The 71,516-nt window shown below is 36.2% G+C and overlaps 4 protein-coding genes and 1 long non-coding RNA gene across 5 annotated transcripts; all 5 read left to right on the forward strand.

Annotated features, from left to right (window-relative positions):
* The first annotated feature begins 8,691 nt into the window (after positions 1–8,691).
* tmem30ab (transmembrane protein 30Ab) lies at positions 8,692–18,187 on the forward strand. Its single transcript, XM_065257386.1, has 8 exons — positions 8,692–8,837; positions 9,781–10,081; positions 10,199–10,318; positions 11,973–12,080; positions 12,677–12,764; positions 12,855–13,001; positions 13,086–13,289; positions 17,123–18,187. Exons 2-8 carry the CDS (start codon positions 9,836–9,838, stop codon positions 17,314–17,316), a joined length of 1,107 nt encoding a protein of 368 aa, XP_065113458.1. The 5' UTR covers positions 8,692–8,837; positions 9,781–9,835; the 3' UTR covers positions 17,317–18,187.
* Positions 18,188–27,275: 9,088 nt separating this feature from the next.
* On the forward strand, positions 27,276–29,238 carry LOC135738694 (uncharacterized). The gene is made up of 2 exons (XR_010528758.1): positions 27,276–27,448; positions 27,585–29,238. It is a non-coding gene; the product is annotated as an uncharacterized lncRNA (long non-coding RNA).
* Positions 29,239–30,487: 1,249 nt separating this feature from the next.
* On the forward strand, positions 30,488–37,220 carry kcnk13b (potassium channel, subfamily K, member 13b). Its single transcript, XM_065256747.1, has 2 exons — positions 30,488–31,351; positions 33,536–37,220. The coding sequence occupies exons 1-2, from the start codon at positions 31,012–31,014 to the stop codon at positions 34,429–34,431; spliced, it is 1,236 nt and encodes a 411-aa protein (XP_065112819.1). The 5' UTR covers positions 30,488–31,011; the 3' UTR covers positions 34,432–37,220.
* A 3,535-nt stretch (positions 37,221–40,755) lies between these two features.
* psmc1b (proteasome 26S subunit, ATPase 1b) lies at positions 40,756–46,238 on the forward strand. Its single transcript, XM_065257387.2, has 11 exons — positions 40,756–40,817; positions 41,642–41,695; positions 41,777–41,873; positions 42,029–42,153; positions 42,244–42,429; positions 42,514–42,642; positions 42,852–42,948; positions 44,075–44,264; positions 44,354–44,505; positions 44,813–44,967; positions 45,191–46,238. The coding sequence occupies exons 1-11, from the start codon at positions 40,815–40,817 to the stop codon at positions 45,323–45,325; spliced, it is 1,323 nt and encodes a 440-aa protein (XP_065113459.1). The 5' UTR covers positions 40,756–40,814; the 3' UTR covers positions 45,326–46,238.
* Positions 46,239–48,201: 1,963 nt separating this feature from the next.
* Positions 48,202–57,982, forward strand: calm1b (calmodulin 1b). Its single transcript, XM_065257388.2, has 6 exons — positions 48,202–48,333; positions 53,741–53,771; positions 53,864–54,007; positions 55,476–55,582; positions 55,709–55,844; positions 57,042–57,982. The coding sequence occupies exons 1-6, from the start codon at positions 48,331–48,333 to the stop codon at positions 57,068–57,070; spliced, it is 450 nt and encodes a 149-aa protein (XP_065113460.1). The 5' UTR covers positions 48,202–48,330; the 3' UTR covers positions 57,071–57,982.
* Positions 57,983–71,516: the final 13,534 nt, after the last annotated feature.

Consider the following 71,516-nt stretch of genomic DNA (forward strand, 5'->3'; position numbering starts at 1 on the left):
CCCTTTTGCCTTCAGAACTGCCTTAATTCTACGTGGCATTGATTCAACAAGGTGCTGAAAGCATTCTTTAGAAATGTTGGCCCATATTGATAGGATAGCATCTTGCAGTTGATGGAGATTTGTGGTATGCACATCCAGGACACGAAGCTCCCGTTCCATCACATCCCAAAAATGCTCTATTGGGTTGAGATCTGGTGACTGTGAGAGCCATTTTTGTACAGTGAACTCATTGTCATGTTCAAGAAACCAATTTGAAATGATTCGAGCTTTGTGACATTGTGCATTATCCTGCTGGAAGTATCCATCAGAGGATGGGTAAATGGTGGTCATAAAGGGATGGACATGGTCAGAAACAATGCTCAGGTAGGTTGTGGCATTTAAAGGATGCCCAATTGGCACTAAGGGGCCTAAAGTGTGCCAAGAAAACATCCCCCACACCATTACACCACCACCAGCCTACACAGTGGAAACAAGGCATGATGGATCCATGTTCACATTCTGTTTACGCCAAATTCTGACTTTACCATCTGAATGTCTCAACAGAATCTAGACTCATCAGACCAGGCAACATTTTTCCAGTCTTCAACTGTCCAATTTTGGTGAGCTTGTGCAAATTGTAGCCTCTTTTTCCTATTTGTATTGGAGATGAGTGGTACCCGGTGATAACACTATCTTTAGGATTACTTCAAAATGACATTGTAGCTGTATGCCCTTTCAAAAAGTGCAGATTTGTATCTAAAGAGTGCATAATAGTACCTCACCGATACATATCTGTACCTAAATGTTACATATTAAAACTTAAAGGGTCCCATCTAAGTGACAGCTTTCTTCTCTCAGAATGATATCTTTACCTAGCAGTGGCTGTCATGTAACACAAATGAGAATACATTTTTTATTGTGTGTCATTTCCAATCAAGCTGTAAATAAGATTTAATTATTTGAAATGCTAGTTATAAAAACAACACAGAAGTTTGCTTTAGTGAAGAGGATACAAGAAGCCATTCCAATGCCCCAGCTTTATAGGGCAACTCTCTAACTCCCATAGTAGAAAAAAGTTTGCTATGCTGGGATTGGATTTTGTTAGGCTAACATAAACAAATGCCCAGAATCATCAGATAAAGCTTCTAGGAAAACTGCCAGACACTCCTTACAAAGCAGCAAGGAAGACCTCAGTAACAGGGGGCTGCCAAATGTTGCCAGGGGTGCAACGCCACACCCCTATGATGTCAACAACCAATCACAGCATTGGAACAGAAGTGGAAAAATGTAATCTCTTCCTTAGCTTAAATGAAATATGCATTTTTTTTTAATAATTCAATATTTGAATTATTTGATAATAATGCACACCACCCCTTTGCATCGTGCCACATTTTGTGTGCATTGTTTTTGAATAATTCAACAGCCTGTCATCAATTATTCCTTACATATAAGACATTCAAGATGTATTTTTACTGACATGTCCATTATGCATTGATCACAGACATCAGATTCATCCACATAGAGTTGGCGGGCGAAGCACAGCGAATGCATAAAAATAAGTAAATAAAATAAATGCAGTTTAAGTTTCAAACAGAGATGGCGATAGAGAGGCAAAAACGGATTGCGGCTTTAACTCCCGGAAGTTCAATAACTTATAAAGACTAATTTTAAATGTTATCTTAGGCTCATTCACAAAAGTTTTACATGGTAATTTTTCACAGTTTTAAATTAATTGTAGAAAAATGCAAAAGACTATGATTTTGTGTTGCTGTGAAGAGTGTTGATGCCTTCACATCGGGAGTGTGATTTGCTACAAAGGATTCATGGTTGAGCAAATTTTTTCTTTTGTGCTCCGCAGAGAAAATAGCAACATGTGGGTTTGGAAAGGCAGAATTTTATTTTTTGTATAAACTATAAAAAATGACCTTCTTAGAATAATGATACAGTGCATCAGTTCTGTCTTATTTGTCAAGAACCATGACAGGATGAGTGAAGGCAAACTCTTTCTCAATAATCTATGACTCTTTCTCTGCCTCAGGGTTAATCCATCATTCACAGGGGGCTTAATGAAAGATGGCACATTACTGAAGTTTGTTATGATGTGGATAGGTGCTCAGGGTGGCAAGGACATCGCCAAGCTCGGGTATTTTTGAAGGCAGGCCACATCCTGGCTGACTCATCATTTCTCATCGCATCCAAAGACACAGGAACCTTTTACGCTGTGAGTCCATCTGCTTGGCAGTGTAGCCGAAAAAAGTGGGTGCAGACACCTGTACCAGCATGACCTTACAGAGCAACGCGGCCAGACGGATCTCAGGGGAGGCATGCTGAAACCTGTGTGCACCTAAGATGAGCAGGCATCGAATTGCCACGTCCATTTTTATCACAGGTATGGTTTGTCATTGCCTGCTGTCAGATTTGACCTTTGTGTCTTTCTTCTTTTTAAGACGTGCCACCTGATCTTGTCCACTACATGTGTGATAGCTAAACAACTCATTCAACCTCATGATCTTCTCAAGGATTACTCCTGGGCTGGTTTGTTCAGTTGTGATTCAAAAGCATTTAACGTACATATACCTTTCCACATCTCTTTCCTCTGACATCACAGATGGGTTTGAGATTGTACCCGTTACACTGTGGTACCATAAGCGTTTACCACAATCAGCATTATCCCTACAACATTTTCCTAAGGCTCCATAGTAGTTAGTTTTGTCTCAGAGAGTAGACATAATGGCCTCTAAAGAGGTTTAAATGGATTAGCTACACTTGCACACACCTTAATAGACAACAACAGGTGGATCCATTATCCTGTAGCTTAGAGCTCAGGATGTCCTGGTAACTTTCTTTATTGTCCAAATGTTTATCCCTTCCTTTATTTAATGATGCTATAATTAATTATACATTTTTGTAGCTCCAGATTTCACTCTCTTCTTAAATTGCACAGATTTTGTATAAAACTCATCGATTTGAAAAGCTCTGTGCCAGCTAATCTGTACGTTGTGATTGGTCTGAATACCTCTGACATCAGCCGGAAATGTGACGCTCCTCACCATGTTTGAAAGATTTGGTCACAATGCAATGCTAACAGGAGTTAATTTACAGGCTGAGTGCGAAGCGAGAGGAATTATGATAATGTCGGTCTTTACTGCATCACCAATCCCAGGACGTAAACTGTTGCCTACAATCTGTGTGTTTGTTGTAGTCCAAGAAAAGAGATTTCGTTGGAGACGATAACTCGCGTCATCGTTTACTTTGGGGTTTGTACTAATACACACCTACACACCAAAGGAAATGAAAATTTGTGAATCGGACAATAGGTGCTCGTTAATAAAAATGAAACCAAAGTCAAAAAAACATCCTATTTGCTCTGTTAAAATAAACAACCCAACTTGATGGGTCAAGTTAGCCCAGTGTGTGTTCTGTCTTGTATCTTCCCAGTCCATAAGTCCATACTTTTTTTTATCCGAGTTACAAATATCACCAAAAGGGGTTCAAGCTCAGAGAAATTATTCATGTCAAAGATGGCATAAGTAAGCAATAAGGTACAAGAGGCTGTGCTGTATTCGCGTCGTGCCTAACAACGCCCTTAAGCCGTTACTTATTCACGATACAGCACTTGCCTCGAGTACATTATTGCTTTTATAAAACGTTTACCCTCAAAAAAATGAACTTTCGCCTTTGCAAGTTTTACTTAATCTTTTCATATTGTGATTACTTAAAAAAAATATTTAACAACGTGAACTTAATTTAATTGAGTTTATTCAACAAAAAGGTCTTGTCAGCTTTACTTAAAAATTATTTGTTCAGCCAACATAACAGTGTTGTGTAAAATTAACAGATTAATAAAACCAATACAGACTGGCATCTCATTGATTGATTGATTGATTCAGTGTCAGTGTTAAGGAGTTATTAGATAAAAGGGGTGAGGTTTATAAAATGACATTATTCAAATTTTTGTCATCATTAATTAATTTTTTTATGTACAATCAACTCAACTGTTGTTTGGTAAGTTTACTTAATCTTCTTTTGTTAAATGAACAAAATTATTGTTAGTTGAGTTTACTTAACAAATTATGTGGAACCTGTTGACAAAATATTTTTAAGTAAAGCCAACATTTCATTTTTTTGAGTGTTTCCCACACAATATTAAAGTTAAAGAATTTGGGTAAAACGGTCTTAGCAGTGCTTTATTGTGAATAAAGCCCAGCTATTGACCAATCAGAATCAAGGATTGGAACTAACCGTTTTATAATATGACATAATAATACAGAAATGTCTTTAACATCAAACAGTAATGTGTGTAAAGGTACCCAACTGCTATTTTTGGTTTCCCTTACATGACGTCATAATGGTCACGTTTCAAGTTTCTAACTAGTAATTATGTGTTCGATGAAGACATTAATGGTTTTTACTGTTCAGAAACACATAATTATGGTAATTTGGATATGGTGTGAATGCAGAATAAGGTAATAGTGTATTTACAAGTATAATTATGCAGAGATTGAGAGAAAAGCTAAAGAGGTTGTATAGTTTCAATGCACCACCAGTATTTAAGCTTACCGATTTGCTTGTCTGTTTCTTTTTTTCACCTTTTCTTCAAGAGTCAGTAGGAATCAATGACTGAATAGCTATTCATGAACAGTTCTTGTTTTATTAGCATATTTCTTTCAGACTTTGACAGCACATGGGCCTCTTGCTGTCTGTTTGTGTCTCTCTCGGCCAAGCAGCTTACAGCGTCTACAGCTACAAGCGGCTGATTAATCACGGTGGTTTAGCATTTCAATATGTCCTGCTGAGAAAGCAGAAAAGTTGTGAGGAAAAAGAAAGATCCATGCTGGATTGTTTAGCATGCTTGAATGCTTCTCTGCAGAGGTATGTGAGATTTCTGACTGGTTTGAAAAGTGATTTGTTAAAGAGATAGTTCACCTAAAAATGTAAATACATACACCCATGTCATCTGAACCCCTAAAGACTTGTTTTTTCTAAAGAATTGTTGTTCTTCAGAAGACTTCAGTGCTGTTTGGGGATTTTTGGTTACTTTGAGAGTGGGTGGTGACCCAAAATAAAAGAGGCAACACTTCTGAAGAACACAAAAAGACATAGGGGGTTCACTGTGAATAAATAGTGACACAATTTTTTGGGTTTACTAAAGGAAACACTACTGTTTTTAATATTTTACTATGTTCGTACATCAACTTCTTGACAAATGAATTCATATCTATCTTTTTTCAAGGCATGCATTTAATCTTTGTACAGTCATAAAGGTGTTAGCATTAGCCCCATTCGTTCCTTAGGATCCAAACAAGGATGAATTTAGGATCCAAACAAGGATGAATTTTATATATTATCTGTTTATGTTCCTGCAGGACACCAGCAAGATCTGGATGAGCTAAAAAGTTACATGATTTGTTTATTGTAAAATTTCAAGTAATAGTATGCAGACAGTTTACATATGCAAAGTGAAGAATGTCATTTGAGACATATTGCTGAGGGGAGCTTTATGGTTTTATAAGTATACTTTTTCTAAAGTATTTTTAAGGACATTTTCGCCTTTAATTAAACAACAGTATAAGATGAGGACAAGAAACATTACAAAGTTTGTTAAGAAAATGAATACAAATAATCTGGCAAACGCTTCTCTCTCTTTAATTTCCAGTAGCTGGTGAAGAAACGTTTGCTAGAAGGTAATAATTATAAAAGGATTCTTCAGTAATGAAATATACTGAAGAATGAAATGTAAAATGTTTCAAGATTAAGTTCTTTCTAAGACTCATTTTATAGGACATTGCCCTTAGCTTATATCGCCTCTCTTTGCCTGACTCTTATCACCGTTAACAAAGTGTATCCAATTTCTCCAAATATCAAAACAAGAAAAGTGTTTTTGCCATAATGGAATTTTACACTCACATTGAATTTTCAGCTTAGGCTAAACAAACAGCAAGAGCCTTGCAGTTGCCATATGACACTTTACTTAGAGATACACCACCGGGCAACCAAACAAGATTTTCCACATGAGACCTAAAAGAGATTATTTTAATATCTAGCTTATTCAGCACTTTCAAAATCATTCTTAACCCTTCCCTGTATATAAGTGTTCTCATCAATATGATATTGACAGACATTTTCAAGGCTGAGATCAAATATCTGACTGATTATTAATCAGATTATAATTGCATCTGTGGGTTTTAAAAGCTCAGAAAAGACTAAACAGACTGTATATAAAGGATAGGCCAAAGGATAGCTAGAATCATTTGAGAAATAAGGCATCTTTAAACCCGGAGGTCACAGGACATTTACAAACAGCAACACACCTTCTTGGAGCTGTCAACAGCTAAACTAAACATAATTGCTGAACTGCTGGTTGGAGGAAATGTTCAAAAACAAATGCAGCCATGTTTGCTCAAGAATGTGTGTAGATGACTGCCAAGTTGACACATGAGGAATCGGAGAGCTGATAGTAGACAAAAATCGGAGAGCAAGTGGCCTTTAAAAGAAATTGCATGAAACACAGGACAAAGATGAAGAGCTTTCAAAGAGACACAGTTCAAGAATCTGAAGAGGAAGATATTGTATTTAAAGAGCACCTATGGTCCGATTCACATTTTTAAGTTTCCTTTGGTGTGTATGTGTGTATTATTACATTTTAACGATTCGCAAAAGGTACAAACCCCAAAGTAAACCATGACGTGAGCTATTGTCTCCAATGTAAATCACAACGTACAGATTAGATGGCCAATCATTGACACAGAGCTTTACAATGTGTTTTTAACCATAAAACAACGCAAACACATTGTATTATACCAAATACACAAAATAACGTTGTTTGTAGCAATGAAATAGGTGCTCTTTAAAGAACCAGATCTCAAAGCACAAGTGCTAGGTTGACAAACAATTAATGGAGATGGTAGACCATGAGAAAACTGAGCAAATCTAAAGGTCAACTTCTGAAAAAAGCTCAACAAACTGTAGAAACAACTTTGATAAAATAGCCTACTGCAGGTGTCTCCCACATTTTTATGGCACAGAATCAGTTAAATTGCTTTAGTGTCTTGCTCCACCTGGTGGTCCAAATGGTGTAGCCTGTTTGAACCTCATATATAGTGAGTGAATGCGCCACATACAGAAATGCTAATTGGTTTATTTTTCATTTGGAATGTTTATTTAAAATTTGTTGATTTAATTTCATTTTTTATTACAAATATTTAATGAAATTTGTTAAGTAAAAATATTGGACACAAAGGTGGTGAGTCAGCAACATGAGTGGTTGTTAAATCTTACATACAAATAAAGCAAGATCTAATCTGGGGTTTTGAAGAGAATGTCTTGTATTTGATACTGAATAGATATGCAGCTTTCTTTATCAGAGCTGTGACATGTTCATGATCAATGAGGTCGTCCAATCAGATGATTCTCTGTGTTCCAAGGTCTAGGCGAACGAACGAATAGAGGTGACCGAGCATTTTCAGTGGGGGTGCCTAAATATAAAATGGTCTACCTTTTTATACAAACAGCTCAAACACTTGAGAGTTTTAAGTTTTTGCTTAAGACATATTTTTATTCTTTGGTTTTTAATTTGAGTTGAAGAGTTGATATTGTTATGTGTATTTCTTTATGTGAGTAGATGTAAGTATGTGTAGTCCCATGTGAAGCACTTTGGTTAACTTGTGTTGTTTTAAAATGTGCTATACAAATAAAATGTGTTTAAGTTAAAAGGATAGATGCTTCTTTTTAGCAGTTTTCAGACTTTTACAAATGACTATACCGGTGCTTGAAATATAGGCCTAATTATTCTAAGCATTCTCTGCAAAATTAATTTATTCAACATTAAGTCTGAAATGTGTCTGTGCACCTCAGTTATAAATTTCATCTGTACATCTGTTACTCTTATAAGAGTATATAAAAACAATCTTGTTATAGTGTAAAAATCTATGTTTTTGACTAATTTTATTTAATTCTCTACTTGAAGCGCAGTGTTGTCACGTGGTACAGTAGGACACGCCTGGCCTGTCAGATGCTGGGAAATAGATTCATTTATTGAATCATTTGATCGGTTCTTTAAATGAACTGGTCTAAAGATTCATCACCCAGTTTCCATAACCAAAGTATGTTACTTTTTTAAACAAATAATTTTTATGATATTGTTCGTGATATAAAAGCGAAATTGTAAATGTAAAAAATAGTAATAATATGAGTACAAAAGCAAAATTAGTTCTATAAATTGTGGTGATTCGAACTGTATATCTGTTTTTAAAAAATGTTGTGTCACTGTCACGGTTTGATTTTGTCAACCTTTGTGGATCCTCATTTTGTACTCGAGTTGTTAAACAGTACGTGTTCCGGCCTGCAGGTTGCGCTGTTGACTACACACAGTCAGTCATCTTTCATCCGTTAAAAACCAAACAAATGTTCTGCCAAGTTAACAACTTATTTCTTAATTACTAATAACTCAAAATCTTAAGTAAGCACAGCTTACAATGCCATAGTGTTTGTAAAATTAATTAACTGTAATCAATAAAATGAACGCCTATGAGTATATATTATTTTTTATAGTAATGCTGTTGAAAATGTTACGAGCTATTTTTCCAGTTAACCCCCCTACAAAGCAAACTTTCAAAGTTAAGTGATTCACAAGCTTTGAGAATCGGTTCAGCTGAATCAGAAGAACCAGTTCAAACAAATGATTCTTTCGCGAATCGAACAGCACTTGCTACACTTCCTAGCGCCGCCTTTAACCAAAACAGGCAACTTTACAACCGGAGTCTGCTGCAGAGATATACTCTACTTCAGATATCTAAATTAGGTTTCTACTCAAATGTCGTACCACGAGATGAATTAGACGACTATAATCGAGGAAGTGTATTATTTGTAGTGGTGGGCAGAGCGAGGCTTCGTGAAACACTGAAACAGTTGAATCAATTGTGCCGTATGTTTCGAGGCTTCGAAACATCAATCCGAAACCGCCTCCACAGTGACACCTAGCGGTCGTTTGCATGTCTTTACATGAAGCAACCTTGACAAGATTTTAGACGAGCGCTGACAAATTGTATCCCACATGTTGATTGATTGACACACAAGTGATAGGATGGGAGAGTGGATGGTGCTCTCGACTCTCATTCGTATATCTTAGGATCGAACCTGGGAAATGTATGTGCTACATCATCATAATAAAATAGTTTTGTTGTTGTTTTAACATCTGTTTGACAACTACATGAGCTTTTAGGCTCACAATTGTCGATAACTATAGGCTATTCGGGTCTATTTAATGAAAAAAAAAAATAGAATAGAGATATACCAAATAAATAATAAGAGATTCATAATATATATCAAGCCATAATATGCCACATTGTTTACATATAAAGATCTTTATTCAAATATATAAATTGTTCTGTGTTGATAAACTCAACCAGCTACTTTTTTACATATAATTTCTCCAGCCTTTGAAAACATTCTCACACAAGGGACACTTGCTGGCATGCATTTTTTTGTAAGTAGCCTAAGTGTTACATACCTATGAGGAAAATTTACTTCTTTTCAGTAATTTATAGTATTTGATCTTGCCAAAAACGCATCTATGAGGTATTGTCAGTTTTGTTTCCTACCCTGTCAGTTTAAGATTCGAAGCAGATTCGACAGGTACGCCACCTTTCGAAATACTTGTGAAATGCACCGCTTGGTGTTTCGAATCACTTCATCACGTGACATGGGTGTTTCGAATCACATTTCGGAGCAGTGTTTCGAAACATTTACGCTTCGGGATCTCGACACAGTGTCGAAACGTCAGTTTCGCGGGAGCCATCGCTAATTATTTGTGTATTTTAATAGCGATTTTTAAAGCTGTACGCTGGTAATTACAGCTATGATGGCGTCCAGCTACAGTGCTAAAGAGGAAGACGGTCATATCTCCGGGTCGGCGGGGCTCGGCGGTGCCGCAATACGGACTAGAAAGCCTGACAACACCGCGTTCAAACAGCAGCGCTTGCCTGCTTGGCAGCCCATCCTGACTGCGGGGACTGTACTACCCGCTTTTTTCGTCATCGGCCTCATCTTTATCCCCATAGGAATCGGCCTGTATGTTACGTCCAACAACATCAAAGAGTTCGAGGTCTGAGTTTGTAATATTAATGTCATTTAACATTGCGTTTGTTTTAATTATTTGTATATGAAGTATTTCGTTTTTTAAAGCGTGTGTTTTAAGTATGAATGTTTCTCTGGTTTGCAGATCGATTATACTGGGACTGACATGTCGAGCCCGTGTTATGAATGCTCTGTAAACTACAGCTGGAACAACACGACTCCATGCAAATGTATTATTTCCTTTAGCTTAGACCAGGCTTTCGAGGTGAGTGTGTGGTTTGCCATATTGTTTATAATGCTGTATTGCCTCAGAAAATGTTCCGGGTTTCAACACGTTAAACATGCTACTACCATTTTTTGACTAGCTCACCAGTTTATAACCAAAGTAATTTTCAATGAAAATCTACCAATTTGCACCAGTTCGTGTTATGTGAAAACGCTTAGGAGCATTGCTTTAACACATAAAATATATCAAATACGTGTGTTATCTGAGCTGTAAATTTGTAAACCACAGTTTTAAGTAGATGCACTGGTTGTTACAGATCATTGTGGGTGGAGTTTTCTAAGTCAAATGAATCTGTAAAGTATGGTTTGAATTGTAAAAAATTTTATTACAATTTATTTTAAGCATATCTCATTTTGACTCGTTTACTTTTTGTTAGCGTCGTTTTTATACATTTGTATGAGGCTTTCAAAGTGTTAGCATTACCTGACGTCATTTAAAGGGATAGTTCACACCCCCAAAATTTTTTGCCATCAATTTACTTACTTTATGTTGTTCTAAACCTGTATGAGTTTCTTTATTCTGTAGAACACAAAAGAAGATATTTTGGTAAATAAAGGTAAGGGTTGGGTTGAGAAATCTGTACTTTTAAGACAATCGGCTGAAGTATTACAGTACTGCTACTACAACGTACCGATTAACATTAAATCAGTCGGTACCAAATTTCGATATCCAAGAATGCATCTGGGTGCCCTGGGGGAGGTAGGTAAAGAAAGAGACCCTGTAATGCTGCGTTTACACCAACCGCGGAAGAGGCGGCAAGCGTGAGTGATTTTAATGTTAAGTCATTATGAAGACGGGTTGACGCGCATCTGGAAGTCACACGGCGCGGATAAGGCGTTTAACGCGGCGTGGAAGACGCGTTTCCACCTCATTCATGCATTTAGCGCGAATTGAGTGTATGGCGCGGTACTCGCGAATGGTGCTTTATGTGTATTTTGCGTTTGACGAGAATTTGCGGCTGACGTCCGAGTTGAAAAATGTGAACTTTGGCGGATTTTCGTGCCGCGTTAACCAATCAGGAGCCTGCTTGCTGCTGTGGCGGCAGCCCAGAGTCACTCATTCAGCATGAAGGCTTGATATTGTCCGTGAGCAGTCACCCAGAGCTATACGACATTTATTTGTATTTATTTGTGCTCGAAGACGAAGAACCATACATGCGCAGTTCCAGGAAATGTCGTAGGGAGATATGTATATTGCTGTTCTTCAAACCTTTTCAGGTATTTTCATGATAGTACAGAATATGTATAATGATTATATTTGACGAGTGTTGCTTTTTCAAATGCACGTTATAAACGACTCAAACTAACAGTGATTTCAGATCGATAAGGACCCACTAATCAAAAGCCGTAGTACATGAAATAGCTGTGAATAATATCGGCTGTGCGATTCAGAACAGTTATCGGCCACGTATTATTAGTGTATATCGGCATTTATCGGTGCACCCCTAGTAAATGATGACATAATTTTCAGTTTTGGGTGAACTATCCCTTTAATGCTTTTACATCTCTTGTACTACAATTTGTAAACCACTGGTTTAGATTGAAGTATTTTTTTTTTTTAGCAAATGTTCTATCACAGGTAATTAATGCTTTGCCAGATCACATTTTAATGCTTTAAAATATTTTTTTCTCAGAGTAATGTTTTCATGTACTACGGCCTCTCAAATTTTTACCAAAACCATCGCCGATATGTGAAGTCCAGAGATGACAGCCAGCTCAATGGAGATGATCGCTCACTAAAGGTATAACAAGTTTTAGTTCAAGGGCAGGTAACTAAACAGAAACTAAACACTAAATTAAAATTTTGTGTTTAGATTTTTGACTATAAAGTATAGGAACGGCCCCAAAGCTTGTATGACAGCAGGGTTGGCAACATGGAATTAGAAACCTCTCTGCGCCTATTATTACTCTGTCAATCATCAACAGTCAATGTCTCTGTCAATGAACTTTGACTAAATGACATAGGAAAATACATGTCATGTCACATACTTTAAATTGTCAGATGTAAGGTTTTAAACGGATTGAACTGCTTTCTGAGCACAGGAAGTACTTAAGTGCTCCAATGGATGCTAAACAATTGTTGAATTTTAAGAATTTTGTACTTAATCATCAAACAAGCTATTTTATGATGATGTTAACATCTTTGTCTAAGAGGTCACATTTCATGCATGCTGCCATTAGTGCAAAAGAAATTTATTTAAAAAAAATACAGAAAACAATTACAATTAATTTTTTCAAATAAACTTTTTAACAATGTAATAAATTATAAATATTTTAAATTGAATGACACCATATGTTAATGAATGTTAAATTAAATTTTACATATACCAATTTTTAGGAACCAAGCAAAGAATGCGAGCCGTACCGTACGAATGACAACAAGCCTATTGCCCCATGTGGAGCTATTGCTAATAGCATGTTTAATGGTAAGACTTCAACCCGACTACATGCCATCATAAGAAATGTGTTGTCTTAAGTGATTTTCAATATGTAATCTGTTCCACTTTCTGCTTTAGACACACTGGACTTGTTTTTCATTGATCCCAATGGAACTAAAAACCAAATTCCCTTGGTCAAAAAAGGAATTGCATGGTGGACAGACAAGCATGTAAAGTTTAGAAACCCTGGGGCCAGTAACCCAAATCTTACAGCCGTATTTCTAGGTAAAATGTCCCTTCTACAAACAGGATAATATGTACTTTGGTGAATAGTCATTGTCTACAACTAAAACAATCTTCATCTTACAGAGACCGCAAAGCCAATCAACTGGCGCAAACCTGTTTATGAACTGGACGCAGACCCAGAAAACAATGGCTTCATAAATGAGGATTTCATTGTGTGGATGCGCACAGCTGCCCTGCCCACCTTTAGAAAGCTCTACCGCATCATACAAAAGAAGAACATGTCACCCACATTACCTAAAGGAAATTACACTCTGGAGGTCACCTACAGTATCCTTGCCCTGCATACTTGTAGGACTTACATGTGTATATTTAAATATAAATCCCTAAAAAAAAGGCAAGCGGCAAAACCCATCAGCTGCTGGCGTTTTTTAAAAGCAGTATGCTCCATTGGAAACAGTTGATGATAACATACTCTGTCTGCAGGCCAAAAGGCCTTAATATACAGTGTGGCTAAGAGACCTCTATAAAAGGAAAATTAGGGGTGCACAGATAAATGCTGTTATACACTAATAATATGTGGCCAATAACTATTCTGAATCACACAGCTGATGTAATTCACAGCTATTTCATGTACAATCTTTGATCAGTGGGTCCTTATCGATCTGAAATCGCTGTTAGTTTGACTCGTTTATAACATGCATTTGAAAAAGCAACACTCGTTAAACATAATCATTATACATATTCTTCATGATCATGAAAAACCTGAAAAGGTTTGAAGAACAGCAATATAAATATATCCTTATATCCATTTCCTGGAGCTGCGTGTCAAAGCAGCGTGTGTCTGGTTCTTATGGTTCATTTTGGATGTAGCGGCATCTCACTGTAATTCATTGAGGAGCATAGCAAGCATCATCGGCCGATATATCGGTTCACCCCTAAAGAAAATGTAAAATAGTTATGCGCCAGTTTCTGATAAAAAAATGTGTGTATGAATAGTACAGATTTCTGCCTTTTCAAGAGACTATAAGTACTGAATATTTCACAAACCTAACTCTGAAAATATATCAAAATCGTTCTGCCACTAGATATATAAGTATTTTATTTTACAGTTTAGGGATGCCCCGAAACGTTATTTGATTACTGAGAAAGACATCTACAGATACCGAAAGTTTAGCTTTTTACTCGTAAAATCCTCGAAGTTGAGAGCGTTCAAACTACAATTCTGTTGTCATTGTCACCCAATTTAAAATAAACACACAGTGGTGCGTTTCCCTAAAAGCATTGTTAGCCATTGTTACTGACAAAGTTAACGATTTGTTGTTTCCGGAAACCATAGTTCAAACGAACATTCACAAGCTGCATCGCAAACTTGAACAACAGCTCTTCACCTGTGCTTAGAAGCATAGTTCCTTGTTATTATAATATGTAGGCCAACATTGATCATACTTTTCCATATTTAATTTTATGTCTTTAAGTTTGTAAACAGAATTAAAGCGCTGCATTTGAAAACTGCGCATGTGCTGGGAAATCTCTGGGAGAAGTGACGTCAGAGGGAACTTGCACATGAATTAAATATCTTGAAATTAAACAACAAACTAAATCATGGGGAAAAAATCTATGCAATGTACGTTATTTACAGCAATAATCTGACATTAAATCGATTTAAACATGACATCATCAAGTATGTTGTCGAACCAACATGGTTCAAACGGCCGGTGTTGGGGTAACGCATTACAAGTAACGTGCATTACGTAATACTACTTTTCTGAAGTAGCGAGTAAAGTAACGCATTACTTTATAACTGTACATGTTAATATTTGAGTTACTTTTTCAAAAAAGTAATGCAAGTTACTTTTTTAGTTTAATTAATTAGATAAAAAAATATGTACTGAATTCAACTAAACGTAGTCACATTATGCACTCTATGCGTACACGCCTGTGTGGGAACAGTTTGAGTCAGAAACTGAGATGGCAGGCCAGAGCTCGACATTTTTGTGATGAAATATGCAATTTCTGAATGCAGAACTTTTTAGTCATAAAAAACACCTGCAAGGCCTGAAAGAGATCAAGCCTCAAACAAGAAAAAGTAGCGCAAAGTAACTAAAAACGTTAGCCTGACGTTGTCATACTCAATTCTAGTCAGAATTTGAGTCTGATACCGCTCCATTGAGCTAAAATTATGAGGCGTGTCTCGACCGAAAAATGCCTCTGCACTCAATTGGATAGACCTATGACCAATCAGAGCAACGGAGTGTGTGACGTACGTTGAAATGACGTATTTGCAGCCTGACCGAACTGCTAGTAATTTCGTTACAATGATACTAACATCATTGTCATTATACTAAGTCCGAGTTAGCGAACGTACATCAACACCTACTATGTTTACAACATTTCATTTATATCACAACATTAAGTATTTACTAAGTCATACAGTAAGACTATCTCTTACCATTTGTACATTAGGTGAACTTCATCCACGACGATAGCTACCCATTACGTTGGCTTGAAAAATATCGAAGCCTAGCATGTCCCTCCACTTATTCAGCAGCCACGATTCCGGGCTTCCGAAAAGAAGCTGGCAACGACCGCTAATTATATCCATCTCGTCGTGCACACCGAGTTGCATCGCCGTGATACCCATTTCAGTTGCTTCTTTAACTTTGTCCTCCATAAGTGCGATCAACTTTTGCCGAATCCCGTAGGAATGACGGCGAAAACATAAACAAATGCCTTGATCGTGTTTCTCTGTTCTTCTTTTTAAATCAATGCTCTGTCGATATCTTTTAGAACAGACTCAATGTCAGAATCCACACATCTGAATTCTCCAGCGGCAGCCATTTCATTGTAAACAGATTCAACACACGCGCTCTTTGGTTGATACGTTACTGTTGATCATCTGTCCATTATCGTATAAAGCCCGCCCTCACAATTTGATTCGTCGGCCAGTTTTGGGACTCGCATAGTAGCTCCTCAACGGAAAAACACCAGACCGACGATCTTCCCGTTTTTCAAAATGTGGTGGGCGGGGCTAAGATCGGGGATAAAAACGTAGCGTAGGCATTACTTTCCATGAAAAGTTACTAAGTAATGCAATTAGTAACTTTTTTTGTGAGTAACTTAATATTAATGCATAACTTTTAAAAGTAACTTTCCCCAACACTGCAAACGACAAATGTGCAAAAAGTTACTGTGTTCGGAAAACAGTCTTGACTAGGTAGTTAGTTTCTCCAGTTATGCATCGCACTATGGTGGTTCAGCAGCGAGTTACGCAGTTGTTTGGGAAACACACCCCAGCATAATTTCTGATTCAGTTTGGCACCCTATAATCTGCCCTGATCATTGGCTGTTCTTAAACATTTACATTAAGGCATTTAGCAGATGCTTTTATCCAAAGTGACTTACAAAGATTAGGAAATAATATAAGCGATGTGTCATAGGGAGGCAGTAGTACAAAAGGTGCTTATAACAAGATAGTTTTCACTATTCTTAAACAACACCTGTTGAGAAAGTTTTTTTTTCTAAACAATCGGTCGATGTCCAATAGTGAAAAAAATTGCTTTTATCTGCCGATAACAATAATAGTCTGATATGTCAGTGCAACCATAATATATTTATAAAATTGTAATCCTTGGACAACCCCAAAAATTCATCCTGTCATTATGTGAAACCCGAAATCAATAACTGAACCGAAATCACTAAACAAAATCAAACTTTGATGCTCCTAATCTTATTATTAGGTTAGCCTGAGTTTAACCGACAGAGTCACAATTTACAATTTATATACTACTACTTTTGAAGTACTGATTTATTAGTTAAAAAAAAAAGTTATTTAGGTCATTTATAAATGCCATAAATGCTTTAGATTAAAAAAACAAGATTTGATACCACTAATCTGGCAAAAAAAAAAATTCAGGCACTTGTGTGCCTTTACTTTATGGATATATAAAATCAACCAATCAAATAAGAGTTCAAACTTTCCATTGCCAGAAATCAGAAAAGTTTTTTTTTGTTTTATGTAGAATATACATTACACCACGTGGGCGTGTCTTTTGATGCTTATACTACTGAACAAAGGACTTTTAAATTGACGTACCTCAACAAAATGCAAAACGTTGTTTCATTCTAGTTTTCTGTTCATTTCCTCAACCACTTGCACTCAGATTATCCCGTCCGCAGCTTTGAAGGCAGGAAGCGAGTTATCCTCAGCACCATCTCTTGGATGGGTGGGAAAAACCCATTCCTGGGCATCGCATACATTACCGTGGGCTCTATTTGCTTCTTCCTTGGCATAGTGCTCCTCTTCATTCATCACAAATACGGAAACCGTAACAACAGCTGTGATATTCCTAATTAAGCTTGCATGTCACATGGTGAACATCCACTGTTCAAACTCCAATGTCTGTGTGTCTGAATAGCATGCACAGTGTATTGCTTTAGAGGTGCAAGAGAGCATTTGACCACTTGGATGTTCTGTTACTTTATTTCTCAGGATAATGATTTCTGTTTATGGTTCATTTCAAGCATGTAGATCTGTGTACTTGTTCGCTTAAGACGGGGGTGTCAAATTCAATTCCTGGAGGTCCGGTGTCTCTGCAGAGTTTAGATCCAGCACTAATCAAACACACCTGAAGCAGCTTCTTAGAAACTTCGAGACAGGTGTTTGACACCCCTGACCTAAGATGTTTCGATCGTTGATGTGTCTATTTATGACTAAGGTCAGTGTGATATTACATCCATGAGAATGATGCTGTATATGTAAATGAATGTATATTTGTATTTCTTGGAGATGGTTTTACTTTTGGCCAAAGTGATTTTAAAAACAGGTAAACATAATATATGAGTAATTTATTTTTCACTGTTAAACTTAAATTCAAAAGGAGACTTATTTCCTACGTAAAGGCAAATACCGTAGCTTTGCTACTTTGTAGTGCCAGGTTATGGTAGCTTTAATCAAACTTTAAACTTTGGAGGACTTGAAGTTATTTGGTATTGAAGATGTTTGTGCGTCGCTGTGTGTACTTTACGGCTTGCAAGGACCAAACATTTTGTGTCTGTTTAATTGAAGCTGTCTCGAGTTTTTCCTTTTTGAAATCTTTATTACGCGTTATGATTTAAGCATGTCTGCCGGGCCTCTAACATATACGCACTTTAGAATATGACAAGCCATCAGTTTTTAGGAAGTGTGCATTTTATTGTTGGATGAATAAAATGTCTATATACTAAAATCCCTGAGAATGTATCATTACTGCATGTTAAAATGGCCTTTGCATTGTAGAACAGCAGAGGGAGATACCAAATGAGGAAGATTATGCGACTAATCCACACACAAATGCCATTCCTACCCCGTGTCCTTGAATGTATTGATTTTGTTGACCTTAAAAGATTTTTTTAAGGAATCTTTACACAGATGTAGGACTAATAGTAATAACAGTTCTTAGTAACTTAAAGGGGAGATTTCGCAAGCCTTTTTTAAAATGTCAAATAAATCTTTGGTGTCCCCACTCGCCAGAGTACATATGTGAAGTTTTAGCTCAAAATATCATATAGATAATTTATTATAGCATGCAAAAATTGACACTTTGTAGGTGTGAGCAAAAATGTGCTGTTTTTGGGTGTGTCCTTTTAAATGCACATGAGCTGATTTCTGCACTAAATGACAGTGCTGTGGTTTGATTAAGGGGTTGTATTATCCCCTAATGACATCACAAGGGGAGCAAAATTTCAATGACCTATTTTTCACATACTTGCAGAGAATAGTTTACCATAACTAAGTTTCTGGGTTGATTTTTTTGACATTTTCTAGGTTTATAGAATGACCGGTGACCCAATTATAGCACTCAATCATGGAAAAGTCTGATTTTCATGCAACGTCCCCTTTAAAAAGCACAAATAATTTGAATCGCAACTATTTTTATTTCCTCTGCCTGTTGACGTGGACACAACGATCATTATCATAATTTTCGTCTGCTTCTGACTCGCAGCCTGTACTTGTTTTCATATTTAAACAATTTACTACTGACTAAACCGTGATACAAACCAAGCTTTGAGTTTCTACGATCATAAATGCAGACTTGATTTTAATGTTTTAGTATCCTTATCAATCTGTTACGTTCTGCTCAAGCCGTGCTGGCAAAGTTGATCGATCAGTTTGGTCATATGCATTTTCTGGATCAGATTCGGCTCGTATTGATAAGGTAGTAAAGACAATATTAATTCCTGTCAGCATTGCATTGGGAGCTAATCTTCCAAACATGGTAAGGAGCGTCACATTTTTAGCTGACAACAGACGTATTCGGGCCAATTGGAGGACACTGCGCTTTTCAGAACGATGAGCTGTGTACAAAATCAATGGGTTTCAGGAATGCATGGCTTAGGAGCAACGATTATGTACGGTATTTTGAAAATAATGTGTGGGGTTTTTTGTACCATAAACCACGCAAACTCATTGTGTCTCACGAAATTTCATTATATTGTCACGTAAATATTTTATTCTTTTTTCGTGATATTATCACGAATTTCCGTATTTTTTTGTGATTGTATAACGAATTACTGTTTTCGTGTGATTATCACGTATTGGTTCCTCAACTGTTTTGTCCTATTTTCTAACCATTGTCGCTTCGGTTTAGGGTAAGATTTATATAAAAAAATTAAATCCGAAAAATTTGTAAAAAACAAAGTGACATTCTAATGCAAACACCAAATCTAAACCGAAGCGACAATGGTTTGAAAAAAAGAAAAAGCAGTTGCACTGTAAAAAGTAATACCTAAATCTAACTTATAAAAATTGAGGCAAGTGATTGCATTGGATGTTTTAAGTTGAGTCAACTTGCAGCCTTTTTAAAGTATAATAAACACTGTAATATTACTTAATACAAACGCAACAAAATTAAGTTGAGTTAACTTATAGTTGTAGTATTACTCTATTTAGTTTAATTTACTTTTCTTGGTACATTTAACTTATTTATGGTTTGTTGTTGTTTCATAAACATTGATTTAGACTTCTGTGAGATGAGGGCACGAATTGTTTATTCAATCAACGCGCCCACCCAGTTTGGTTTTGGGGAGCTGTAAAGCGTGACATACTTAAGTATGCAGTCTATGCACAAGCACCAGTCTTCTGAACAATGGTAACTACAAAACTCAAGATTGAACAGAAACTCTTCTAAATCTCGAAGATAAATGAACATTAAACACTAAAAAGTATTTCTTTTTAGTTAAAAACAAATAAAATAGCATTAAAATTTCACTGTCCAAATGCGGTCCCATGCAAAGCTGGGAACTACGAGTCTACTGCCTAGGTTTACTTAAATCATTCATGTAGTTTCAACACAAAACTATTAAGTTAACTTCCTTCTTACAAATGTAAGTGGATTATACATGATAAAATGAAGCTGAATTTACTCCAAGTGTTCATTTAGAATTACTCAAATTATTCAACTTTTTTTGTTATTTTAACTCAAATTTTGATAAAAAAAACAAGAATTAAGTTTTTTTTTAATACAGTTTACTCATTTACTCATAAATCTACTAAGGCACAGAAACACTTTTTACAGTGTGAGTAACCAATATGAGAACAGAAATTCGTTATACGATCACAAAAAAACGTGGAAATTCGTGATAATATCAGGGAAAAAATAATAAAAAATGTACGTGACTATATCACAAACCTCCGTGAGACTATGTAGGTATTAGACCAAATACATGTAATTTACGTTGTGGTAAGTTACCAAGGTCTTCTAAAACACCATGGTATTACAATCATTTTTTATCATTGGTTGTGTCCATAAAGATACTAATAACATGCACATTTTGTTAGTGCCGAAATACAGTAATTTAACCTCCTAAGACATATGTGGACATCACATTTTTGTTGCTTGCACCACAATACTTTATTAGAACCTGTTGTACACAAACATGGACAATTACACTGCTTCATGTTCAAACAAAAATATTTGGTTATATTGTTGGAAGATATCTAAAATGCAAGCCAAACCAAAGCTCGTGTCTTAGAAGGTTAAAATATAATCCTTTTCATCTAAAAAAGATTGATTTCTGGTTGCAGCAATGAGGGAGGTGTGATGGAGAAAATGCATTTTATGCAGAGAGAAACAAATCCTTATTATTTTTGTAAAGTGTATATCATTTCATATGGACCCCTGCTAAAGGGGTTGTACTAGTAAAAGGTACCAAACTTATACTAAAAAGTGATGATAAATGCCACTAAAATGTTTGTCTTATTAATTTCAAAAAACAAAACTTTCCACTGCAATCAGCAATGCAAGCATCTGGTACGCTGTAAATCAGATCTATACAATTTATGCCTCTGGTATCCTCAGACTTATATATTTAGGTGTCAATTTTAATAACATCTTAATCATTACACCATAACCAACATCTGTTCTGTCCTGCTGTTGGTGTGTAAGACTGCATAAAAAACCATCTGCTCGTATCATCTTATTGGAAAGGAACTGCTTGGATTAATTATGAGCCTCCCACAGTTTGCTCTCTTTTATTGCCTTTACACCATCAGGCCTCTGAAACCATTGATGACCCAATACAACATCAGCACTGTTTGAGATATTCACTTCTAAGCCTTTCATTATAATAAAATTCAAAGATAATGATGTGTGCCATGCCATAGGGGAGCTAAATAAATCTTTGTTTCTCTGTCTAGAGTTATTTCGCTGTTCTTCTCTCAATTAGTGACAGTCTTCAGCGAATGATCCTTTATGCCAAAGATGATGTTTGTTGAATTCTTTCTATCAAATAGAAAGACTTTAAACAAGAGTTGTAAGCTATTCCAGCCCACTCATTCATGTGAACGCATCTATGCAATCACTGTTGCCCAGAGTAACGTTAAGCAGTTGCCAGAGGTCTTGTCCTCTCTCAGTGTAATCCTCTATTACTGTAAACATGTACACACACATGTTTGTGTTTGACTGAATCTTAACATGCATCTGTTATCCTGTGAAACATAGCTAATAAGTTCCAAAAGTCTGTGACAATTTTAAAATGCTTAATTTTTTGTGCAGCATGGTCATGATAGCAATTTCTTGGTGTAAGTATAATGAATTCGTTGTGAGAAACTTTTGATGGGAAACAAAGTAAGAGATTTGTAAAATACACATTATTCTCTAAACAATGTACACCAATGTGCCTTGGTGACATCTGGAAAGTCACCATCTGATGAATCATTTGTATTCTGCTTGTTCAAGAACATAATTCTTAAGAAGCATATTTGAATAAAACATGAAATTGACAGTGGAAGATAATGTTGAATGAGCCATAGAGAAAAAAGCATAAGAATATACACTATAAGCAGACTATATGTTTTTTTTATTTATTGTTGTAACGCGTCAAAACTAAAATTCAGTTTTTATCTTTTTTTTAACACTGAGGGGCAGTTTTACAAACAGGGTTTAGATTAAACGGTGCATAATCTCTGAAAGCCAGTGTTGATATTTGAAATCACCTAAACAAACATGCAGAATCTGGACTTTTTTTGATAGACCCGCCCCACACATATGCAACCCATGCAATGATTTAAGCGTTTTTCAAATATGAACTCTGCCTTTAAACCAAGACTAGGCAGCTCAGAGTGCCTCAGGTTCTTTTCGAGGGCGCACGATGCAAAGCTCGTCACAACATGTATTTGGCCCATCATGTGTGTGGCCCGTCATTTCAAAATATGTGTTTGGTGCGTCATGACTTATGTGCATCCCGTGTCATGTCAAAAATACGTGCCCGCTGCAGATGCTTCGTAGGGGTTTATGATAAAAGAGACGTTTGCATTTATCAGATACTCGCTTCATCTCATGCATAATCAGAGTTTAGTGTTAAAGGTTCTCTAAGCGAATTCATGCGTTTTAGACATTAAAACATTTTTTGTTACATACAGCACACATCTCCTCACTATCTGCTTGCTACCTGACCGCTGATCAAACTGTAAAAAAACGCGATCTCTGTAGACAGCCCAGGCTCTACAAACTTCAATATACACACAGTGGCCAAACCTGCACCACGAAACAAAACAAAGTTTTACAGCCAATAAACGACAAGAAGGATTTGGGGGTGGGGGTTGGTCGCGTTCACGAAAGCACGGAAGGGTGGGGGAGGGAAGAGGAGTTAGCTACGCTCCGTTTGTTTGAAAACAGTTCAAATATCAACAACAAGTGACGTCGAACATATTCGCTTAGAGAGCCTTTAAGTTGGTGTCTTGTATTTTGTGAAAGTGAGCGTCTTTTTTATCATAAACCCTTTCGATGTTTGTGCAGCAGGCACGTATTTTGAAATGACGCATGATGCGCATGGTTCACATGATGCAACGTACACATATTTTGAATTCACGCCTCTCAGAAGAGAAGTCACCGGCCACCACTGATCTCAGGTCAGCCTGATCTCACAGGGATACGTATGTATTTTACAAGTTGGCTAATTTGCCAAGCAAATCCTAAAAAAGTACAGTTATTAAAAAAACAGAATTAGTATTTTTGTTAATTTGTTTATCATTACTGCTATTGCTATCTGTCATTTCATATAAATATAATTTTCATTATTATTATTATTGTTAATAATATTCCTATTATTATTATTGCTATTATTACACTCCTTATCCATATTGTTTATTTATTTATTTATTATCTGTAAATATTTGTTTGATTGTCTGTTTGCAAAAAAAAAAAACAACATAATTAAACCCCACCCCAACTCGTAAATCTCAACGACACAGGGGCAGAGGCAAATCGTACAAAAACGTATACAAATGTGGTTGTAAGAATGAATACCTCATCAAATACATACATTTTGCCATAAGATTGCATTGAAATATAGTTTTATTTTTCTTAATGGAAGATGGATGCATTTTAGACAATGTAACAGGACTGAGATTAGCAACTATTGTACCTGAGAGAAATTTTTATAGTATTTTGCCAACATTAGTATTAAAATAAACTGTATGTTAAGATTGACCCTCACAGAAAAGAAAAAGAGAAAATTTACTTTTGATCTTCTGAAGGCCTTCACAAGATCCCACATATTCCTGTTAAAAAATGTGACTTGTGGAACATTTTATACTGTCAGATAAAAAGTACAATAACTTTTCTGTTGCTGGGTTACCGTTTGGTTCCTTTACTGGTATATATACATAATACAATGTAAAGTAATACCTTAGTAAAGTACTCCATAATGTAACATTTAACTGTTTTGTAACCCTAAAATTTAACTGATACAAAATTGTTCCTTAAGGTATACACAATAGGTATAATATTGTACCCCAAAAGGTACCACATTTCAATTCATTCAGGTACAAAAATGAACCTTTGAGGGTACCAGTACCACTCTAGCAACAGAAAAGGTAGTTTTTTTTCTGACAGTGAAATGTGTATTTTATCTCATATATTCATTTTTAATAAAAAAATTTTAAAGCAAAGATGGAATATGAAGGACAATTTATGATATAATGTCTAAAACGCCATGGGGACACAAATGATTTGGAGGAATGTTTCTTTTACTTTTCTGTTTTACTTTTCTCAACCCTCATATCTCTCCCTTCCATATTTGATTTGAAAAGTTCAGATGTAAAAACTGCTAAACTAATAATATTAACGTATTCTCTGCACGTATTACATTCATCAAATACTTTCAGAAATACCGTTTGTCCAAAATCCATTACGATAAAAAAATTATTAACAAGAAAACACGTCAGACGTAGAGTGCTTTGCAACTGAGTTGTTGTTACTGGCTTTCTGATATTAGTATCTTAAAGGTAGGGTAACATATTTGATCCTGAAACATTTTTTGTTATGCTGGTTAAAAGTCTCCTCACATCCTGATAGCAATCACTGTGTTAAGTTGTTTAAATGTATTTGTAGAAATGTATGTCACCTGTGAAAGGCATAGGACCAAAAAATTTTCAACAAATCATAGATTTCGGTCCGAACGGACGTTTCCATTTTTGTCCCTCATACGTAAGCGTAATTTGAATGCCCACCGCGCAGCGAGTCCACGCAGACACCATACGTCATCGTCGCGTTCACGTGCGCTCACCTCCTGTCTGTAAACAGTGAGAACAGCAAACTTTTCTGCTGAATTGACAACCTACACAAGAGGCACACAATGAAAGACATCTTTTATAACAACAACAGCAAAAACTGCCTGGATCAGCAAGAGCAAAAACCCAAATTAACATCGGTAACTTTACTGCTTTACCACGAGATGAAACAGCTGCAGGAGGCAAAGGGTCTGAAAGGGTCGTTGCACTGTTTATTTTGGTAAGGTAGGTACGCGATATGTTTGTATTGAGATGGATTCAGATATTCTACTTTGATGAAACATTGCGTTGCTTATGACATTTGTGTTCATTTACGGATTAGCGTAACGATATAGTTACTACGTCTACATAACCGAACGTGTGCTTAAACTAATTCTGATGTAAACCAGTTGTTTGGTTAATTTGGAAGTGTTATTCGACTTTGTACTGCAAAGTTTTCTCACTGCTGAATGAGACATGAGATGTGACCGTCTGATCTCTGCGTGTTCATGTGTTTGGAAAGAGGCGTGACTTTGGATGGCGATTTGACTTGAGGGTGGGATCGGGATTTCATTACTAGGCGGCTACCGTTAGCATTTTTCAAAATGTGTTACCCTACCTTTAAATATATGCCTTGCTTTCTAATTCAACAGAATATGAGTACCTGTGTGACCATGGTAAGGTTGTTTAGTTACTGTAAATCTTAAAATCATTTCATACCTGTTTAGTGTGTTCCTGTATCTCAATTGGAGGAGAATTGCATTAGCAGATCATCTGCACGCACATATTAATAAAATGCAAACATTGTAATGCACTGTTTTGCTTTGGATAAAAGCATCTGCCAAATGCAGAAGTGTTTTGAAAAATCGACATACAAATCCTGCATTGAGAAAACCGGCAGCAAGGAATTTGATTAAGATTAACTAAAGCCATAGTTGTGTATGTTACTGGCACTGCTAAGCCTTGCAGTGTTTGCATCCTTGACCTTGGAGGCTTAACTGGCGCCCCACTGAAAGACCACAGTGGAAAAAATAAACAGGGGCTAATGGCCCTTGTTAGTGTTTAAGAATTGAGTCCAACTTCAGGCCTGCAATCACAGCACCCTGCCATTTGATCTAACATCATAGAGAAGATGGAAGGTCAGCAATCAACTGTACTTGCACAAAACTTCTCTACCCTATAGTTGCATGCATGGCCCTGATGCACAAACTAGAATTTAATGAATTGTTTACACAAATGATTTTTATGTACATTTAAAAAAACATGTTTTTTTTTTTAAATAAGCTGAGTATAGAGTCAATTTCACCAAAGGTTTTAAATTTGTATGACAATAAAGAGAAATCCAGCAAGAGATTTACTTTCAAATGTGACTCAGATGTGTTTCAGTATAGTTATTTTTAATACACCAAAATTACCTCAATGGGTCTTAGGCCATATAGTTGAGAAAACACATTATTTACCATCTTGTAATGGGAGCTTAAAGTGTTTCCCAGCAGTACATTGAGACAAATATAGTTGTCTCTATATATAGAGTCTCTATTTGTGATTGGTTGGCACATAGGGACTGTATAGTGATTTTGTGAGCTGTAATACAATTTTCTGTCTTACTGAAATGTATGTTCAAATGTATATGAAAAAATATTACACTTTAAATTCTGCCGTGTTATTTTTTAACCCAGTGCTGGGCAATAGTGAACAGAACACATGTTGGGTTATAAATAAACCTACACTGTAAAAAAATCCGTAGAAATTACAATGTTATTGCAGCTGGGTTGCCGGTAATTTACCGTAGATTTACATTTATGTTATTTACTGGCAAGAGTTTGTTCAAAGTTAAATAAATTTTAAATATTAACAAGTCTTTATCTTTACAGATTAAAACTATACAATAACAGCCTCATGCAAAGCATTCTGGGAACCAGAAATCATCATCAACCTTTTTCTGTTTTTTGCTTCAGATTTTGTTTCCCAGAATGTTTTGCTTGATGCTGTTTTTTTTTAGTTTTACCCTGTAAAGACAAAGACTTGTAAATGTTTAATGTTCATTTAACTTTGAACAAACTCTTGCCAGTAAATAACATAAATTTAAATCTACGGTAAATTACCGGCAACCCAGCTGCAATTTCTACGGAATTTTTTTTACAGTGTATGGGTTGTTGTTAACTCAAACCAGGAGTAGAAACAACCCAGCATTGGTTTATTTATTAACCGAACATGTGTTCTGTCCAATATTTACCCAGCATTGGGTTTGAAATAACATAGCAGAAGTGTAGATATTTCAATGCAAAAGCATTATTATTTAATTATGCATTATTCTTAGCAGTATAGGGTTTTCCTTTGTGTTCATATCAATTTACCCATTTTCATCCACAGACACCCCTATCTGAACGACCCCATGCAGTAAACTTCAAAGCTTTGAAGGGAAACACTGATGTTCCTCACTCCCCGTGGAGTAAAGGTTTTTTGTTTATGTTCTGCAGAGTGGCTATAGGTTTTTGCACCTACAGCATGTATAATGTCTATTAAATAATATCCCACATCATAGAATTTAAACTTCTATTTCCTCTCTGTTAAATTCGCGTTGCTGTTTTTAGGCCCTGCCTCATCCCCATGCAGTCGGTTTGATGTTTGTCCTACCAGAGTCTTCATCCACCTGGGAGTTTGAGGTTTCAAACATCAGATGGAATTTTACAGTGTCGCTACCCAAAGGACAGAGCATGAACCTGAATTTAGGAAAAACTAAATGTTTCACAGTATGTGTATCTACATACGCAGTATAGCCTATGAAATCACTGAATATTTATAAGACCAAGCAAAAAGCTATTTGTATGTATTTTTTCTAAAGTGCTGTGTAACTTTATTGAATAAAATAACTTTTGTGACTGAAGTTTGACCGAACATTGACATATATATATATATATATATATATATATATACACTCACAATGAAAAGAAAGTCAATTTCATGCAGCACAGCTAGAAAAGTACGTTCTGTGTCAGTATGTGCCTTTTTTAAAGTATATGTACACTATGTTCCCTACGTTTTTACATATTCTAAAAGAGAAAATGTCCGTGGAAAATGTAGAAAACAATGTGAGAGCACCACAGGATGGTGTTTTCACAGTTATGCTTGGTTTCCTCCTGCATGGTGCTATAATTTTGACTTATGCTGTACAAAGCCTTTCACATGTTCTTGCTCTGCCTGGATCACATTCACATAAGGCAAATAGATGCCACCACCACAGCAGGTTTCACGGATTAATGTTTCTTTTCTAATACATTTCCAACACGTTCATCGCATTACCAATTCTTAAGCTGTTTTCGTGTTCTTGTTACCATGGACACCAGTTTCCTTCAGGGCTTGGGACAGTTAGACAGTTTGCTATAGATATTGTGCAATTACAGCTGCCAAAGTGGAAGCCGAGCATTGAACTAATGATGGCAACCGCCAGTGCATGACTTTGACAGTACATGGCAACTCAGTTATGGACTTATTTTATTATCTTATGCTACTGTTCTGTATATTTCCACTTTGTTATCATATATTATAGTAGCTGAGTTCCTGTTGTAGTCCTAAGTTCTGTTGTAGTCCTTTTGTCAATTGTCTTGCCCTAACTGTAGACTTTTCTATTAAAGGTTTATTTAATACATTGAAGTGCATTTGGATTCTGCTCCTCTCCCAGTTAAAAAACAAATAACTTGCATCTATATACTGCATGTAGCTTGGCAGGTTGGTCCCAAATTCCCTCTGCTACTCAGGCAAACGACATCTTCCTGCCTGTAGGTTGTGCTATAATAAGCTCATTTTGATCAATATCAACACAGCCATGTAGGCAAGAAACAAAACCATTTCCTCTTTTGAATCTTTCCATTATGCCTTACAAAACTTATCTACCCTATCTTTGTCTGATTTGCATGCACAATGTTTAGTTGGTAGAGGAACACTCTTGATAAAGTCACCACCACTTGACAGAAGCCTTTTGGATTGACCAAACTGTTCTCCTATACTGTGTCGATAAACTTGACTGTGAATTTGCCAGAATGGACTTGAGGCTGTATCTTTGCAATGCTTTGGTATTGACACACGTTTTGGTATATGTCATTATAATTATGACCTGAGGCCACAACCACATTTTTGAATATTGAATTTGAATACACATCAAATGTGACTATACCAAATACATGTTATAGTTGACAATACTTGTTTTCCACTGTACTGAATTATAATAAAACTTTTATTTTCAAACTTTTTCCAGGCTATTTGCCTGATTCAAATGAAATGTACAGTATCTGAAAGTATCTTAAAGACAAAAGAATGCTGTTTTTACATCTATTTGTGAAAACTTTTAAAGTGGTATGCCTGTTGAAGGTTAAAGATGAATGTCTGATGAATTCAAATGTGTTGGCACACTCACACTAAAACTGATGCTTAAAGAAATGTGTACAGAAAGCCGGAAGCTTAAAATATATTTAAAGGATTAGTCCATTTTCTTAAAAAATCCAGATATTTACTCACCACCATGTCATCCAAAATGTTGATGTCATTCTTTGTTCAGTTGAGAAGAAATTAGTTTTTTTGAGGAAAACATTCCAGGATTTTTCTCCTTTTAATGGACTTTAATGGACCCCAACACTTAATACTTAACTCAACACTTAACAGTTTTTTTCAATGGAGTTTCAAAGGACTCTAAACGATCCCAAACGAGGCATAAGGGTCTTATCTACTGAAACGAGAATTAAAAAATATGCACTTTTAAACCATAACTTCTCATCTTCCTCCGCTCCTGTGACGCGCCAGTGCGACCTCACGTAATTGCGTAATGATGTCGAAAGGTCACGTGTTACATATATGAAACGCAAATTTGCGGACGATTTTAAACATTAAACTGACACAAAGACATTAATTAGTATCATTCGACATACAACAAAGTCGGAACGGCCCTCTTTCTCCATGCTTGTAAACACTGGGGTGTAGTTTCACATACGACATGCGTGATCTCTTGACGTGATGACGTATTACGTGAGGTCGCGCTGGCGCGTCAAAGGACCGGAGGAAGACGAGAAGTTGTGGTTTAAAAGTGCATATTTTTATTCTTATTACCAAAAATGTCAATCATTTCGCTAGATAAAACCCTTATGCCTCGTTTGAGATCGTTTAGAGTCCTTTGAAACTGCAATTTTAAACTGCATTAAAACTGTTAAGTGTTGGGGTCCATTAAAATGAGAAAAATCTTGGAATGTTTTCCTCAAAAAACATAATTTCTTCTCGACTGAACAAAGAAATACTTCAACATTTTGGATGAGATTCTGGTGAGTAAATTATCTGGATTTTTTTAAGAAAATGGACTAATCCTTTAGAAGAAAATAGAAAAGATACCATTTAATTAATGTATTCAGTGTCTGCTAACACACTAAAAACACTTAATACGCAAATGGCTATAATGTCCTGAAAAGTTTCTAAGGACAAGCACGTAGAGGACTACTAAAAATAACGCGACGCATGCGACTTCAAAGCTCCCTGAAAGCTCTCTAAAACTTATCGATCGGACCGAATCTATAAATACATGGTGTCTTGTCCGTCTGTCCTACATGCATAATGCATTTTCGTTTCCCCGTCCAAACTGTGACATTTGCAGAAGGCGCTTTTGGACATCCCAGAGTAAATGCTGAAAATTTCCCAACCAGATGCAAAAGGTCATACGCTATTGATCGCAGCGACGCGTTCCCACAGCGCGTAATCGGATCAAATATTGCAAACAACGTTCATGCCAACATGACAGTCAACAGTAGCCTACTTTTGTGCGCGTGTAGACCTCTGACGCCAACTTCATCACGCACTGAGCTACACGCGCTCCCGGAGAGGTTGACAGCCCACCACGATACAGGAGAGGAAAAGCATCATGTTGAGGGAAGGAACTCACCAGGCAGCTACTGAACAGAAAATATGAATGATCTATTATGAATTGCAGACAATGTCGTGGCGCCTCACGCGCATTTGTTCCTATAATATTCCTGTAAAATAATGGCTTGCCGCGGCGGGTGCTGCTGTAACAGCATCGGTCCCCTAAATGAAGATAATGCCAGATTTCTCATTTTGGCTTTGCTCATCATCATCTACTTGTTATGTGGAGCGGCGGTGTTTTCAGCTCTGGAGCATCCGAAGGAGACGCTCGCCAAAGAAAGATGGGCTCAGAGGATCGAGCAGTTCACTCAGAAGTACAACCTGAGTCAAGACGACCTGAAGAACTTCCTGAGAAACTATGAGGAGGCCAATGTGGCCGGTATTCATGTGGACTCGACCAGACCTCGATGGGATTTTACCGGGGCTTTTTATTTTGTCGGAACTGTTGTGTCAACCATAGGTGAGACGCAAAGTAATATAGCTACTTATAACCGAAACGAATAGTTAAAGCTTTCGATTTAAATAAAATCAGATTTAACATCTGTGTTTTGTAAAATGTGCAACAGGTTGTAAACGTGAGATTTATTTCAAATAAGTTTATCTTAATCGATTTACAGTGGATTTAACGAAGGTTTCTAAATTTAAATTATTAGTTTACAAAATATTATTGGATATTAAGAATTGTACCACGTTAAAATGTTTTATTATGGAATAATAAGTATAACATCTGCTGAAAGAGTCTGTTTCTGACTAAATGATTATGAATCAGTTAGGCTATGTGAAATGGGTCAAATGAATAATACACAAATTTAATTTTATACGTTGAAAGGTTAGGCTGTCACCAATGGCAACCTGGTTAGAGAGGGGAAAATGGGGTTGGAGTCAGGGGTTCATGTGGGATTTAGTGCACATGTTTTTCATTATGGGACAATTAGACTTGGTTCTTAATTAGCTACAACCTACCAGCAATCTGCAGCAATATAAGTGGCACAGTGGCTATAGATGCTGTGATCTATTTGTTTTTCTGCAACTGATTTAAGGTCATTGTGGTTTGATGGTTTCTATGAATGACCTTCTCAAAATGTGTTTTCATGACTATAATGATCTGTTGAATTACTAAAACAATATATGTATTGCTTAGAGATAGGTTCAGAAAATGTTGACACAGTGCTAAATATGTGACAAGCACATTTGAATAAATATTAGTATTTATATAATTGATTAATTTAAGTAATGTACAATTGGGAAGATAGTTTACACCCACATTTTTCCACATATACCAAACCTGTATTTCATAATGTTTGCAGTTGTATTTTCCATTAAATTATTATAAATACTGACACTTTCAGCATGTTACATAACTGAATCTTTAGGATTAATTTGTGCATAAATCATGCAGACCACTTTAATGAACTGGATCTACCAATTCTTTGACATTAAGATATCAGTACACTGTTAAAAAATTCAGCATGAAGTTAAAACAGCTTGGTTTTGTAAGTAATTTCAACCCACGATTGAAAAGTCAAATTGAAGTTAACTGTTAAAGTAACATAAAAATATGTTGATTTGACAAAATGCTGCATATTTTTTAGTGTACAATTGTCTTACAAATATGTTAAAGGGACACTCCACTTTTTTTAAAATATGCTCATTTTCAAGCTCCCCGGCCTAGAGTTAAACATTTGATTTTTACCCTTTTGGAATCCATTCAGCTGATCACCGGGTCTGGCGCTAGCACTTTTTGCATAGCTTAGCATAATCCATTGAATCTGATTAGACCATTAGCATCGCGCTAAAAAATAACTAAAGAGTTTTAATATTTTTCCTATTTAAAACTTGACACTTCTGTAGTTACACCGTGTACTAAGACCGACCAAAAATTAAAAGCTGCAATTTTCTAGGCAGATATGGCTAGGAACTATACTCTCAAACTGGCGTAATAATCAGTGATTTTGCTGATGTAACATGGCGTAGTTATATTACACACTGCCCTAAATAGTCCCCCTGGTTACTTTCAATGGTAGGGGACTATTTTCTCGCAATATCACTACGCATGCTGCAGCCACGTTACGGCAGCAAAGTCCTTGATTATTACGCCAGAATGAGAATAGTCCTAACCATATCTGCCTAGAAAATCACAACTTTTAATGTACTGTCGTTCTTAGTACACAGTGTAACTACAGAAGAGTCAAGTTTTAAATAGGAAAAATAATCAAACTCTTTGGTTATTTTTTTGCCCGATGCTAATGGTCTAATCAGATTCAATGGATTGTGCTAAGCTATGCTAAAAGTTTTAGCGCCAGACCCGGAGATCAGCTGAATGGATTCCAAAACTGTAAGAATCAAATGTTTAACTCTAGGGGAGCTGGAAAATGAGCATATTTTCAAAAAAAGTGGAATGTCCCTTTAATGAAAGGTAAAGCAGATGTCAAGATTTTCAGTAAATATGACTTTTTGATTTTGGTGGTTTAATAAATATATGACCAGCACAATTCCTCCCAGTCTTTCCTTGTATTCCCCACAACCAGTTTTTTTTTTGTAAACTTATTTGTTGTGTTTATGCTAATAATTAAAGCAATGTTTTATTTGCTGTGATATGTCATGAGCTTAATTTTGTTGTTGTTGTTTTGTGTTGGTGGTTTAGGTTTTGGGATGACAACACCTGTAACTATTGCAGGGAAGATATTCCTGATATTTTATGGCCTCATTGGTTGCGCTGCCACCATTTTATTTTTTAACCTCTTCTTGGAACGTGTCATCACCGTGATTGCATTCGTCTTGAAGTTCTGCCACGAGCGCAGAGAACGGCGCAAAGCCGGACCACCTCAAAATTGCCGGCGTCCCTCCATCAGCAGTAGAGAAAGGCGTACAGACAGCTTGGCTGGCTGGAAGCCTTCGGTGTACTGCGTGATGCTCATCTTAGGAGTTGCCGCCATCTTGGTTTCTTGCTGTGCATCTGCAATGTACTCCTCAGCTGAGGGCTGGGGGTACCTGGATTCCCTCTATTTCTGTTTCGTGGCCTTCAGCACCATTGGCTTTGGGGACATGGTGAGCAATCAGCGTGAAATGTACAAAGCTCAAGGAGCTTACAGGGTTGGAAACTTCCTGTTCATCCTGACAGGGGTGTGTTGCATCTACTCGCTGTTTAATGTCATTTCCATTGTGATCAAGCAAGTTCTCAACTGGCTGCTGCAAAAGCTGGAGACTCCTTGCCATTGCCCAGGTCGAGGGAACCACCATCCGCGAAGAAATGCTGTCGTGCCTGGGCACATGAGAACTCGCCGTGACAACTCCATAGACACAGATGTAGTCAATGATAGTGAGATCGATGGGCGCCGAATGTCTGGAGAGATGATCTCCATGAAGGACTTTCTAGCTGCAAATAAAGTTAACCTGGCCATCATGCAGAAGCAGCTGTCAGAGATGGCCAACGGCCATCCACGGCAGTTGGGGTCCAGTTCACGAAATGAGTTCTCAGGAGGAGTTGGTGCGCTGGGAATAATGAATAACCGATTGGCAGAGACAAGTGTAGACAGATAAGTCTACAATTTAGTTACAATAAAAGCCCAGTTTGTTATGACTTATAAACATTAACCTCCAGCATTGTGAAAATATGCTATTCACCATCAGCTTCCTGTAGGGTTACCAACATAAAGTGAGTCGTACTTGGCTGGTCATGTGATCTCAACATGTCAGCCACCATGATATGGCGCTTTCTGTGTAAAATGAAACAGCTGATATGACTGTACTCTTCATGTCCTTCTTGTACATGGTTTTAAACACATAATTATTCTCTTTATAATAAGGAAACAATTACTGAGTGCAACCTTGAAGCTAAATTCAACAATAACTATAGGACATCCACAGCAAAGACTACATGTACATTGGCAAGAATAAGTATGTGAACCTTTTGGAATTTAAAGGTTTTCTGACTAAATTTGTCTTAAAATGTGATCTGATCTTCATTTAAGTCAACAGTATTGATGAACAGTGTTGGGGAAAGTTACTTTAAAAAGTAATGCATTACAATATTAAGTTACTCCCCAAAAAAGGCGTTACTTAGTTACTTTTCATTGAAAGTAATGCTTACGTTACTTTTGTGTTACTTTTTCTTCCCCCTTCCGTAATTCTATGTTAATATGTTCAGTTTAATTCAGTACATTTAAATTGAATTAATGAAACTAAAAAGTAACTCAAATATTAATAGTGTTACTTTACTCGTTACTTCAGAAAAGTAATATTATTATGTAATGCACGTTACTTGTAACGTGTTACCCCCAACACTGTTGACGAACGTAATGTATCTATATAAATATATATCTATATAAAAATAATTACACAAAAAATTCTGATATTTCATGTCTTTATTGAACACACTCATTCAACATTCAAAATGGCAGTGGAAAAAGTAAGTGAACCCTTAGAATTAATAACTGGTTGACCCCCTTGGCAGCAAAAACCTCAACCAGGCACTTCCTGTAGCTGTGAATCAGACCTGCACACTTTGTTAAGGAGGAATTTTAGCTCATTCTTCCTGGCAGAACTGCTTTTGCTCTGTAATATTCTTTGGATGTCTCATGTGTATGGCCCTCTTCAAGTCAATACATAGCATCTCTATTGGGTTGAGGTCTGGGTTCTTGGCCACTCCAAAAGGTGGATTTTGTTTTTCTGAAGCCATTCTGTTGTGGACTTGCTGTGGTGTTTTGGGTCGTTGTCCTGTTGCATCACTCACCTTCTACACAGTTTCAACTGACGTACAGATATTCTCACATTATCCTGAAGAATTGTCTGATATACTTGGGAATTCATCTTCACCTCAATGATTGCAAGCTGGCCAGGCCCTGATGCAGCAAAACAGGCCCAAATCATGATGTTTCCTCCAACATACTTTACAGTTGGGATGATGTCTTCATGATGATATGCCGTGCCATTTATATGCCAGATGTAACGCTGTGTGTTTTTTACAAATAGTTCAATCTTAGTTTCATCAGTCCACAAAACAGTGTCACTGTGTTCTTTTGCAAACTTTAGGAGTGCAGCAGTGTTCTTTTTAGTAAGCAGTGGCTTCCTTTGTCTTTTCCTGCTGTGGATACCCTGCTTGTTCAGTGTTTTACGTATTGAAGACTTAACAGAGATGTTAGCAATTTCCAATGATGCTTTTAAATCTTTGGCTGTCATTCGGGTTGTTTCTTTACCTCATTGATAAGTCTTCGTTGTGCTCTTGGTGTCATTTTGACTGGGCACCCCTTTTCTTGGTAGAGTAGCAAAAGTCCCAAAGCGTCTCCATTTGTAGATTGTTTGCCTAAATGTAGACTGGTAAATTTTTAAAGTCTTTGAAATAACTTTGTAACCCTTTCCAGATTTATGTAAAGCAACAATTCTTGATCGTAGCTCCTCTGAAAGCTCTTTTTGGTGAGGTATGGCTCACATAAGCATGTTGTTCTTGTGCAGAGCAAAATCTGATTCTAATTAGCTTTTTTGAGGCCATTAACTCATTAACAAACTTTTTCCACAAGCATTATGAAGTGTTTTGGTTGTTCTTAATAAAGACATAAAAGATCAGTATTTTTTTGTTATTATTTTTAGACACATTATGTTTGTCAAAACCCTTGACTTACATGAAGATCAGTTCACATTTTATGACAAATTTATTCAAAAAAAAACGTGAAATTCCAAAAGGTTCACATACTTTTTCTTGTCACTGTACATTTTGAAAAAGATAAGGAAATACTATTTTATCAGTGTTATTACATAAAAAAAGTTTTCTTTGAGTTTTAGACTTGTGGACATTTAATATCCTATATTTATTTTTCTTAGTGGCTACAATCATTTTAATGTAACTACTGAAAAGTTGTAGGGTGCATTCATTTACAATAAAATTATAATAATAATAATAAAATTTACAATTTATTATTAGTGAGCATGTCATTATACCAATACCTAGTACCTTTACTTTTCTCGGGGATTGTATGTTCTTTTTTAATGTTTATTACAAACAAAGGAAGCATGGGATTTATGCTCTGGTACATGTAAAAAGATGGTATGAAAAATTGAACAAAATATTAGTTTGTTAAATCAAATATACTAAGAATATATATCCATGTGCTTGTACATTTCATCGACAGTCCAAGAAATCATTGACATATCTGCACTGCATGAATAACGCCTTATTTCGAATGCTCTGATTTTTTAAATAACTTTTAACACTTGGTGTTAAAAGTGTCGGCTAAATAAATAAATGTTAATGCAATTTACAGCTTTTGGGTCTTGATCAGTCAACTTCAGGACATATAGTATGTAGAAGCAAACTTTGATCATAAATACTGTCCTATGTAGTTGCAGAAAGATATACTGTAGAAGTACATACTGTACCGAACAATGTACACCAATTGAAACCCTTACAGTTTGTAACACTTTGACAAAATAAATGTATGTTAACCATTAGTCTTGTTTTAACCAAATTATTGTCTTTGTTTTGTTTATGACTGTGTCTGTTACCCGGTGTAATAACAAAATACTCAATAGGTTGATAGCATTAAAGAAGAAATAGATCACAGAATTAAACATTCTGCACATTTCACATCATTAGATCACATTTCCAGAGCTATTGTGTTCCAACACAAACAAGCAAGCTTAACAACATCATATCATGATGTCAGTTGCCATGGAAACTATTAGTCTTACAGTACCAGAAGGATACCTTATATCCTACCAGACTATGATCGTACACCACTAATAAGCTGGTTGGTTAGAGAATGTGTGTTGTTTGAGGATGCTTTGGCTAATACTTTGAACATAAGCTGTTCACCTCTGTGAAGAGCCTGTGAGCAGTCACGACTTTTTTGTGTCTGACTCTCCAGTTTTGGCACTGAAGACCCCCTGCAACCCTGCAAAACATCTCAACGAGGCAATCAGAGGAAATGGAACAGATGGTGGTGAAAATGACCCATGATGAGCTTATATATTTATAAAGAGTAAGTGATGGTTGTGAGTTTACATTTAGAACACAAACATTTTAAAATCCACATACAAATTTAAAAGACAACTTTCAGTTGTAAAATGTAAGATTCCCTTAAAAACATATATATTGTGTGGTAAACTACTGTTTATTGGTAAAGGCCAAGGGTAGCCCATGGCACACTACTTAAGAGAGAGAGATGAAGTCTAATTGATTAAAACATGTTATTTGTTACCATTAAATAATATGCGCTAAAATAAACTAGCAACATTAATTGACATTAACCAAGATTCAAAACTGCTGTTAATATCTTTTTTTCAATGTATATAATTTTATATATAAATGTTACATTTGTAAAGAGGTTCAAGTACGCACATATCACCTTCTAATACAATAAGAAATAGAAGCTGAAGAAATCGAAATAAGCACATATATTTTTAGTTAAGACAGATTGTACTCCATTAAAGAGCACATATTATCCGATTTACGATTTTACATTTCCTCCAAAGTAAACAATTACACAAGTTATTGTCTCAAATGTAAATCTCTTTTCTTGGACTACAACAAACCCACGGATTGTAGTCAACAGTTTACTTCCTGGGATTGGTGATGTAGTAAAGACAGACATTATCATAATTCCCCCCGCTTGGACTCACAGCCTGTAAGTTTACTCCTGTTAGCATTGCAAATCTTTCAAACATGCGGAGCATCCAATTTCCGGCTGACGTCAGAGGTATTCAGGGCAATCACAACGTACAGATTAGCTGGCCAATCAGGGACACAGAGTTTTTCAATCTGTGCGTTTCAGGAAAAGAGTGAAATCTTGAGCTACAAAAATGTACGGTATGTGGAAAAGAATGTGTTTTAACCATAAACCATGCAAACACATTGTATTATACCAAATACACAAAATAACATTGTTTTAGCAATGAAATAGGCAGTGTTGGGCAAGTTACTTCCAAAGTGTAATATATTATATATTACAAATTACTGTCATTTGAAAGTAATTAGTTACATTACAATATTACTGACTCTGTACTGTAATGAGTTACACTACTTTTGCGTTACTTTTGAGTTCCTTTCATCAAAATAACAGAAGCATGACTAGGCATTATAAAATGTTAAAATGTAGTTTATTGATGCTTATAAATCTAGAAGTTATGTGTTGGCCCTCGAGCTTTGAATAGGCACAGTGAAGACTTATGGCAAAAAACAGTAACAATGGCTGTCAGAGTCATAAACATAGACAAATGATCTGGTAAAAGTCTGGTAAATGATGGTACACATACCAAACACATAACATGGCAAGACACGCAACCGCTTTTCATTTTTATTCTTTAATTCACTTTTAATTCAGATTCACAGCACAAACCTGTCATGCACTGGGTTGACACAACTTATCAAAAAGTGCTATTGGAGGATCAGGTCTCAAGGAATACAGCTCATTTCAGTACAATATAAGGATTACATGTAGGTTAACATATAATTGCTTAATAAAACACAGACAAACAGAGGAACACTGCTTTTTGCCAAACAATGAATATAGGCTCCCATACAAAGGCTGGTAAAACTTTAAACAGTGATGTTTAAATGTTCTATTTAGATAACCATGTTTAAGTCTACATTAATGTTATGTTGTAGTTTAGGTTGCTGTTTGTAATAAAACTGTAGATAGCATAGGAATAGCCTAGCAATCTATTATGTATATGGACTGTCTGTAACCTTAGCAACGTTAGCTTACCTTGTCATTGCTGCTGTTGATATGGATTTTACTGGCAAGATTTCTAAAAGTCTCTTTACTTCTGAGGTTCAAGCAGCATGGGAGACCGATCGAAACTTTCTGTTGCTTTTACTTAGTGCTCTCATTCGCAGAATTTTGCGTGTGCGGCGGTACCGGACCTGATTGCGACCACTTTAGTTAATGCTTATACAGCCGCGGACTTCCCAGATTCGGCTCTTTGAGAAACGCGTCAAAAACAAAATTAAAGTAAAAATGAACATGCTGCATACAGCACCTGGAAACAGACATACGATGCGTCTCAAACCGCCTACTTCCATACTATATAGTAGTCAAAGAGTACGAGAAGTAGTGCTTTTTGCTTACTATATAGTATGGAAGTATGCTGTTTGGGACGCAGCCATTACTATTTTACCCGCAGCTTTTTCTGTGTGGATGCTGGTCGCGCGCATTGGTCAGAAATAAAAAAATAAAAATAACACGTCTATTTTTGAAATGCATTGTTGTAACGTGCTCGTTTAGACTGTAACGAGTAAAATATTACCAAAATTTTATTAGTAATGCGTTATATTACTGCGTTACAGCAAAAACTAATATATTAGTGTAATATATTATATTTTGTAATGCGTTACTCCCAACACTGGAAATAGGTGCTCCTTAAAACTAATATAACTATGTCACGTACCACATTTTATTAAGATTGGCCTCGATTTAAATAAGAGATTATACTCCCACCCCTCACAATACAGCTAATCCAATTTTTTATCTCTTTGGTAAACAAGGATTAAGTTGGTTATCAATTTCTTGATCTGTCTTGCAAAGGTTTTAAATGTAGGTGGTACAAGTCAAAGCCCAACTTTAAGCAGTGGTTAATCCTTAAAATTGGTTAATTATAAGAAACCCCTTAAATTTGATGAATACAAGCTAATTTAAGTAACGTTAAGCCTTTCTTACCGTGTTTTTTTAATGTTTATTTATTCAATGTTGAGGTAGTAGTACCGTGCTCTTATTTTGTATTTTTGTAATTTCCAATTACTGGTATGTTAAATAAAAGGCTGATCGATACTAATATATATTTATTGTTGTAATCATACGCATTGATTGTTTGTTAAGTTTAAGTAATTCATATAAAAATCTCGATGTAAATTATCCAATGCATTTCCGTATTGGTTTGTCCTGTGACGTATACGTAGTGACGTATATTTTGCGCGACAACCGGTGCTGAAGATGGTGAGTGAGCCAGCAATTTATTTACTGAAAATTATTTATCTGTTAATATCATTTTTATTTCATTATTGATGCTGTAGTTTGAAAATGTAATATGGATACATTTTGTGAACTTAAGTAAGAATGATGTCTTTATGCAAGACCGAATCATACATCGTACTGACAATCAATGAACGTTACAATATGTCAGAAACCTTCATATAACCCAAATTTAGTTTATGGTGTAATTTTGTTTGATTCTATCCTGCAACCTGGTCAAAAAACGAAAATGCCGTAATGTATTTTAATGATAACATTCAAATTATTTGATGATTTTAAAGATCTTTATTGTTTCTTTCGTTTATGTCTGGCGAATCAGTGAGTAGTTTGGGATCAGATTTAGTCCAGTGTTTATTAAATTGCGTTTTTTGTCATATCTTATTTTTGTTTTGCGCAGTGTAGCGAGTACCACTAAAATCCTTTCATTGTTCTCCATCTATCAGGACTAGCTCTCTAAAGTCATCCATTTAAATATTTTAGTTTAACGTGATTGTTACCTAGAGTAGTTTTTTTTTTGAGATTCAAAAATTGTGTAAATTACATTACTGGAAATATGTTTGTGCTGTGTTTTTTAATAAATGACGCTTGGTTTTATTATTAAATGCAAACACACAAAATACGACCTGAAATACAGAGATCGTCATAAACTTTTCATTTCAGTGTTCCCTAACCATGTTATTAAACACACAATTTTTTTATTAGAGGATCAATCCCTTAACCGTTGCACTCCTACAGCTAAACTGTGTCTGTATGAGTACTGTTGAAATTATTTCTCTCTTTCATTTCAGGGCCAGAGTCAAAGTGGAGGACATGGACCTGGAGGTGGAAAGAAAGATGATAAGGTAACAGTTTATTGCATCAGCCAATGTTTTTTCTTTTTATCCTTATGGACTTATTTAACTATTTCAATCTCATTTAAACAGGACAAGAAAAAGAAATATGAGCCGCCCATTCCAACTAGAGTAGGAAAGAAGAAGAGAAAGTCCAAAGGACCCGATGCTGCCAGCAAACTGCCTTTAGGTACAGCACGTACTAAAGTATTACACCCCACAATATGTGTATATTGTTATATTAATATAATAATAATCTATTAAACATACGTAGTCTGTTGTAATACAGATTTCTTTTGTTTTATGTTGTTATTGCTTTGTGATGTGTGTTTTCTCTGTGTGTAGTCACTCCTCACACACAGTGCAGGTTGAAGCTCTTGAAGCAGGAGAGAATTAAAGATTATCTTCTAATGGAAGAGGAGTTCATCAGAAACCAGGAGCAGATGAAACCTCTTGAGGAAAAACAGGAGGTCATCCATCCATCCATCCATCCATCTATAAATATACACACATAGATACGCATATATGTGTGTGTTTATCATTTCTCTTTTTCTTTTTAGGAGGAGAGGTCAAAGGTCGATGATCTCAGGGGCACCCCAATGTCTGTGGGTACTCTGGAAGAGATTATTGATGACAATCATGCTATAGTCTCCACATCTGTGGGCTCTGAGCACTATGTCAGCATTCTCTCATTTGTCGACAAAGATCTGCTGGAGCCCGGCTGTTCTGTCTTACTCAACCACAAGGTTAAATATCCACCGGGTCAAGGCTTATGTCTAAATTTATTTTTCAAACTCTGGTAGACCATCACCTGTTATTCTTGTTTGTAGGTCCATGCTGTCATAGGGGTGCTGATGGACGACACAGACCCTCTAGTTACAGTGATGAAGGTGGAGAAAGCTCCACAAGAGACATACGCAGACATCGGTGGACTGGACAATCAGATACAAGAAATTAAAGTAATTACTTAATAATACTTACTGTGTAATTACTGTGACAGTGCAATGAAAAGTTCTAAGAGGCTCACTAGCACTTAAATTAGTTACCGTTTTATAGTTTGTTGTTTTTCAGTGAGCTTTGTGAACATAATAAACTGTAAAGGTTTTTAGGATATTAAAGTGATTCCCTTCAGCAATAATTATCCTGTGGCTGTTATCTTGACCTGTAGGAGTCAGTTGAGCTGCCTCTAACCCATCCAGAATATTATGAGGAAATGGGCATCAAGCCTCCTAAAGGTGTCATTCTCTATGGCCCACCTGGAACAGGTAAGTCCCTGTATCATCATCATTTTACCTTTATAATGATTATTTCATTAAAACTATTTTATGTTGTTTGTAATACTTTATGACTCTTTTCACAAATATACAAATAAAAAAGCGCTTGACACTCTTTAAAATTACACAATTTTGTGTTGATTGTCAACTATAGGAGGTCAAACTAAATATTGCATTAGCTGTTTTATTTTCTTTAAACTTTGATACATTTTGAACTAAGTCTCATTACAGTATTACACTTTGATTTATATGATTTTGGAACTTTCTAGGAATAAACAAATTCATTAAATAAATTAATAAATAAAATGTATGCTGAGTGGGTAACAGGATTGCAAATGTAGCCTAAATTAAGCTGCATTTGGCAGATGCTTTTATCCAAAGCGACTTATTAATTTTATTAGCATGTTTGTTCCCTGGGATCGAACCCATGACCTTTTGCACAATGCTTTAACAATTTAAAGGAAAACACCACTTTTTTATATTTTAATATGTTATTACCTCAACTTTTATGAATTAATACATACCTATCTTTATTCAATGCGTGGACTTAATCTTTGTACAGCGCGTCGTGAATGTGTTAGCATTTAGCCTAGCCCAATTCATTCGTTAGGATCCAAACAGGGATGAATTAAGAAGCCACCAAACACTTCCCATGTTTGCCCTATTTATAGACTGTTACATGACATGAGTAAGTATGGTGGCACCAAACGTGGCGATTTTTTTTAAAGCAGATAAAATATGAGAACTATATTGTATGGCGGAAGAGTACCTAGTTTGCCACCACGTTTTATTTTGTGCTACTGTACTTACTTGTGTAACTACTCATGTAACAGTCTTTAAAGAGGGAAAACATGGAAGTGTTTGGTGGCTTCTAAATTCATCCCTGTTTGGATCCTAAGAAATGAATGGGGCTAGGCTAAATGCTAACACATTCACGACGTGCTTTACAAAGATTAAGTGCATGCATTACATAAAGATAGGTATGTATTAATTTGTCTAAGTTGAGGTAAGATTATAGTAAAATATTGAAAAACAGTGGTGTTTTCCTTTAACTACAGTAACAATTAGTAGTATGAGGATGTGCGGACATAACAAATGTTTTTGATCTGGATTTTAGGTAAAACACTTCTTGCCAAGGCAGTGGCCAATCAGACGTCTGCAACATTTTTGCGTGTTGTTGGATCAGAGCTTATTCAGAAATATCTTGGCGATGGACCAAAACTTGTACGCGAGCTGTTCAGGGTGGCTGAGGAACACGCACCCTCTATTGTCTTCATTGACGAGATTGACGCTATTGGAACGAAAAGGTAGAGCAATGTTGCAGACAAGGGTTTACATCTCATGTGATTTAAAGGCTTGTTTGATGTTTATGGTGTATTTTGGATACTTCCTGCAGATATGACTCCAATTCTGGAGGTGAGCGTGAAATTCAGAGAACCATGTTGGAACTCCTTAACCAGCTGGATGGTTTTGACTCGCGTGGAGATGTAAAGGTCGTTATGGCTACTAACAGAATAGAAACCCTTGACCCTGCCCTTATTAGACCTGGTAAGATTTTCAATTCGAGACCTTCTTAAATAAGTGTGTGTTAGGGAGATGTTCACATTGGAGATATAACCATATTCATGACATTATTTTTGTGTATGTCATTAAATAAGTTTCCAGGAGGCAGACAGACAAACATTTCTCGTTATTGCACCAAAAGTAAATCGTAAACAGTTTTTACTGAAAGCTACTCTGCTTTTTACGCAGGACATACTGATCTCAATCTTAAATATACTAAGAAGGCTAATAGTTTATTTTAGATGTGCTCGCAGAACATTCTGCAGCTCTTTACTGTCTCTTGTGCTTTTAGGTCGTATTGATCGTAAGATTGAGTTCCCATTACCGGATGAAAAAACCAAGAGAAGGATCTTCCAGATCCACACCAGCAGAATGACCGTGGCAGGAGACGTAAGCTTGGACGATCTCATCCTGGCTAAAGAGGACCTTTCTGGAGCTGATATTAAGGTTTGTATGTTATCTGTTTTTCTAAATAAAAATATGGCTTGAAGTATGCATCAGGCCATAGGATATAGTCCTTAAAATGCTTCTAAGTGCAGCTTGTGTTTTGTCGGTATTGTTTGAGACATTGCAGACATTACAGGCTTTGCTGCCCTCTTGTGTCATTTTTTTATTTTCAGAATATTCTGTAGAATTTGTTGTGTGACTTTTTTTGATTTTCTTATTTCAGGCCATCTGTACAGAAGCAGGGCTCATGGCCCTCAGGGAACGCAGGATGAAAGTTACCAATGAGGACTTTAAGAAGTCTAAAGAAAATGTTTTGTATAAAAAGCAGGAGGGCACCCCTGAGGGTCTCTATCTCTAACCTTTCTCCATTGTCCATTCTCACAATTTATGTGTGCATGCAGTACGCACGTGTACATTTGGCTACATTTTTCATATGTAATTTTTTTGGCAGCATGTCTTTGTGATTAGAAAATAAATGCCGGTCATGTATATGAAAATTTTGATTGTTTCATTTACATAATCTCACGATTATGTAAATGATGAATTAAATTAAATTGAACTAAACAAAAAACATCTTGATGTTGACCTAATATTAATTTAAGAAGTTATTAGAATGAAACACTGGTTATCACACAAATGTCATTTTACTGTAATTTGCCATAGTATTACTTTTTTATACTTTTCTGTTCATATTGAGTTTTTACAAAACAGATAAATAAGTCTTATAAAGAATAACATTTGTGATTTTTATGTATGAACTTCGAGTATTTTCTCTTTGGAGAAATGTCCATAATGAGGTACTCCAATTTGTTTATTTTAAAATTATTGATAATATTTTCAAAGATGTTTATTGAAAACCTTTTTTCTGCATTTCTCTAAATTTCATTTTCTTAGTCAACAAAAAGTGACAGTAACAGACATTGCCTGTAGAGAAAGCGTATGTTCAGATAGAGAAGAATGATTAATTTCCCTGCAAGAAAGTGGTTTTGCTAATTACTAAAGGACACGTGCCAGGCTGTTTGTCTTTCTCCCTTCCAGACTCTGCAGAGATTGGCATTAATGCAGTGTTTTAGATCGTTCTTGACTTGAATCTGTGCCCTTTAATTATTTAAAATGATCCTATCACACACTATCCCATGTTGTCTATACTGCAGTTTAGTTTAAATACATTACAGGAAAGCTACAGTATTGACACGAAATGCATATGCATAAGATCCACCAAGAAAAACAATACTGAACGTGTTTGAACGTCAGTTGTGTGCACTGAATGAAAATCAAATAAAATATAAAACTTGTCAATTCTAAAAAGTTTGAAGACTGCACGCCTTTGTTCTTCAGTTGACCTATGCAGTCCTCAGCTTGAGGACCGTAATGAAAGTGCAACTTCGGTGTAAAGGACCATCTATGGAAAGTCTCCAGTCAGCAGAAAGCAGCCAGTCTGCGGCCCTTCACACCATCGCTCTCCTTAAATCAGCATGCTAGTGCCTGCACATTCAGCAGAGACCAAAACACTGCAAAAGCTGTAAACACAGACCAACTGACAGTGTCAGAAATGCTTAGTTACTCAAAATATGAAAGACTCTTAACCATGTTTTGAATAAGCAAACTTCGCAGGTTAGTAAAGGGACCCACAATTATGTATAAAATTTGATGTGCAATTTAAAACCCAGTCCAGGCTAAGTGATCTTCTACCTTAAGGACACTAGGTGTCATGTGTGATCATTTTAGTATATGATCTATTTTAAGGTTACTTAGGTGTACACAGAACGCAAAGATAGATCACTAAACAGGCACTGGGTCTAATGGGGTGTCAATCAAATGAGTTTTTAGTACAATTATTACTATTATTTATTTATTTGATTAAATACATACATCATTAATAGGCATGTCAATTTACATCATGTTAAATGGGTTAATAGAGGCTTTTATTATAAGCTCTCTAGTTGAAATATGTGCTGTACATATAAAACAAATTTTGTTAGAGATTGTTTAAAAATTCCAATTTACTAAATTATTGTGCTGGTTAATGATCTAACGCAGGCAGTACACATCCCAAGATTAACTAATAAATGTAATCCTTAGCTGGGGTCAAAATATTTTAATACCTGTATAGGTAAGTACATGCAACTTTGGTCTTATGAATGAATGAAATGCAACTTTTCAGGCCTTTGTTGAGTGGTAGTGTACAAATGATACATTAGCCAATAGAAAGTGCAGAACACGTGGAAAGAACCTGATGCTTTCTCGTACCACAGTTTGAAATGATATAAGAAATGTAGCCAAACAATTATTCTGTTTTTAAAGTGGAAAAGAAAGATATAAAGAAATATTAAAAACAAGGTTATTATTTCCGCCTTAATGGGGTTTCTATCTAAAACGGCCTGGTGCATTGCAGGTCTAGGGCGGCCAATAATGACCCCCCTTAAAATTGTGTATAATATTGCAGGTCTGCGTTAACCAATCAGGTGCTCTGTAACAAAACGACGCAGCAAATTCTGAAGCGGAGGGAAATACACGCAGATCCTTCCGCCTTGAGTAACTAGCGCCAGACAATAGTCGTTGAGTGTGTGGAAGATCCAACAGAGCTTGGTTTTATTTTTTAAATACATTTATTTATTAATAAATATTAATAAATAAATTAGACATTTAGTCAATAAAGAATATTCTAAAAATATTAACAACTTAACTGCTTCTTCATTTTAATTTATTTAGTACTTTACAGTATTTTTTTTACCAGAATAAGCATTATTGAATTTATTTATCCACTTAATTATTATACTTAATACAAATGCCTGTTTCTAACAATGACATTTTATGGTATTTTTGTAAGGATTTTATTATTTGTGTAATCACATTATTAGATTTTTAAATACATAAACTGTGAGCATCAGGTGTCAGATTTCTAATTATTGAAATGCTAACATAATCTTAACATAAAGATTTCATATTCTCTTTGACAATAAATTCCAACATGAGTCAGTAATGGCCAATGGGACTTTTAAAAAGTTATTAGGCTAACATTCATCAGTGAGTTGCACCAAAGAGGTATTGTTTGGCTCCGACTTGTATTAATCCATCATTTTGATGCTTAAATATATTTTCAGTAAAACAAACACTATTTACTGCATAAGTGTAGAACTAATGGGCACTTCGGTGTAAGGGTTTTCTAACGGCGCGTGCCATTGGCTGACAGGGAAAGGCAGGGCCGTTCGGCTCGCGCCAAATCAGGAAGTGAGTGGCGGATGAATACATGTGCCAATCTCGCCGAGTACACTCAACCAGAGCTGCACAAGTGACCGCGCATCCCGGAGAGACCTGCCTTGAGTCTAGTTTGGAGATTATCAAACTCTATTTCCTACAAACATGGTACGTAATATTTTTGATAATGTACTGCTTATTTGTATTTGACGCCGTTAGATATTTTACCTCGAACTGCCTGTTTACCCAGGTCTGCCTCATTTACTTACAAATGGCCTCGTAATAACCGCATTTATTATAGATGTAACTTTTAGTGATCGTCTTGTATAGTTAAAACGTATTTTAATATTTTTGTTTAGTATTGCATGTGTTGGTGTTTTATTTCAAGTAAAGTTTAGCGATGCAACAGTCACAATGGAGCCTGGATCCAAAACTGCGCAATTCTTACATCCTTTCTCTTACATACGGGTCACACGCTACAAATGATGGTAATAAATGATACTTCTCCGCAATACACACACTTTCTATTACCTTCGTATTATATCCAGTATTGAGACACCAGGATTTTTTAATTAGATAAACATTACATGAAAATATGTTTTTGTTATACGAATTAGTTTATTATGCGGACTCAGTTTATTAGAGGGAGTCCGGGGTCAGTGGGTTGAATGGGTGGTAATGTATATGCAGATGTTTTGAAATTTGATGGATGGGACACGGAGAAAGGGATGATGATGATGAATGATGTATCAGATGAGGATGTACCTCCGCCACCCTCTGTTGCATCATCTCCATCCGTGCTCCTCCAAAGAATGAATTTCTATGGCAGGGCTTGTTTTCTCATTTCAAACCACTTTACAGACATTTAAAGGCCTTCCCACCAACAGGCAGTTGTATTTCAACCTCACCACAATGTTAAATGCATTGACGGGTGTGTAGGTTTATGTTAATGGCCGCAGAGTTTCCTGTATTCTCTCTCTCTCTAGTCATTGTAGCTTATGCAAATAAAAGGCGTGTCGTGGTAACATATCTGTCATCGGGCTTTTGTTAGCTGTAGAAGCTGAGAGGTGGTGTTAGGCCATTTATAAATGATGTAATTGTGGTGCATTCTTGTAAACCAGAACACAGTGGAGGTTTCTCCAGATGTGCATGTCCATATAAAAGATGAGTCACAAATTAGATCAGTCCAAATTGTTTCACCCAGACCCCTGCTTTTCAGATTTATCGCCTGAGAAAATAGCTCTAGTAATCTCTCATGTCTGTCTCTATTAGAGTTTTAGAAGAGATTGCATCTTTAAATTGCCGAAAGATTTTTAGGAGAAACAAGGTTATCCCCAATCTTTGTATATATTACTTAAATCTTTTCTGGGCTGCAAATGCTCATTGCATTACCTTAGTTTTCTATGATGTATCTATATACAGGGCAGGTAAATGACATTGTAGTATATAATAACATGGTAGCATACAGCTGTTCAAGGTGAATTTATGATGTCATGGTCCCACTTTATTATGTGTTGGGACTCTTGAGGATTATGCTGTCGATACTGACCTACATTGTTTTGCCCGGGCATTTTTTAATGAGCAGGATTTCAGTCCCAGACAGGTGACTTGGTTTAATAGTGCACAATGTACAGTCGAAATAATTTAGTCATTCATTTTCTATACCTTGTAGTGATTGTGGATCTTGTTGTAGCGTGCATGATAGGATAGCAGTGGTTCAAATTTCTTGTGGGTTGGTTTTCATTATTGTTCTGTCTGTGGTCACGGTTTTAATAAATAATTGGTTTGTTGGTAATGAGGTACACCAATTAGGATATTTGTGACCGAAACGTATAACAAATACATTTTAGCACCCCAAACTTCCAGTACCAAAACATTTTATTCTTCATCATTCTTTTTTCTTTTCCAAGTATTAAGCTACATGATGTGCAAAGTGCAGATAAATTTAATAATTGTTAACCAGCACAGCTATTGGCTGGTAATCTCAATCTAACCTACCAATAAACGGTTATCTCTGTTAAATATTAAAAACTTTTATCATTCCTATCAGTCTGTTAACTGTAGGATTGACTTTTTAAGCAATTTTAGGCAAAACAACTCACTGTTGCAAATGTACATTTTGGGAATTGTTGAATCCTAGAACACTTGCTTAACTGTGTTCCTTTTATGTTTTCTATCGATCTGGAACCACTACTGTACATTTATTGTCCATTAAAAAAGAGAAATGGTTCAAATAACGAGACCATGGATAGTTGTCCACGGACTCTGTGCTGGATGGCAAGGAGTCCCAGAGCAGCTGTGTCTGTTCCTCTGGTGTACCCCATCCCCCAGGCAGGGGTTTGGGAGGAGGCAGATGGGGGTTGTCTGGGTACTAGGCACATGGGCACTGAGAATTAAATGAACCATATAGCTAGCAATAGGAGAGCATATTTTTTACTCTTTTACAAATGAAATCCAACCACAATTGGATCCAGCGTGCATGCCTCAGAAAGGCTCTTCATTTTTTTTGCATGTCATTTCTTGTGAGTATTGTTTCTTAATGGACACATGACACAGGATGTAGAATAATTAGAAAACATGATTAAACTAAAGACTGCTTTCGGGCCATTAGCTCCACTCCACCCCTTCATAATGGGGTTATTTGTTTTTCTATCCGCCCTCATACACTTTAGCAAGCTCTTGAGATTTATGCAGTGAGCTGTCCCACTGGTCAGGGTAGTGTAATCTGATGCCAACAGACAACACTTAAATAATACAGTAACTAAAATGGTTTGTCTGAATTAGTGCTGCAGGATATATTGAAATAATTGAAAATCATCGCAAATGTTCATACAGCAAAGTGCAATAACTGAACAAGTTTAATATTTAAAAAAGTTATGTGTAATGTAGTCAATGTTTTAGGTCGATGACCATAGCAGAGACCCTGGTAAAAGGGAAAAAAGTGAAGCTTCTTATAATGAATGGGTGATTCTCACGAAACCCAGATTTTTAAAAATGCCCTTTTTTTGTACTTATAGATTAAGGTCTGAACTTACTATAACCATTATTTTTAGAGGATTTAAAAAAGAATTCCTATAGAATTATTAACATTTTTTAGATTATCTTTATCAAAAGTTATCATTACCGCAACATGATATTACATTAAATATATGCATTTACAAACTCATGTTTCGGTAATGAGAACTAAAAAGTTGTCTAGGTACTATGACAAACAAAATTTCAACTTTTATCTGGAGAGAAAAAATAAGAACTGCTTACCTGGTAGCCATCTTGATCAGTCAATTATGTCCCTTCAAACTAATTTCTTTTGAAAATGTTAGTTCCTTGCGGGCTTAAACAATGATTGAAAATTATTGCAGAGGATGAGAAAATTGGTCTTGAACACATTTATATTCCTTATTATTGTCTCTAAATTTACCAAGATCACCAAATCCCACATGTTTCTTTACTGTAAATGTTTATAGTATAACATGCACTGAAGCATTTAATTTTTTAGATTTTTTTAATTATAAATATTTCCATGTCAAAGAACCCAAATCCAGTCATGGACACATTGCGGAAATGAAAATGTTACCCTTAAATGTGGAAAAAACAACAAAATTTATTTGTATGATGTCCTTTAAAATCATGTGCAAAGTAGTACATGAAGAGATGTTTTTTACTGTATGCGTCTTATTTTGATACTCTTACTTTGCATTTACTTTTTTTTCAAAATGTTTCATGACACCTCATAAGTCTAATTTCACGAGAATCACCTGAATGTGAAGCATGTATGCTGGTTAGCTAAATATAATATTCAGTTTTAAAATATATTTATACGTATTATAAATTTAATTTACTTAAAGCATTATTGTGTTGCACATCATATTATCATAAATGTTTTTGCATTTCCCCCCAGTATCGCACAGCCCTAGTTTAGATCTAAACAGGTTCAGCTAGATACTCTGAATATAGAAAAATGTATCTGATAAAAAGTTTGATATCAATCTGTGTTTTTAAACAAAGCCTTAACCTCAAGCATTTAACACTATCACTATTGATATATGTCATAAATGTGATACAGACATAAATTATAGATCATTTTGCAAGATTTAAACAACACCAGAAGCACTTCTTGTTTCAGTTTTTTTTTAACACTGAACAAAATATTAATATTAATATGAATTAACATTAGAACAAAAAACAACCGACAGAAAATGTAAAATAAATGTGAACTAAAAAACAGGAAGTGCTTCTGGACCAGTGATGTTTACATCTTGCAAAATGGTCTATAACTCGAGGCTACTTAATGATCAATGGTGCGTATTTCTCAGTTATCGGAATTGGCACCAGGTGGAAAAATGCTATAGACTAAAGGGCGATTTATAGTCATGCGTAGATCCTAGCCTGTGCGTAGCTCTGCGTAGCCTGACGCGCACCTCACCAAATGTTTAACAGCGCGTCAGATCTACGCGGACCGCAAGCGCTGTGATTGGTCCACCAGAACCCCTCCCATCAGGTAAAAAAAAATGCGTCATAGGTATTTCCGTTTGTGAGGGTGAAACCAAAGATGAGCCAAGTTGAGGAGTGATTTAACTCAAACCGCATCAAAAGTCGCCGTTTATTTACTTCCATCATTGCTGGTCTTCTCAAATTATACACAACAAGTTGCTGTTTCTTCTTCGTTTGTGGGTTAACTTGCTAAGCTTCTTCTTCTGTGACTTCTTTTGCTGCTACTGTGATTACACGCGTGATTACTGCCTACCAGCGGTCTGCGGGTGTGTTTGCACGTCAACGCGGACGACGACGCACAAGTATAAATGAAAACCGACGCGGAACCTACGCCGTCGCGGCTACGCCGTAGGACCTACGCACGACTATAAATCGCCCTTTAAGAGACTAAAGCTGCAACTAACGATTAATTGGGCAATTATTTTTTCGATTATTCGACTAATCGGATAAAAACCTAAATATTTATTCAATTTGATTTTCACTTTTTATAGCTAAATAAGGCACTAAAATAGGGTATTCATATGTACTTTTAAAAACCACACACTGCTACAGAGTTTTACTAATATAATCTTTCTGATTTTGATATTTTAAGCCCTAAAAAAAAGTTGTGTGCAGTTTTTACAAACATCTTTAACTCTTAAAATATGAATAAAACAAAACGTATTGTGTTGTAATCTTCAGTAATGTGCTAGTGATGTAAATACATTTTTCCACAGATTAACTCATTTTCATCTTTAAACCTTCATTAGAATTAACATTATTCGTTATTAACCAAATAAATAAGCCATATGATATGGCATTTTTACAATAATGAAACCTGGATTTCCCCCTTACTTTAAAACAGATGCTTTGTTTGCTTAGTTGACAACAAATTTCATAATAGATTATTACCGAATCATTGATTAGTTGATTAGACCTGAGCCATATCTAGGGAGTAGAACATCTGTATGTTGGTCTGTATCTACTGTATAATATAATTTACATTCGCAGTATCTGTGTATGAAGAATATCTCTTGGTGTATAGAAAAACTACTAAGTACTACAATCTACTAAGTAACAATTTTTTTGTCTCTATTATTTTCAGGCTGACCAGTTAACAGAGGAGCAGATCGCAGGTGAGAGTTGATGCAAATAATCTGATGCGTCTTATTTGAGTGTTGTGAAGCATGCACTAGTTAACACAGCTGCCACTCTTTATCCATATCAGAGTTCAAGGAGGCGTTCTCCTTATTTGACAAGGATGGTGACGGGACCATTACAACAAAAGAGTTGGGCACAGTAATGAGGTCGCTGGGTCAAAACCCTACGGAGGCGGAGCTCCAAGACATGATCAATGAGGTTGATGCTGACGGTGAGTAAAATTGGAAATTAACATGATAAATTAACAACAGGTGAAGTGTAATAGCACCACCAAACTGATTTTCCCAAACACTGCCACTTAAGTTGTTTGGCCACACAGCTTGTCCCACCCCAAACTCACTCCCATTGGGTGAGCCAATGTTTGTATATCTGATTGCTCAAACATTTAGAGTAAATAATACATTTATGCATTCGGCAGACTTATTCAAACTACCTTGCAGTGCATTTATTATTTGTTTGTGTGCACCCTACAATCTTTGTGTTGCAGAGCTCCACCAGTTAAGCTAAGCAATATTTTAGAAGTGACCTATTTATAAATAATTTAAAGTTGTCTTTACATTAAACTGTCACAGGTGAAAGTGTTTTTCCCACTTTTGCGTAATAAGAGTTTAAAGAAAAGGTGTCGTTTTATGTAGCTGTCATTGAAAAAACTGCCTGTCTTTACAAGTATTCAATCTACTTATCTGTGTGACATAACAACGTCCAATAGAGCTGCAATCCACTCGCTAAGCACTCTGTCTGACACTACAAAACTGCTTTATCAACCCTATATCATGAACCTCTAGGACAGCCGCCTGCCACAAATTGAGACGATGAGGGATTGGGAAAACCATAGGCCTGTGGGACGCAGCCTGCCACTTCTTTGCTGACGCGATCTAGGGTTCGCAACGTCAATAATGCGAGTAGTGAATAAAAAGTAATTGCATAATCCACTCTTCGTGCTCGTCGTACATCTCATTCCCACACACTCATCAAACTCAGTTGCTGGGAAACCTAGACCGATATAATTTTGAGGATCGACACTGGAAGTGACCTAAAAATGGCTGATTTCAGTACAGTTGTGGAGTAGTCATTGTGATAATGATTAGCGTTCGCCCTTTAGCAAAGAAAGGTTTGACTTTTTTACCTGCCATGTTAAGAATGTGGCTCATTGTTGGGATCTTCATTAAATCAAAATTTTAATGTGTGTATCTGTTGGTCATCTTACTTACACCACAGAACATTAAATCACCATCTGCTCCTGTCAAAAAGACCTCAACTCATAGCTCATTTAGACTAGCTAATCCTAGACCAATGTTTTCACACATTAGGGTAGTAATCCAGTCTGGTCTTTATTACTACACATTTGACCTGCTTCTGACCACTGCTCTTTTATGGTCCGCTGTGGCCAGCTGCAGTGCTTTAGATGAGTCTTCTCATATCACTGTGTACTCTCGGCTTTTATTATTCATCGTGGTCCCTGGAGGACTGTCATCCCTCTGCTAATCCAGAGTGAGTTACATGGCTCTTGGGCTCATCTCTTTGATGGCTTATTGGTAAACTGTGAATGACACAGTGTGCCCGGTCACAACTGCAGTTTGCATTATAGACATTAAAAAAAAGACACAGAATATTGTAGTACATTTGTTCTTAATAAAAGTTATGTATTAACATAGCAGGCTTGTTTCCAATGTTCTTAGGCAATGGTACCATAGACTTCCCAGAATTCCTGACGATGATGGCTAGGAAAATGAAAGACACAGACAGCGAGGAAGAGATTCGTGAGGCCTTTCGGGTATTTGACAAAGTAAGTTGAAACCTCCTGTAGTGTGTTTACTTCAGACTTAAATGGACCTGAATCTCAAAGTAGTGGCAGTGAGGATAGATGTTTTCCTACCCTTTCTTTGGTTAAAATATCCCATACCATCTCCAGGACGGTAACGGTTACATCAGTGCAGCAGAGTTGCGTCATGTGATGACAAACCTTGGTGAAAAGCTGACAGATGAAGAGGTTGACGAGATGATCAGAGAAGCCGACATAGATGGTGATGGTCAGGTGAACTATGAAGGTAAGTTCTGTTGCACTGTAGAATTGGCTAGAGTTTTTTCTCTGATGATTCTTAAAATTTTTTTTTTTACATATATCATATTGGTTAAATAATTTTGGGAATTTTTGTATTGAACAATGAGAAAGGCTACCAAGCACATATTACAGTATGTGATAGATGTATATTATAGGTAATGATTTACAATAAGGTTGTATTTGTGAACATTAGTAAATGCATTAGCAAAAATAAACTAACAATAAGCAATGGTGTTTTTATTTGTTCATCTATGTTAGTGTTAGTTAATGCCCATTTAGTTGTTCTTCTATGTGAATTTATGTTCTACATTAACTAATGGTAATGGTTAAAATTTTTGATTAGTATATATTGTATTTTTCATTGTTAGTTCATGCTATCTAATGCATTAACTATTGTTAACGAATGCAACCATATTGTAAAGTGTTACACAAATATTAAATACATTTTATTTTTTGGGTGTAGTTTTTGCACAATATAGAAAATTACTGTTATACAATAAATCCATGGGGTAGCATTTAAAAAAAAAACATTTGAACATAGATGCAATATTTGCATTTGTTTAAAGCAAAGCATTGATTTACTTAACAGGCTGCAGGTGAAGCAGCTCTTTACACCTTCTAACGTCTCATAATCGGTCCTCATATCCAAGACAGTCAATAATAATCTTTTACATTTGGATCCTTTTTTTTTATTTAAAAAAAGTTTGTGTGCTACTGTGCATCCAAGTGTGTGATAAGCAAATGCGCGTTGTCGTCCCGTTTATAGGCTTATATTACCAACGCACTCATTAAATAACAAAAACAATTGACTTTAGACTTTAGACCAGGTTTTAGTTGGTCAATGGCGTAGTCTATTTTAGTTGCCTCAAAATAGCAACGCACCAACAATTCACCTGAACACACCTAGTTTTCAGACCAGAACTTGGGCGCAAATTCATTTGATATTTAAACAGCACATTTTTACAATATAAAAGATCGACCATAGTCATACAGTGCACACATTTGTAACATCTTAGCTTAGAGACGTTTGAATGCTATTCAGAAATAGGATGCTAATTATCATGTGAATTTTGCGTTTACCTCCTAATTTAAAAATTAATAAACCGTTTAGCAGCTGTCTACACTTCCCAGCAATTGTCCAAAAGCATCCCCCTAATCTTATTTCCTCTGCTTCTCTTCTCAGAATTTGTACAGATGATGACTGCAAAATGAAGCCTCATCCTTCAGCTGTGCCCTCTTAGAAGAGAAAAAAATCAGTCAAATGTTTTACTTACCTCTTGGAAAAAAATGTTTATTTATTCATAATGTTTCTGTTTAAAATAATTCAATGTTAAAACAAAGTATCCTTCTGTCCACAAAGTAAATAATCGAAAAAAGTCAAATATCTGCATGAAATGGTTAGTGATCCTGTCCCCAAAGATCAGTCTAGCATCATTTATTCAAGAGAAAAATAACCTGTAACTACCTTCCAACTGAAGAAAAACAGCATTTGGTGAACTCTTTAAGTTCCATCTGCTCTTGAAATGTTTGGGCTGGCCATTCTCCTTTTGTTCTCTTGTTTTTTTTTCTGTTCTTCATGCATGCAGCTTGAGCCCGGAGCTCATCTCCAGCCAATCAGAGCGTGCAGTCCACTGAAGTGTTGTATTGTGGGGTTTTGTAATTAAAGAGGAACCTTAAATAGAGAGAAAGCTTGTCAAATCAAGTTTTAAGTGGAACGGGCTTTCGTGTATTGTGGGAGATAAAAACTAAAAATCAAAAACAAGAAAAAATACAAATAAAAAAGCAACAAAAAGTCGAAAATGTTTGGCATGATTTATTGTTTCAGATTTATATTTTTGTTGATTGTTTATTTTGTTTTCATGAACTTTATTTTCCTGGACGGCCGATTCCTCCGTTGTGTGCTTTGCTATGATGGAGGTGATGGAGGAAAGTTTTAAATGGTTGGATGAGTGTGGCTGAGCCTTCACTTTCCTCTCTTGTTTCTTTACTTCTGTTTGGTGAATTCTCCCCAGCGTTGCATCTGCTGCGGGAGTCTGCACTACATACTTCAGTTTGCGTTCATTCCAATTGTACATGCTACTGTTTTAATATTTTCTTCAAATAAAGTGACCATGTTCTTTGCGACTACGTGTATGCTGTTTATTTTGTTTGTTTTTTACAAAGTTTTATTCTCGTGTTTGTTACAGACACCGTGAAATCAGGTTTTTTTTCTTTGTTCTTGATATGTCACATTCAGTAAGCATTTAAAATGTACAGCCTTACTAAGGATAAGTCAACTAAAACATGATGATCCATCCCATATAGATTTTTGTCCAATCAAATGCTTTGTAATATGAAAATGTGCCTCAAATGCCAATGCTAAATCACTGTTAACAGCTGTGATGTAACTTATATATTAAAGAATAGACGTTTTAGCATCAACAACATAAACAAAAGGCTTTTGTGGCCTGTTAGAGTCTCTGTAGAGAATATTTCTGATAATAAGCAAAATAAATAGGAAAATTAACTTACTGCTACAGCGATGATCCTGTAGATCCTAATGATGATCCATGGTCACAATCTCCCCTTGTCTTTAGGTAACCGAAACATTTTGCACAAGGTCAGTTTAGCCAATAGCCAGACCAACAAAAACATAGACCGGAGGTTGTCCGATGAAACCGTCTATAACAGATATTATTTCATGGGGTCTTTGACTGGAGCGAGGTCAAGGTTTTCTTCTCGGCACTAGACCCCCTGTGTTTCAGCTAAATTACAGCTTTCTATCAAAACAAAGAAGCCATTAAACATTTATTTGGTCAATCATCCTTCATGCTTCTTTTTAATGGTTACTGCTGCCCACCCTGGGCTGGACACTCGGGCCAAGATGCAGGAGAGAATCTCAATCACCAAACCCACACATTTTGACATGTGAGCTCCCAGGGTTAAATTAAACATATCAATATTTCATGTGAAAATGAACCAGCGTGTGTCAGCCTCCCCATCCTCCTTCTCTTAACACAGAGACTAAACCCCTATCATATAACAGAAACTCAATGCAGATACCCATTTCTCAATGTTTGAAACACTATTCAGTTGTGACATCTAAGCCATTTTTGTGATTTAATGTTTTCTATAAAATCATCCTATGTAATGTAAAGTACATTCTGTGAAAACATGAGCTTGATGTATTTAACATTGCCTCAAAGATTGAAATCATGACATTATTAATGCATTTTTAGGTAACACTTTACTTGAAGGGGTGTTCATAAGACTGACATGACACCTTCATAATCATGACATGACGCATGCCAAGAACATGAAGGAGATTTTATGCACGTTTATGAAAACATTCATTAAGTGTCATTCGTTCAGTTATATCATTTTTAATGCAAATATGACATTGTTTGAATTTTGTTCGTTATGACTTGACATTCCAAAACAACACAATGGACCACTTTTTACCAGTGATACAAATTGAATTTGTCATTAAAATGTCATTAAGTGTTAATACTCTGTCAAATAGTTTTATAACAGCGCTATTAATATTTTTCTTGACCTCAACTACAGTGGTACAAATATAATTTGTCATTAAAATGTCATTAAGTGTTAATACTCTTTCAGATAGTTTTAACACAACATCATGAATATTCTTCAGCTCATAATGTTTTTTTTAAAGTTTCCACCAGATGTTAGAGAAATAAAATCAATTATTCAATAATAATAATAATAATAATTAAAATTGATCAAATTTAATTTTATTGCATCTGGAGACAGATTCACCTAAAATTAAATGAAAACAGTACAATAATGGGTTAAGCCATGCAGCGTTGGGTCCATATCACTGCAAAGTTAATTAAATTAAATTAAATTGATTAAATGTTTTGTTTCTTCTATGTCAGAAGATTTCAGAACCCTCTATTTGAGGAAGATCAAGTTTAAGTTGTGAGTTTTTTATGTATTGTGCACATACATAAAGTTAAGTATAATATTTTGATGTGTCTGTTGCATTTTGTTAAGGTTTTTAAAATTATTTGACAGTATTAAGAATTAATGACATTTAAATGACAGTTTAATGTAATGTTAACCCAAGCTAGGTAGCTTCTTCTATGAAGCTATGTCATGTTTATTACAAGTTATGATATATCGGTTTATGTCAAGTTGTCATAACGAAGAAAATTCAAACAATATTGTGTTTGCATTAAAAATGACATAATCGAACAAATGACACTTAATAACAATTGTCATAAATGTGCATAAAATCTCCTTCATGTTCATAGCACGTGTCATGTCATGATTATGAAGGTGCCATGTCAGTCTTATGAACACCCCTTCAAGTAAAGTGTTACCGCATTTTATTTTAGAATCCATAATGTATCTAAAAAAAAAAAAAATGCAAATGCAAATGCGACACTTTTATAGAAATATAAAATAGTTATCTCAAACAAGACAAAATAAATAATGACCTTATTGGAAAGAAAAGTATTCATCAAGAAAAGGTTCATGATGCTATTTTTCATGGCCTGTTTTAGCAACATAAACAATGGTCTACATTATTAATCTACATTCTTGGTCTTCTAAATCTATACAATGGTTTATTGGTTTTTGATAACCAATAAACGTGCCAATCTCACTACAGAAAGCAAAACGTGCACCAAGGTGCATTAAAGCAATGTGCTGAATAGCATACTTCAATACTATTTCTAGTATGGATCACTGTATAGCAAGTACACGGTGCACTGTATGCAAATTCTCTGTTTGCGTAGAAAACTTGTTTGCTATAGTCTCTTTCATCTGCACCAGCTGCGGGTAAAACAAAACACTTATCAGTGTTCACAACTTGCTTAATACTAAAACATATGCTAGTCTACAGAATAAAGGAAGCTGTACCAGTCTGTGTGGTTTTGAAATGTTTACCAACGTCTCGGTTATAACTGCAGTAGATTAATAAATAAGACATAAACATTGCATGTTATTTGTGCAATGTGCAGTATGTGCAACATCACTTTAGCATTTAACATCTTTTCCTGTGGTAATAACTTCTCTGTTTTGTCTGAGCTCAGATCAGACTTGTTTTTCACAATCACATTAGAGTCACAGTTTTTTCCCATGACATTATTTGCCATGCGCTGTGTGCTTGATCATGTGTGAAGTATACAATACTGTATAATACGTAATGTTGAAAGCATTTTTTTGAATCAGTACATTGCTTCTGGACAGGCAGACATGTTTTAAAGAAACCTACAGACACTTACATCAGCACAATCATTACGGAGCCTGAAGGCTTTTTTACATAACACTGCTGACTGCAGTATATGGCTTGTTGTGTCTGTGAGTCTATGTCTGTGTGTATGTGTATATTTGCATACAGCATGGTAAAGTGTTACATGAAAAGACAGGCAGACACCCCGTTACACATTAACGAAACACTATGAACAGATTTCGTAATAAGTTTCATCATAACATACATAGTTTCATCAGCCCGGCAAGAAGAAACCGAGGAGTTTCTTTTATTTTAGATCACAACTACTCAACTGAACAATGCATAAGCTGTAAGCATTAATGTACTGCATGTGCCCTGCACTGATTTACCTACTTTAGTAAGGACTACTGGGTTTATGTTATCTATCACACTTCATTAATATTCACGAGAAGATAATGCTTCTAATGTGAACCCCTCCATACAATGCGGATTCTTCCTATGCCCCTGGCCTTGCCCAAATTTCCTGGTTTAATAGGAATTAGTAACCTACTTTAAAAATATTTGGGAAATTGCTTCAAAATCCACCCTGAAATCAAGTGCAATAGCCGTGACACATGGTGTGTGTGAAGATGAGTGCTGCAGCTTTCTGACCTACATTTCTCAAACAGCACTGAAGCAGACATAATAAACAAACCTTTAAATTACAAAAGCAGTGGAAAACATCCCTCAAGCACATCAGAACAGACATCCCGTGTATAATTAATGCATTTATCACTGCATGAAAAGAGAAAAAAAATAATATCCCGGCTTTGCAGCATGAATCCTCTGCAGCACTTCAGCATGTCTGTGTATGAAAGATTGTGTGTGTGTGTGTGTGTGTGTGTGTGTGTGTGTGTGTGTGTGTGTTCGTGCATGCTCATATAGGGACCAAAAGCCCCCATGAGGACAGTTAAACCTGAAATCATCTATGAGAGGACAAGTCAACGATCCCCATGAGAACAGAATCTTAATAAAAACACTAAATAATCTCCCAGTGAAAGGTTTCTGTAAGGTTGAGGGGATAGCATTAATTCAATGGAAAAACAACAGAATAAATACAAATAAAATAATCCCATTAAGTTAGAAAAACAAATGTGACCCTATCTGTAAAATCCAGGCTAAAGTCTGAGTTTAAGAGCATGAAACTTTGATTTCAATCATGAGTCCCTTTATACAGTCTTAACTTAACTTTGAAGCCTTGGATCTCATTAATAAAGCGTGCGTACGCACAGATTTGATCGTAAAGTGTGCGTATGCAAAAATCCACGGCGAAGTCCATATTTATAAAAAATGTCTTTGACGTGGAAAAGTGCATAGCTCCACGTCAGGGTCTGAGCAGACGTGCGCACTTTTGCTTGTCTGATTGGGGCAGGTTTTTGGAAATATAAGCAATTCTTGCTGCTCGAAATTGGGTTTAAGCATTGACTTAAGCATTTACTTGAATTTTACTGGAGGCTACTTGTGGAGTGTAGAGATACTTATATTGTGTAACACTGTGGTGTTGTGGTAGCGTCATGGACCTACGACACGGGTGAGCTGGGTTTGATTTCCCTTAAAGGCAATTTTTTTAATATAAACTTTAACCAAGCGACCATCATTAAAGGACAAGTTCTGTATTTTAGACTTAAAGCCCTGTTTTCAGATTGTTTATGATGAAATAGAACGGTTTTGACTGAAATTTCGACATATGCGGCTGCCCTGAGAATTTTCGCGTGTTTGTGTTTCAGCTCAGACCTCTACAATGGGTTTAATGGTGCACTGGAACAATCCTTCCTAAAATGCATTAAACTTTCGTTTACAAAGACGTGAACGTTCACCGAGTGGTCAGGGGTGTTCACTGGTATGCTCACACAAAAATCGCTGCAAAAGACGCATTCCAACAGGTTTTATCATAGTTTTTACCAACTCCATTGACTGTATTAGACGTCCTGTGAGGTACGGTATTACTCCGCGCCGGGAACTTTGTTTCTATTCTTGCTATTGGCAATGGCGGATTAGCGGCACCACCTGGGCTGGAGTGTCTATTATTCAAGCCCTCAACAGAAGAATATACAGGTGTGAGGCGTTTGGAAAAATAGGTCCACAAGTTAACAACGAATGCTAAAACACCTGTTGGAAAGCATCTTTTGCAGCGATTTTTGTGTGAGCATACCAGTGAACACCCCTGACCACTCGGTGAGTTTACGTCTTTGTAAACGAAAGTTTAATGCATTTTGGGAAGGATTGTTCCAGTGCACCATTAAACCCATTGTAGAGGTCTGAGCTGAAACACAAACACGCGAAAATTCTCGGGGCAGCCGCATATGTCGAAATTTTAGTCAAAACCGTTCTATTTCACCATAAACAATCTGAAAACAGGGCTTTAAGTGTAAAATACCGAACTTGTCCTTTAAAACTGGCTTGTAAACGTGAGCTATGCGATCTTTTGATGTTTGAAAAAATAAAACGCAGGAAATTATATTATATGACACATGACATGCTGGAAGGCACACTTTGTGACCTAAAGAGTTGTCTTATTTTCCTTTGCGACAGTGCTGTGGCGCTTGTGGCCTCTAGGGGAGCTAGACGTGAAAATACATGTCTAGCACCCCCTAGTGGCCAAAAAATTCTGCGGTGTGCCTTTAAGATATGGGTACATGCGTTTTCAGCGTGTACGTTCGGTTTATGAATCTCATGTACGCATTTTTGATAAATGATCGTAAGATCAAATGTAGGATGGTTTCTACGAAGCATTTTATAAATGAGGCCCCTTATGTTCAGACTTTTATTGTGCTTCATGACTGTACAGATGTAGAAACAACGAAAATATGGACAGGGAAGATAAAATCATAACCCACCATTTTTTTCATGACAACACCAACCTCGCCACGCGGCTGTTTAGAGGAAGCCTTCGCTCTCTGACCCCTCAAACCCCATGACAGAGTTTCGCATTTTGGTACTGATGTGTGAATGATATTTTACTGGTAAAAAGGCGCAATGTTGTTGTGTGTGTGAATGGCACATTTTGGTATTTACTGGTAAAGTCATTTTGGTACATTCATGGTAATTTACCTAAATGAATGTGTGAAAGGCTATTGACACCTTCATTTTAAATCTTTTGAGATCAAGGTTATATTTTCACAGAATGCTCTTTACATTATAAAATAATTTAATGTAGAAAACTACATAATAAAAATGACTCGCTGGGTTTTCACAGGCAGGGTGAATTCTGAAACTTCACAACATTGCTTACTATTGAGATCAAAGAGCATTAGTAAGGGAAAGCTTCTCGGGAAAACCGCATGGGTGGGGGAGAGGGGTTTTGGGAAGTGTTAGCTCAACAGAGGGGGATAAAATTAAAGGATGAGCGCATTGCAGACACGAGGGGGCTGCGACGGTTTGCAGAGGGTTCCCGGGCTTTTCCACATTGGAGGAAACACTCATGGACATGTATTGCTTTTTTGTTTTAATTTCTATCTCCATATTTGTATCATCTTCTCAAACAGTAATGTACACTGAAATCTATAAAAGATTTTTTTTTTTTACCACACTTGTGTGTTTAATGGGCCTTTTCTGATTGATCCATCTCCCAGTGTGCAATGCACCAATTCAGTAGAGTAATAGTGTCTGTAAATCAACCTCAGTCCGCTCCAGATGCGCATAGCAGTTTAAGCAATTCTGCAATGCACTTTGGTTTCCCCTCCACACCGCCCCCTTTCTTCCAATGCAGGTGTTTTCCTGAAGATACTTTCATTTTCTGTGGATTAATGTGATTTTTGGAGAAAATAAGGTTGATGTGGTGAACATTAGTCTGTCCTTTTCTTATATTCCGAACAAGATTTGTTTTTTGTCTTTCAAGCTCTCCCATTCAGTGATCCCAACACTGAGTCTTCTGACCCCCTGGACTGCTATTAGTTTTGTCACCATTAATAATTAAGCTTTTAAGTTGGCTCAGCTCCTAACCTTAATATGATTTGAACAAATCTATGCTTTAAAAAGTTAAAAGCAGAAGTCTTAGATGACAGCTACGCCTATTGCTGAGACAGTACAAAACAAAAAACACATTGCTGACACAACTGTGAAAGATTCAACTGCACCATAAGGCAGATCGAAGCTTAACGTTGAACGTTGGTCAACTCACAAGTAAGAATACTTCTCACATGCAAACATCTTACACTTGCTGCATTGACTGCTGTAAAGGGGAGAAGGATGGATCACAGCGGCGTCAGCACGGTTGGTTGTAATAAACCACAGGCTGGAGAGAAAATGCTGAGCTGGGATCTTCCTGCCAGGGATTTCCTCACTCTGATGTACTCTTCCCCCTCCCAATGGCACACTCTTGGATTTATGCCACCTAAAGCAGGGAATGCTGGGAAGATGATGCGTACTGCAGCATTCCTTGGACATTGGTTGGAAAGAAGAGGGTAGCCAGTATGGCAGATGCTTTGCAGTGGTAATAAAACGCTAACGTAATTCAGCAGCAGTCTGCATATGATGTTATGAATTAAATTAAGTATTTAAGAAGATAAATACTTAGATAAATATCAGTAATTGTTTTTGTAAAAGGAAGATGGAGCAGCTGATTCTTGTGCTCAGTTACAAACTGTAGGTAGCAAAATCAAACCTGTCAACTTAAGATGTCCAGCGTAGATGTGAGTTTTTCCGAGAGGTGAAGTTGTCTTTCCTATTCAGTATTGATGGTGCCTGCAGATCTTTAAAGGCATATGGTGCTGACGCTGCTTTTTTGGATGTAAAGAAGTCTTGATGAATATTCTGCAGTGTGAAAGACGCAACAGATTTGTTTTTTTCTGTACAGCTGTACACATTGTGCAGACCATAAGTGAGAAGATTGTTCATAACTACACAAGGTCGCATAACATGTAATCAATACGGTAATGAAATAAAGCATATTTGGTGTGCTGTCCGAGGGGAGGGCTCAGAGCTTGGAATATAAGCCTAAACCAAGAGTACCCCCCACCCCTCTTTAACTGGGATCGATGTACCAGCAGAGAGTGAGGCGATGGGGTTGAGAAGGGATACTGCAAAACCTGTCACGGGACAGAGGTGAGGGATGACTATACTGTATATAGAGACCAATTGTACTTATTGGTTGGGTTGGATTACATGACCATGCTCCTCTAGATCTAAGTTAAATAAACTTAATTTAATTTCTTAAAACTTAATGTTGATGGATGGAACATTACTTAGGCAATGAAAATAATAACATCATTATTAATGTAATGGCTTCTGATCAAAGCAACGTTTAATAGTCAGTTCCCAGCCTAAATGCTCTACTTCTCTGCACAATAACCTCTTAAGATCCAACAAAAACTTTTAAATACAAACATAGCAGAATACTAAACAGTAATATGTTTCCTTCTGTTCTTATCTTAAAATGCATAAAATAACACTTATAATAACACTGCATAACAATGCATAACCCATGAAATTATGACAGCCATTATCAAAGCATGCTGGGAACTGGAAATCTTCAGCAAACTTCATTTTAAGTTGGTTCACAAAATTCTTTTTTTCTTTAAACTTACAACAACACAAATAGTTTTTTATATATTCACCAAGCAGTGTTAAAGGGGACATTTCACAAGACCTTTTTAGGATGTCAAATAAATCTTTGGTGTCCCTAGAGTATGTGTATGAAGTTTTAGCTCAAAATACCATATAGATCATTTATTATAACATGTTAAAATTGCCACTTTGTAGGTGTGAGCAAAAATGTGCCGTTTTTAAAATGCAAATGAGTTGATCTCTGCACTAAAAAGCATTTCTATGATTGGAGAGTGCAAATTAAGGGGTGGTATTATCCCCTTCTGACATCACAAGGCCAAATTATAATGACCTATGTTTACACATTGCTTGCAGAGAATGGTTTACCAAAATTTAGTTACTGAGTTGTTATTTTTCACATTTTCTAGATTGATAGAAGCACTTGGGACCCAATTATAGCACTTAAATATGGAAAAAGTCAGATTGTCAAGATATGTCCCATTTAATTTAACACTGGGGATTTCCGAGCAATGTAGTTCTTCACAATCCACAGAGTGGTTGCCAAGCAACACAGATGCAGCCAGAAACACAGAGCCAGTGTCGCAGTAATACAGGTGTGTTTCTAGAGTCATTTACGGCTTTGAATGCAGCTCAGCCAATCATAATCAAAGACTGGAGCTATTCGTTTTAGAAATGAAAGTACAAAATGAGTTCTCTTCAAGCAATGTTAACCACATGGTTTGATAAATCCTTGTTTTATGGTCCTCAAACCTATCAACATTTCTCATGACAAATAGCCTTCCATGTTTGCTACAAATTGATGTCTTGAGTTTTATAGTACTATTGCAAATGCAGCGATGATCCTGCAATGGAGACACATTTTAGTCCATTGTGAAAAGAACAAGGGCACACAAGTTTTGAAAGGCAAATTCTCCTACATGGCAAAGGCAAATGTAATGACTTGATGACTTAATTTCTTCAGGAAACAGTGGAAACTGAAACTAAGTGAAAGGATTATTTTGCTGAACACTTTAAACTGCAATCAGATATCGCTTTAAATTCTAAGTGGCATTAGTCAATGAAATAATGATAACACTTTACAATAAGGTTGTATTTGCTAACATTTGTTAATGCATTTGCAAACATGACAACATAACAATGAGCAATACTTCTACAATCATATTAATTTCAGAATTTACTGATATACTTTTAAAGTTGAAAAATTGTATTGACATTAACTAACTAACTAACAAAACAAATTAACAAATTATAAAAACCCATACTGCTAATGCTAGCTAATGCATTAACTAATGTTAACCAATGCAACCTTATAATAAAGTGTTACCAAAACTATTACGACCTTATATATCACTTATGTGAGTTCTTTTTTTGTAATGGATTAGTATTTGAGTATTTATTATAGAGTATTTAATAGAGCATGAGGCCATTCCTATACAATATCATCAGTTTTGATGGAGTATGAGCCATTTCAAATATTTTAATGTGCATAACTAAACTATAAGCTAAAAGCTTTCATTAGACACTCCAGAAGACCCAAAAGAGATGGATCGCACACTGCAAATCACCACATACCTCTGAGCAGTTGTGCATTTGCTCTGCCCTTGAGCTCACATGTTATGTAACACGTAAAAAAAAATTTTTTCAAAATCGCCAGGGTTATCAACATTATCATGGTTTTGTGAACAATTTCTAGAAATGTAAAAAAATATTTTTTTTAAATCAGTGCACTTCTCATAAACATAAAATAAATAACATTAACAAAAATTAATGCCACATTTGACAATTGTATAACTAAAATTTTTCAGTCTGGGTTTAAGTCAGCCCACAGCATTGAGACAGCTCTGCTGAGGGTTTACAACGACATTCTTCTGGCTTTAGACTCTGGTGATACTGTTGCTCTGCTGCTATTGGACCTTACGGCTGCGTTTGATACAGTCGACCACCAAATCTTACTGTCTCGACTCGAGAACTGTGTGGGTATTAAGGGGCAAGCTCTAGCATGGATTAAGTCTTATTTGGAAGGCAGAAGTTTTTCAGTTCAGGTTAGTGATGCTGTGTCATCTTCGGCTCCTCTGTCGTGTGGAGTTCCTCAAGGGTCTGTCCTTGGGCCGATACTTTTTTCAATGTACCTGCTGCCTTTGGGGTCAATTTTCAGAAGTTATAATGTTTTGTTCCATTTTTATGCTGACGACTGCCAAATATATGTGCCGCTAAGTCAGTCAAAAACCCTCTTAGAGTGTTTAAATGAAGTGAAAGCTTGGATGACTATGATTTTTCTGTATTTAAATGAGACCAAAACTGAGCTTGTGTTATTTGCTCCTGGTGACTCAGCTGCTACGGTTCCTGTTGACCTGGGTTCTTTAACCAGATACATTAGGCCGGTGGTTACAAACCTGGGGGTCAAGTTGGAGGGTCGTTTAAAACTTGATGATCAGATTAGTGCTGTGGTGAAGACTAGCTTCTTCTAATTGAGGCAATTAGTCAAAGTAAAACCGGTTTTATCTCGGCATGATTTTGAAATTGTAATTCATGCTTTTATTACCACTCGTTTAGATTATTGTAATGCACTTTATACTGGTCTTAGCAAATCACTTATGGCACGTTTACAATTAGTTCAAAATGCAGCTGCACGCCTTTTAGCTGGAACTCGAAAATTTGACCATATTTCACCCATCCTCCAATCACTCCACTGGCTCCCTGTGCACTTTCGCACTGTTTTTAAAGTTCTTTTATTTGTTTTTAAATGTGTGCATGGCCTGGCCCCCCAGTACCTGTCTGATCTGCTCGTGCCTTACACCCCCTTGCGTTCGCTTCGGTCGGCTGACCAGGCACTGCTGGTCGTCCCTAAGACTAAGCGAAAATCCAGAGGTGACTGTGCGTTTGCCGTGGTAGCTCCGAGACTCTGGAATGAGCTGTCTTTGCACATCAGACTGACTGAGTCTCTTCCTGTTTTTAAATCCTGTCTTAAAACTCATTTATTTTCTTTGGCTTTTAACTCAGTTTGAGGGTTGATTTTGTTAGTTGTGTTTTAATGCTGTATTTATTTATTTGTTTTTATTGTGCGCTTTTGTTGTATGTTTTGTTTTATTTTATGGACTGTGTTCAGCACTTTGGTCAACAGTGTTGTTTTTAAGGTGCTTTATAAAAAATAAATATGGATTTGCGGTCGTGATGTAAATGTTCCTCTTTCAAAAAAGTGTTCTGTGCGTCATGTAAACTTATGTGTATCACGCGTGATGTCAAAATACGAGCCTGCTTCCAAGGTGTTTATGATAAAAGACATATCACTGAAAAAAATGATTCAGTCAATTTACTCAATTTTTTAAGGTAAGTGGTTGCAATCAATTTATTTAAGCTACATTTAAACAAAAGTTTTTTTTACTAATCTTTTATTGTTTAAATGTAGCTTAAATAAATTGATTGCAAACACTTACCTTAAAGAATATAGTAAATTGAATGAATCATTTTTTTCAGTGTACTCGCATTTGCCAAATACTCTGTAATCAAAGTTTAGTGTTAAATTAGTGTCTTGCGAGCATTTCGTGAACGTGAGCATCTCTTTTATCATAAATCCTTTGGACGCATGTGCAGCAGGTACATTTTTTAACAAGACGCATACATGGTTTACATGACCCAACAAACACATATTTTGACATGATTAGCAACACACATGAAACTCCAAACAAATATTTTGAATTCACACCCCTCGGAAGTGAATTCACCGGCCACCACTGAACACAGGACAAATCAGCAAGTCACCGGTCTGCGTATGTTGTGAGAAATGGGGTGTACTTTATGACCCAGGAGTAAGTTGCATGACACTTGCGTTCAACGCAATCGCAAGAGAAACAAAAATAGGACGGAGCTTTCAACTCATCAGATAATATAATTTAATGGAAAATGAATAGAAAAGATGGATCTGTCTAAAAAGTATGAAGTAAACATGTGTCATTACAACTAGATTTCCCTAAATGTAAACATTTTTGGGGGAGTTAAATTCAGACAGTGAACCGCTATTATCACAAGACGGAGCAGACGTGAATGAATGTGTTTGCTTTATGTTATTTAATGAATGTTTTCGAGACATGACACTGGCACAGTTAAATGATAATTAATAAATGACGCAGTGATATTAGCCATTGGACATTTTTAATGGTTAACTATTAAACCGGTAATTGTTACATCTCTAGTCTTTATACACCACTGATAATATAGTTATGTATATTATATTGCATTTCTGTCAAGAGATCCTACTAATGGTTACACGATGCAGCTTTAATTCATCAATTTGACTAACACTTTAACCGAACATGTTTATAATATCGGATGAATGTACTCTGTACTAATCCTGACCATTTGCAAAGTAGAAACCAACATAAATAATATTTAGACAAAACACTTATTGTTTGACTTTTGTTTTGTGCTTAATAGCTCTGAGACACATCTGCTCTCAGAAGTAACATGGTCTCTGGCTTATAAATAATTGATGCCACAGGAACTCAACGTAACGGTGGGACAACCAACCGAGGGAAAACCCGAGCTAGCAGTCTGAAATGTACACCTCAGTCTAAAATGTCTGCTGTAGTGATGCTAGTCAGATTTCCTTTAGCCATTCTTTCAGAATTTACAAGTTACAAATAGATAAGTTACTGCTTCATGTTATTAGCCTGCTGTTTGGGGTAATAACTAAATGGTTTAATCTACTAATAATTCACTGGATCTGAAACGTAAAGGGGTGGTTTCCCAGACAGGGATTAGCTTAACCAGGACTAGAATTTAGTTTCATTAGGAAATATAACTAGTTTTAACAAACATGCCTTACTAAAAACATTAGTGGTGTGCATTTTGAGGCAAAACAAAGGGCACTTTTGTATTTTAGGATATGTCGTCTGGGAAACCGCCCCTAAGAGTTTAGGCTGCAGCTTGTTGATGCAA

Source organism: Paramisgurnus dabryanus, chromosome 12 (assembly GCF_030506205.2).
Source record: "Paramisgurnus dabryanus chromosome 12, PD_genome_1.1, whole genome shotgun sequence".
Taxonomy (NCBI): Eukaryota; Metazoa; Chordata; class Actinopteri; order Cypriniformes; family Cobitidae; genus Paramisgurnus; species Paramisgurnus dabryanus.

Bases quoted from the DNA above. Each gene is read 5' to 3' on its own strand.
- kcnk13b (XM_065256747.1), top strand. From the start codon at position 31,012: ATGGCTTGCCGCGGCGGGTGCTGCTGTAACAGCATCGGTCCCCTAAAT. The intron at 31,352-33,535 runs GTGAGACGCAAA...TTGGTGGTTTAG, and splicing joins AACTGTTGTGTCAACCATAG to GTTTTGGGATGACAACACCT.
- calm1b (XM_065257388.2), top strand. The intron at 54,008-55,475 runs GTGAGTAAAATT...CAATGTTCTTAG, and splicing joins CAATGAGGTTGATGCTGACG to GCAATGGTACCATAGACTTC. The intron at 55,845-57,041 runs GTAAGTTCTGTT...TTCTCTTCTCAG, and splicing joins TGGTCAGGTGAACTATGAAG to AATTTGTACAGATGATGACT.
- psmc1b (XM_065257387.2), top strand. The intron at 42,949-44,074 runs GTAAGTCCCTGT...TCTGGATTTTAG, and splicing joins CTATGGCCCACCTGGAACAG to GTAAAACACTTCTTGCCAAG. The intron at 44,506-44,812 runs GTAAGATTTTCA...TTGTGCTTTTAG, and splicing joins CCCTGCCCTTATTAGACCTG to GTCGTATTGATCGTAAGATT.
- tmem30ab (XM_065257386.1), top strand. From the start codon at position 9,836: ATGATGGCGTCCAGCTACAGTGCTAAAGAGGAAGACGGTCATATCTCC. The intron at 10,319-11,972 runs GTGAGTGTGTGG...TTTTTTTCTCAG, and splicing joins GCTTAGACCAGGCTTTCGAG to AGTAATGTTTTCATGTACTA. The intron at 12,081-12,676 runs GTATAACAAGTT...ACCAATTTTTAG, and splicing joins GAGATGATCGCTCACTAAAG to GAACCAAGCAAAGAATGCGA.